At 47.1% G+C, this 72,089-nt stretch overlaps 1 protein-coding gene, 2 long non-coding RNA genes and 1 pseudogene across 5 annotated transcripts in view; 1 reads left to right on the top strand and 3 right to left on the bottom strand.

The window, feature by feature from the left end:
* Nucleotides 1–5,556, bottom strand: part of LOC105486732 (visual system homeobox 1) — a 19,631-nt gene extending 14,075 nt beyond the window's left edge. For 2 of the 3 annotated variants that reach the window (XM_011749775.2, XM_011749772.2), the window contains exons 1-4: nt 5,088–5,556; nt 2,836–2,914; nt 2,220–2,343; nt 1,089–1,269 (exon numbers count right to left, since the gene is read on the bottom strand). In XM_011749775.2, coding sequence (XP_011748077.2) covers nt 1,089–1,269; nt 2,220–2,343; nt 2,836–2,914; nt 5,088–5,511 — 808 coding nt within the window. In that variant the 5' untranslated portion in view covers nt 5,512–5,556. The remainder of the gene's footprint in view (nt 1–1,088; nt 1,270–2,219; nt 2,344–2,835; nt 2,915–5,087) is intronic. The other variant, XM_071079753.1, reaches the window with a different exon arrangement.
* Nucleotides 5,557–11,904: 6,348 nt separating this feature from the next.
* Nucleotides 11,905–47,165, bottom strand: LOC105486728 (uncharacterized). Its single transcript, XR_011613645.1, has 4 exons — nt 46,796–47,165; nt 45,259–45,873; nt 44,000–44,105; nt 11,905–14,139 (listed from the first exon to the last, which is right to left on the bottom strand). It is a non-coding gene; the product is annotated as an uncharacterized lncRNA (long non-coding RNA).
* LOC139358843 (V-set domain-containing T-cell activation inhibitor 1 pseudogene) lies at nt 22,393–22,955 on the top strand (annotated as a pseudogene).
* Nucleotides 47,166–60,894: 13,729 nt separating the features above from the next.
* Nucleotides 60,895–65,175, bottom strand: LOC139355324 (uncharacterized). Its single transcript, XR_011613643.1, has 3 exons — nt 63,185–65,175; nt 62,332–62,476; nt 60,895–61,580 (listed from the first exon to the last, which is right to left on the bottom strand). It is a non-coding gene; the product is annotated as an uncharacterized lncRNA (long non-coding RNA).
* Nucleotides 65,176–72,089: the final 6,914 nt, after the last annotated feature.

Here is a 72,089-nt window from a genome sequence, read left to right on the forward strand (position 1 = left end):
TAAATGTCCTTCTTATTGTTCTCTAAATCCCACTAGAATTGTCCTTGTCAGTGCCTATCTCTGGGCCTACAGGAAAGGCAGGTAGGTAACTCCCACCTTAGGGGTTTAAAGCAGGTGTCTGACCCCGGGTCACATCCAGCAAAGGTGTTTTGGATGACAGTGATTGGCATTGGGCCCACTTTCCCCAAGGCTGCGGTCTGGTGGATGCCAGTAAGCCACCTCCCCACCTGCTTGTGTAATTTCAGATGAGTCGGCTTGGGTCACTGCCCACAATGCTCCCTCTATTGTTTCAGTCCTTGAGAGCAAAGTGGAGACATATCTATGATTAGAACCTCCAGTGCCCAGCATAGGGCAGCTTGGTAGCTGTTCAAAAACTGTTCGGTGAGCAAAAAACTTCCTCCATCTAAACCTAAAATGCCACCATGATCCTCCTAACTAGTCCCCCCATGCCCGGAGGTACTCATCTGTGACTCATTCCCACAATCTGCGATCCCTGCCTGATGGTTTCTGGCAACAGCAAACAGGGCAACAAGGGTGGAGCATCCTGAGAGTGCCCAACAGCGAAGTTTGGACCTCAGCAGCGGAGACTGTTGAAGCACCAAAAATCCAAGGGACAGAAAAGCCACTCGGCAGGTTGTTCATGACAGAACCAAGCCCGGGGCCAGCTCTCCTGACTCAGATGGAGGGGCTCACTGTCTCTAGGGGTCGCTGCTCAGCACCGCCCTGTTTCCTATTACCAAGTGCCCTAAATTGTACGGTTTCTAAAAATTCTAACAGCATTCAACACTTGGGAAACATATTTCACATAATGCAATGATGTCATTTCACCCTTAAATCCCAAATTATTTAGCATGCATAGCCCGGTGAGACTTCCACACAGCCTAGACAATCTCTGTGAAAAATGAGGCAACCATTCAGATGCTGCAAGCTTTGTTATTAATTAAAAATAATAAGAACGGTTCTGGACCTGCATCTCAGTAAACTGACGTTGCTTTGCTTTGGAAATGGCTGCCTCGGTGGGGACCCCCGGGGATTCCCCCACCTCCTACAACACCTCGAGCAGTGCGCTCCCGGGGACCCTTCCTTACCCAGGAGCCAGGGCGCGCAGGAGCCCAGCAGGCCACCCTCGGCGGAGTTGAGCACGGAGTCGGGCAGCGGGATGCAGTGGCGCACCATGGCCCCGTACAGCCCGTACTCGGCCATCACGCTGCTGCCGCCCCAGCGCTTCTCCCGCTTGCGCCACTTGGCCCTGCGGTTTTGAAACCAGACCTGATTGGAGGCAGGAGAAGCAGAGAGCACACAGAAGAGACAGTGAAGAGAGGCGCCTGGAGGAGCGGAGGCGGCGTCCCTGGGCTCGGAGCTTCTCTCCCGAGCATGATCCCATGCTATTTCTGAAGGAAATAGCTCCCGAGGGCCAACCAGCCGCCCCCAGGGAGCGCGCCCAGGAGCCCCCAGCGGCGCCCATGTGCGGTCCGGACTCACGGGCATTCAGCGCGGTAGGGACACGCGTGACCAAGTCCACTGAAGTTTCCATAGAGTCAGGAATGAAAAAAACTAAATAATCAAACTCCCTTTTCCCACATTGTGTGACGAGGTCAACTACAGTGTTTCCTGCTTTTTCTCATTGATTGGAAAGAGTTCACTGGGGCAATGGCTCCTTCCAAGCTTAGACTCTTGGGATGCTGGTGATATTTCTCATTAAAAACATTATGTTAATAAGAGACTATTATGAACTCCGGTGTAGCTGTTAAAAAACAGTTAGTGACATATCTTCTGACAAAACCAAGAGCAAAATTCTGTGTATGCATCTCAGCGTGTGTACATATGCAGGTAGATGTGTGTATGCACATACATATTCAGGGGCAGATAATATACTCCACAAAGTGGAGAAAGGTCTTCTCAGGCATTTATGTTGATTTCTTTCAGGGTTTGAGATGGAGAGGCAGTATTTTTTTTTCATTGACATATCTTTTATAGTTTCTAGTTGCAGCACACACTGTCGTGTGATTTTAAAGAATGATTTGATACTAAATAATAATAAAATTTAAAAAGGCATGAGGGTCACAGGGACATGCTCTTGTGGTGCCTTCAGCTAAGGGAGTTTCTGTGCAAAGGGAGAGTGTTGGCTGTAGAGAAGGGACTGCTGATTGGCTCACTGAATGTGGGAATGACACCTTCTCTGTGGTGTCTTTGGAAACGAGAAAAGGGACCCCAGACACCTGTATCCGGTCTTCAGGGAGCTCAGTTTTCACAGCCAGCATTTCTCGGGCATACACATCAGGGTAGTGGGCCTCGCTGAACGCCTTCTCCAGCTCTTCCAGCTGGTGAGCAGTGAAAACTGTCCTGCAAGGACCCCAAAACACACACGTGGGCACGTGTCCCCTGGGGACAGCAGCCTCCCTGGCCTTAAGGACCACCGTGCCTCCTTCCCCTGCTGTTCACACCCTAGAAGCCACCTCATGATAATGGAACACCCCACCTCTGAATGATTAGCTGATGTAAAGTCCAGAAATTTCATTCAAACAAAAACAGTTCTTTAGCTCTTTCTTAATGAATTCCATCAGCTCACTCTGACAAAATCCATTTGACAGACCCACAAAATTGTCTTTAAAATACTGCCAAAAAAAAAAATGCTAGCAAGATTGTAGCATTTTCCCAGCCTCCTAGGAACAGCAGAATTATCTTCCCAAATGGCTTCTGTGCCCTTCCTACTGCCAACCAGGAGACCGCTGGGCCTGCCATCACGCAGGGTCATAAACTCTCAGATGCAGGTACCATACAACCTGGGCTGTGTCCCGAGGAAAGGCAGGCAGAGGGGACTGCCTGGCCCTGTACCTGTGCCGCCGCTTCTTCCTCTTGCCCAGGGTGGGGGATGCCTTTAGGTCATTCCTGTCTTCATACGGGCTGTCCTCATCTGCTGGCACAAAAAGAAGAAGAGGACTTTAAAGGTGATCATATTCTGCCCTCTATTTCCTGGATTTTAATGTGAGGATTGAAGTTATGAACCTCTTGGGTATTTGAGTAGTTAACAATATGAACTAGCATTTTTAGTGCCTACTAGATCCCAGGTTCTGTGCTTAACACTGTCCATACATTATCTCAAGTATTCTTAATATAATAATAAAACACCAAAATGACTGCTATCATTATCATCCTATTTTTACAGATGAGGAAACTGAGGCACAGAATGGTTAAGTAATTTGCCCAAGATCACACAGTTAGTAAATGGTGAAGTTGAGAATTCAAATCCCAGATTATCTGAAGCCAAAACTACTTGGTTACTGATTGCACCTTCTGTCCCCACACTGCTTCCAAACACACCCACCCCTCTGCCCCCAGCCTCATCATCTTAACCTCTACACCAACATTTCCCAAAGGAAGTCTGGGGCTTGTGACATCAGAATGCTTGTCAGAACTGCACCCCTTCCCTGATGCACCAAATCAGAATCTCTGGAGGTGGGGTCTAGGAGGCTCATTCTTGACAAGTGTGCTCAGATGATTTGTAGTTGCCCTTGAAAATTCAAGAACCATTCCACTGTGCTTTATCTTTTTATACCCATTATATCAAAAAGTCCAGATGGAAAAGAAGGTTAGAACTATTGTGAGATTCATTGCTAGAAAGCATAATTGCCTCAAAATATTTTTAAAATGAATAAAGGCAAAAATAACTAAATACTACTAGTTTTACTCATCCATCAATTAGTTCACCAGAAACCTGACTTGGATGAAAACATTCTGTATTGGACTGTCCAACCTATGGGACATGAGACACATAAGGTTATCGAGCACAAGAAATGTGGCCAGTCAGATCAAGACATGCTGTAAACATAAATCACTCAGTGGAGTTAGAAGACTTAGTGCTCCTAAAAAGTAAAATATTTTTGTATCGATTATGTGTAAAATGATAATATTTGTGATCATTGTTGGGTTAAAATATAGTATTTAGATTCATTTCACTTTTAATGTGACTGTGAGAAATTTCCATCAAACATGTAATAATCACATTGCATTTCTCTTGGACAGCTCTGCTCCAGACTTTCAGAAACGCCGCCAGAGTAGGATTTAGCTGCCTTTGGTTTTGTAAGAAGGAACCCATCCCATGAAGACAGTTTTTGCATTTTTAGTGACACTAATAGCGAGTTTCATTTTATCTTATATAGAGGCTCATGAAATAAAGTCCTTTCAGAGTGGAGCGAAAATGTGCCTGCCTGTTGATTTGACATGCTTCCTTTTAGTATCAGAGACCCAATGTATTCTTTTTGCCTTGGCTGCCTGGATGCTCAGCTCTAGGTTCTACCACGTACCTTCGCTAGTCCACCCTTTCTTGTATAATTCTTTCTTTTCTCTCCCACACCCAAAACCACTCGCTTTCTTAGCCCTTGACCTTTATAGAATTTCATTGCTTCCTTCTCTTTCCCCGCGACCCGCCAGGATTTCTTTGGGGAAATGGGTAGGCCAGGAACACATCTCTAGGCGTAACTACAATGAATCCTCGAGGTTGCTTGTTTCTCCTGCACGGGGGACTGCGTGGACGCCGCGCCGGCAGAGGAGCAAGGTACCCGGGACTCCCTTTTCAGCACCCCGATGGGCGGACAGTTCCAGGGCTCCAGGCCCCGTGCTCTTCAAGGACCTTCAATCATTCGATCATTTCCGCCCGCGTTTCCACCTGGTACCTTGTTCCGTGCTGCTGGTGAACAACAAAGGTCCGGGCCTTCCCGATTCACACCGCTGCCAGAGGCCGAGACTGGCGCCTGGCGCTGGGGGAAAAAAGGCCCTCTGGAGATGGTTGTTGGGGTGCCAAGACCCCAGGGTCTCATCAAAAGGTTCCAGGTGGTGGAACCAGGTGGTGGCGGTCCCACATCGCTAACGGAACAGCACCCCGGATGAGAGGCAGGGATTTGGGATGCAGCAAGGGGCAAGCGGCGCAGTTCCGCGAATGCCCCTCCAGCGACGGGGCCTCGCTCTGGGCTCCCCGCTTAGATCTGGGACGCTGGGGCCAGGGGCGCGGTGGGGCGATGGTCTGTGACCCCTGCGCGGTTCAGAGCCTAGGGGACCGGGGTAGGAGCGTAAAGCGCGGGCCTGATTACCGGACGTCGAGACGCTCTCGCTGCGCTTCTGGCGGCCGAGCGCAGGCGGCTGACGGCTGGGGGCCTGCGAGGCAGCGGGCTCGGGGCCCCTGGGCGGCAGGAACGGCACGTCCGCTAGGAGCAGGCAGGGCGCTCGAGCGGCCGTCGGCGGCTGCGTGCCGAAGCCGCAGAGGAGGCCGAGTCCCAGCGGAAGGGCCCCACGCGCGAGGCTGGAGCGGTCAAGCCCCGGGCCTAGGCACGGCGCTGCCGCCGGACCCTCGCAGCCGGATCCCTGTCCCGGGCCGGCGGGCACAGGCAGCTCGGCCTCCAAGCCCAGCAGGTCCGTGATGGCGAAGCCCCGGGGGCGCGAGCCCCTGGGGGAACCGCCAGGCACCAGCGCCCTGCTGCTAGTGCGCCCGTCGGACAGCTCGTCCCGGCCGGTCATGGTTCCTTAGCAAGCAAGGCACGAGCCTCTCTGGATCCGGTTTGCGGAGGGCCCAGCTTAGAGGAAGCTTTATAGGATTGGGCTGTCGGTCGGGCGCTGGAGGCCTGAAGGGCTCCAATCAGCTGGGCGCCGGCGCGTCGCCGTTCCGGAACCCGCGAGATGGGGACGCCACCAGTTCCCCTCCCCTTGGTTACCGCCCTCCCAGCTGCAGTCCCCTCGGTCACCTCCTTCTCCTCTCTTCTCTCCAGCCCACCCCACCCCACCCCACCCCATTCTAGGATGGAGGGGAGGAAAGAAGGGAAGGGACAATGACTCCGCTCTCTGCCTGTCCCTCGAAAAGTCGCAAGTTCTACATCCTGGCGTGGTCTTCTCCTTCCTTCCAGACTCTGGGTGGAGGCCCACTCCCGGTTGCCCAGAAGCTTCTTTGATGTGACCCAACTGCCTATTAAGACCTAGGGACCCCACTGCCAACCACACCCCGGTAGCTACCACCTATACGTGCCCAGCCAGCCCTCCACCTCCGCCGCCGGTGCCAGGAAGGCCTTCTTGCAGGAAGGCCTTCTCTGAAAATCTCCAAGGGGAAAGGAATGAAAACCGTGTATTTAATCCATGGTCATTCTACCTCCAACCAAATCCACCACCAAGTCCATCCCCAACTCCCCACCGGCTGAACTGTAGGGGGTTGCAGACTCTCACCAGCTGGGGAAAGGGAGAGAAGCACAGACAGGAGTGGACTGCCGGGGGCTGAGACGGGCAGGGTACTAGGTTTAACCAACAAAACACGGTAGACTCAATGAAATGTGAATTTCAGATAAACAAGGAGGGTTTTTTGTTTGTTTGTTTGTTTGTTTGTAGGAGTATGTATCAGTATTTTATCCAGCCACCCTAAATTGGGGAGGAGTGGAGGGAGGTAAATTGGAATAAAATAGGGTCTGTCTACTGGAAAGCACACATTTTCATCGGGGCTTACAATTTATTGTCCGATTTCACGATTATTCAAGGAAAGCCTGATTCTTTGAATAATCAGTGAAACTTTCATATTCGCTAAAGTTGGCCCCAAATCACGTGGGTAAGTCACTCCTGGTTAGCGCTTTGAACCCACCAGCCCTCATCGCTGGGAGCCCTGAGTCCCCCCTTCCCAATGCCAGAACCCCGGAAGCAGATATCTTCAGTCCCACTCCCTGAGGGGCCTACAGTTGGAGGTCCCGCAGCGAGGGAGGAGCAAACGCCTGAGCTCTGCGGGAACCCGGCGCGGCTGCCTGCACGCACGCAGGGACCGGAGCCCGAGCCCGGGCCCTGCAAAGTGGGTCTCCCACTCTCTGCGCATTCGAGTGGAGCCTCAGCTAAACATGCAGATTAAACAAGGGGCTTCCGATAAGGATAATTACAGAAGTCTGCGTATTAACTTTCCATTACTAAAGGAAGACCCAAATCTCCCCTTGCAAGCTGTTCCCGGGATTACCAAAACAATAACTTTCCTTTGAGATAATTGTCTTTTGAATCGCTCCAGCTCGGGGGAGAACGCTTTAGTCGCCGGCGTTGCTTTCGGCTCCGCGAGGAATTTTCCCCCAGATTTATCTCTGGGTTTAGGGAAGGCGTTGGGCACACGGGACTGCGTAGTCGTTTGTAAATCCGAATTTGGGGTCGCAGTTAAGGGAGATACCTACTCTTCCACACAGTTTGTAGCCCGAGACCGGTCAGGCAGGCAGAGTAGTCGGTTGTAAGGTGGCCCGACCGGGGTCTTCCGCGAGTGGAAAGACTAAGAGAGGCGGGCTGACGAAGGCGCCGCGCCTGCAGCCCCGGGTGCCGACCAAGTGGCCTCACCTGGGACAGGTCTTGGGGTCTACCTCCCCTCGGTCTCCCTGGAAGGTAGGCGATCACCGGAGTGACAGACCCAGAGTAGATAGCCAGTGATTCAAAGACACCCACAGGCCAGGCAGTGGGAGCCCAGCCTTGGACACTCTATGGTGACCGTGGCGCATTGCCAAGAACACCCCAGTTTCCAAATCCTCGGGAAGAATCGTCGTAAACTCATTTTACAGGTGAGAGCAACTGGGACTTATTAACCCAGTCACATCGGACACAGACAGAGACGTGGGGAGGGCGACACAGAGCAAGAGACTCGATCAAGGAGCCCGTGTTGAGGCTCTAAGGGGACTCAGAGATGGAGAAGGAACGAACTTCTAAGGGGTCTTGCAATTCCTGAACTGAGGCGTTCCTAACTCATCCCGGGACCTCAATGTCAGGGAGAGGCCTGCAGGACCCCAGCGGTGGGGAGTTGGGTCCTGGGTCACCTTGTGTTTCACAGCGTGGGGATGGCAGGAGCGCAGCGCGGGAGGACACTTTCATTGCCTCCTACAGTGAGAAATGACCCCCACCCGAAGCTGCGCTAATCTGTGTCCCCGCTGCTGCCGAGGCTCTGGGATCCACTTGCGCGCCCTGCGTAGTGGGGATCCTCTCAGAGCCCAGCGTCAAGTTATACTTCGCTCAGCGTCAGCCAAGACCAGAGAAACACTTCTTGCCGTTTAGGAGACGTCTGCAAGAGACAAAGAGCTAGCCCACGATCCACCCACAATCCTCGTGTCCCCGGGGTGCCCTCGCAGTTGCCAAATCTACGTGCCAACTCTACGTGCCGTGTTTAGGGGACGCCTCCGCGCCCTGGCGGCCAGAAAAATGGCTCCCTCCAGCTTCCCCCTCCTGGATACCACCTGCAAATCTACGGCCATAGGCGCAGCCCCAGCGAGCGTTCCCGCCCCAGGCCGCCCCCAGGAGTCGTTTTGGGTCCCTAAATCCGTTGAGGGTTCCGAATCTGTCTTCATCAGCCAGGATTACCCGGGATTTAACTAATCAATAAAGATTTCTCCGCTCATTATTTTCTAGGGAAGATCTCCAGCCCCTCTGTCGCCGACCGCGACAGCGCCAGGCTGAGGTTGGACCGGCTGTGGGTGGCTCAGCAGACACCCCTTTTGGGCTTCTCAGAGCCGCGGCTGGCCAGGCTGGCGGGATAAAGTGCTCAGACACAATGGGGTGGGATGCCGGAGAAGGTGAAACGGATCGCCCTGTGCGTCTGTGAAAATGACGCCCCGCAGCTCCGTTCTTCTGATTTTCCTCCCACCTCTGGCTGCTCCGTCTCGGATGCTTTTGTGTCTTCAGTTAAAAGTTGTAGCAGACGCTGTTTGGCCCTGCCCACCTCCAGCCTGACCCCTCCACCTGCACGCCTGCCCAGCCTCCAGTGCCCGCCACATCTTTACCTGGGGACTTTTCCCGACCTTCAGAGCTCACTCTGCCCAGTAGCCAAAGGTGCCAATAATTAACACGTGGAGCTATACGGGACCAAACACTGACGGGAATTGCGGTGTAAGCACCACCCCCCACCCCCCGACACACACCCCCCTGCACAGAGTGACTCTTAGAGGCGCCTTCTACTCCGCCTCCCAGAGATCCGAGCAGGAGAAGCTTTAGTTGATTGCATTCCTTATTGCCTCCTACGTAAATGCTGTTGTGCCTACCGAGACTCCCTTTCCAGAACTGTCGCACCTTCTTTCAGCTGCTGTGAGTGTGGGACCCTCGAATAGGAAGAATTGCCCTCGGCTGACAAAGGCCCCTTAATCCAGAGCCCCCCACCCCCTGACAAACACACACACTGTGTCATCAACAGAAGGATGATACGAGGTCTCTCCTCTTGTTTCAAAGGACAGCTCTGCAGAGGCATTTCTGCCCCAAGCCCCTCTCCCTTCATGGATCAGACCAAGTCAGCTCCTTGCTCAGCTTGTTCCCACCCCATCTTGGCCCCTCATTCCTGAGACCTTGTCTCAATATTTCTCAGGCACCCAGACCCCGTCCCTGGCTCTGCTTCTAGGAACTTGAGCTCAGACACTTCCTGTCTCCATCTTGCTTTTACCTGGGTGTTCCTGGAATGCTCAGCTCAAAGTCTACAGAGCCCTTCTTTCACCTCAGGTGGAACTCCACAGGGCAATCACCATCTCCCTGCCCAGACCTCCGGAATCTTCTCCAATCTGGACCCCACTCCCAAAGCCCAGGCTGCTGTCTCAATGTACTCCTGCATGTCTGACCCAGTCTCCCGGGGCGCTGAAATGCAGCACACTCAGAGCTGAACACAGCAGCCTCCCCTGCAGCCTACACCTCCCCAGGTCTCCTCTTCCCCCACCCCGGGGCCCACACAGAATCGAGCGTCATCCTCAGCCCCTCACTCTCTCCACAGGCTCTCCTCCCAGGACTGAAAGTGATGGCGATGGCCGACCTCTCTTGGCTTCTTACTGGGGGCAGCTATTATTATAAATACCTTGTCACAATGGCCACATTTCAACCTGACCACAGCTCTATGGGTAGATAATATTATTGTCCACATCCTTCAGATGAGGAAGTGAAAATTTCAAGTGATCGAATAATTGCATAAATTGCCCGAGGTCACTCACTATCCAGTGGCAAAGATAGGATGTGAATATAAGCAGTGAGAGCTCACAGCCTAACTCTGACTCTGGGTGACTTGCCACCCTGCATCCCTCTTCAGATCCTCTCAAAGTGGCGTCTTCTCTCCTTTGCCTGCTCTGATTTGACTGTGTGCCCTGAAGTTCATTTGTTGCACCTTAATCTCCAATGCAGCAGTGTTGAGAGGTGGAGGCTTTAGCGGGTGATTAGGTCAGGAGGGCTCTGCCCTGAGGAGTGGATCGATACCATTGTTGTGGGAGTGGGTTAGTTATTGTGGGAATGGGTTAGTTATCGTGAGCGTGGGTTAGTGACCACGGGAGTGGGCACATGAGTTTGGCCCCTTCCTGTCCCCTCTTCTGCTCTCTCTTCCTCTCTCACCATGTGACACCTTCCACCATGTGATGTGGCAGCAAGAAGGCCCTCCCCTGATGTGGTCCTTTGACCTTGAACTTCTTTCCAGTCTCCAAACCATGAGCCAAATAAAAGTGGTTTGTTTATGAATTACGCAGTCTGCGGTATTCTGTTATCGTAGCACAGAACAGACCATGACACTACCCATTGCCACAGGATGGTTCAGACCAATTGCTCACTTGCTGGAGTGGAATTTATTTTTTAATCGAGGGCTATTCAGTATACAAATGAGTTTCAGAGTACCCTAAAGAGGTGGCTTCTAAAAAACAAAAACAAAAACACAAAACAGCAGGTAAAGTCCTCCTTGTCCCACTCCTTGGCAGTTCTGTGACCTTGACCCAGGGACACAGGGAGTGGGAGGGTTTTCTGCAGCAGCGATGGTGGGTGTCCCGTGGCTACCCTGCATGCTATGGCATGCTCACTGCTGTGCCCTGTGGTGATTTGGTCTTGTTCCCAGGTTCCTGGGCTGCACATCCCTGTCCATCCTCTGCAGCTGCCCATCAGTCTGGGTAGGGAAGTGTACAGGGGAGAAATAATGCCATTCAGTGAGGCTATTTTCTGTGTAAATTGGCTGGATGACATTTCTGTGATTTGCATCCAATAACCCTGTCTAGGATGTATGGCCAGGGCTCTGCCCTCTGGAATCTCCACCTACCTCCTTCATGCCCCTTCCTGTACCCCACCACTGCCATCTTTATTCCACAGCCACAGTGATCCTTACTTAAGCACAGCCTATTGCTCCCTACTGCAAATTCCTCAGTGGCTTCCCCTTGCCACGTGGGCAATGCTGACTCCTAACTCCTTCCTGCTAGTGACTGAAGAAGCGATGGTATCACATGCCCAGCACGTCAGTGAACAAGTGGGCTCTCGAGAGTCAGCAATCCGGTATATCCTATAAAACTAACCCAGGGTGCTGGGATCAGAGTTGTCCATCCTCTCATCAGCCCCATGAGAGCATCAACCCCCGAGTTCCCTTTCTTGGCTGGATGTTCTGGTTACTATTTTAAGGTAACACATTATCCCAAAACTTAGCTACTTAAAATAAATGATTTCATTTTGGTCACAGTTTTGTGGCTGAAAAATCTGGGGAGAGCTCAGCAGGCCGTTATCACTTAGAGCCCTCCCGTGGTTGCTGACTGAGACTGCAGTCATCTGAGGGCTCAACGGGGCTGGGCTGGGTGCTCAAGGCAGTTCGCTCACATGGCCCAGGCTGATAGGCCTCGTGGGCTCTCGGGGGGAGTTGGGAGCATCCCATAAGAACCAGGCAGACGCTGCACGGCCTTTCCTGGCCCTTTCACAGAAGTCAGAGCATTACTTCCATCACGTTCAATCAGCGAGGCCATAGTGTGACTTTTGGGGAAATGGCACTTTTGCTTTCATGGGCTCCTTCTTCTATAAAAATATTTAAAGGTATATTTTGTGCCTATGTTGGTATAAAGGTGAATATAATCCAGTCTAGATTCATTGTTGTATGTTCTTTATTATCGTATTCATTTTTCCTTCTGATTTTAAAATATATTCAAGGGCATTAGAAGCATAGGTCCTGGGCATTGTACCCAGGGTATTAGCGTGCACTGGCCTTGATGACTGGTCTAATCAGCCACAAGCCACCATATTCAAGGATGAAACACAGATTCAAGGTGGAACACAGGACCCACCACATCGCACTTGCAGGGCCAGCACCAAGCAGTGCTCAGCCATCCATCAACGCCCAGTCCAAATGGTTCCTCACCGCAGGGCCTCCCCAGGTTTTCCTGCCCCAGCTGGAACAAAATCACTGCTGCACTCTTGAAGCACTTCATGGTCCTTTGGTCTTATTGTCTGATTCTTAAGCTCTTTTCGTTAACACATCCCCTGGACAAATGTTCTTTACCTTTCAGGACAGTGGCTTCGCCGGTGGCCTCTGGAAGAGGCCTCCTTACTATGTGCCAGTGGTTCTCAAAGTGTGGTTCCCAAAAGTGGTTCTGGCCATCTGGGCACTGGCCAGAAAAACAAACTCTAGGACCCCACCCAGACCTCTGACATCAGAGACCTTGGGGAGATCCAAGATCTGTGTGTTCACAAGTCCCCCAGGGGACCCTGAGCCCCACTCAAGTTTGAGAACCACATCTTCTATTAATGCTTCATGAACCATGTATCCTGACTGATTTTACAAATATGTTCTGGGTGCAGAAACACACAGTTATTCTCAAATGCTCTAAGGAGCTATGAGGAAAGCTTGAGTTCAGCACTAGGATAATAGTCAGCACCAGACATGAGCTTAGGGAATCAGGAAATTGAGGTTCCAAAAGGAGAAGGAAAAAAAGAAAAGAGAAAATTTTATTTTAAAATGTTACATATCAAAAAATACATTCGTGGGAAAACTTACAGTCACTATCGGTGGGGCCCTTGGTCTGTGCCAGGCACTGCAGGGCTTCACAAGAACCCGTTCACTTAGCACTTGTGACAGCTCTGATGAGGGAGGTCCTGTATTGTCCCCATTCTGTGGGTGAGAAAACCAAGGCCCAGAGCTGGGACCAGCCCAACAGCCAGGGGAGCAGTCAGGACCCGAATCCTGATGGTCAGGCTGGAAGCAGCGAAATCTCCACGGGGCGTGGTCTGTGGCTTAACCTTGGTTTTGTTATTCATGTTGCAGCGCTTGGGATCTAGAGAGGTCTGACTCTTAAGCTGTTCCAACTGCTGTAGATGCATGGCGCTATGGGCTTGAGGCAGATTTCCCAGAGGCTCACATACACCATGGCTGGTCTTTTCCCTTTAGGTCCTGAGACAATAGGAAAATCCTGGGTAAGAATCCAAGTAACACTTTGATTCCAAAAAACATATTTCTCTTTCTCCTTTTCCAGCCTCTTCACTGTCTCTCTCCTCTCCTCTCTCTCCTCTTCTCTTCCTTAGCTTCTTCTTGTTAAGTTCCATCTGTAAGAAAAAGGAACCCAGGGGCAAGTTAAGCTCAGGAGAGGACACAGCAACCAGCCCCTGAGCTAAGACCACCCTCCAACCCCATAGCAGAAAAGGTCAAGAGCAGAGGGCACAGAAGGATCTGCCTCTCCTCCTCTCCCCCGTGGCAGACAAAAGCAGGTGCACTGTGTGGACCTCAAGAGGGTACGAAGGAGGTGACACAAGCCACGCCAACCAGAAGACCACACCTGGGCATGCGAGGGGCCACTGAAGGACAGCCCGAGAGCTGCCGCTGAGCTTCATTTCCGGCGTTAAACAAGCACTAGGTCATCTCTTGGCAATGGAGAAACCTACCCGGCCACTGATGATGCGCTTTTAACGAGCTCATATCAGAAGTGAACGCAATCACCATCCTAGCTCACAGCTAGCACCGAGGCTCTAGGCAAAGGTCAGAACAGCTCTCCCAGGGCCACGTGACTGAGGGTTCCAGCCTCTGCTTGCTGGGTGCCCACCTACTACAAGGAGGCAGGCATGAGCTATGACCCTATTTGGAGGTCTTTGTACCTCCTTCTGTGCTCAACTCCCAGTCAGCTCCGTCCAAGGCACCCGCTACAATTGCAACCATTCACTCACCTGCTGGTTTACTGCTTTACCTGTCCGCCTTGCCAGATGCTGCAGCTGACAGTGCTGGGTCACCTGCTGCCTCTGTATACAGTTCACACACACACCACGGCTCCTGCCTGCAGCGCCTGCCACTCAACCAGAGGATGCCCCAAACCGAGGAGTGTACCAGTTAGGGCTGAAGTCCTGGAATCAGAGGGTGATGCCTCCAGCAGCCACTCTTGACAGATGACACGGGTTGATGGGTGATACCTGGCCAAGGGGTGCAATTATCCTGTTGTAGGAAAATCCCAAGGAGAAATCACCTTGCATAGTCACCCGAGGTCCTGGTGTGATTGAGCCTTGGGAAATGCCACTTATTGTCACAGCTTCTCTGTGTCCCCGCCCCCTCCCCTACTAGAACTCCCTGGGTTCCTCCCACATTACTTACTTCATTCAAATCCCTGTCTCAGAGTCTGCCATGGAAAACCCAAACCTAGACTGCCCATAAGCTCCAGAACAGGGCTGGGTCTGGCCTGGGGCTGCTGCATGCCAGGGCCCCGCACACTCCTGGTGCAGAGCCAGTGCTTGGTGAAGGTCTGCAGCAGGGGAACAGGCCATAAGATGGAGGAGACTCAACCATATGCCTGTTGACTGACAGGGTCTCCTGGGAGAAACTCAGCTCTTCCGCATTCGCTCCACATTAGATCTGGAGTCCTCTCCCCAGTCCTGTGCCCACACTCAAGGTCTGATCCAAGGAAGACTGGCTGGGAGCATGTCATCCACTGTAACCTCAGTGCTCAAGAGGAAATAACGGCGCCCCAACAACAGACTCTCACAGCCCAGCCCTGGGACTGTCCTCCTGCAGGAAGAGGCTGAATATTTTTAAAAATACAAGAGGAAGAGGCTGAGGGATTTACAAACCTGTTTCGTCCACTGGTTTCAACTAAAGCGTGGAAATGAATGTCACTGAGCTGCCACCCTGAAACTGCTTTGTTTGTGCTGGGTTTTCACTGATGAAGGCCAGCAGAAGTGGCAGCGTGGCTGGGGCACGTTGGAGACTCTGGCATGTTGGCTGCAGCAGCCATCTGTGTGGACCCAGTACCTCCAGTCCATCACCCTGAGTGGAGGGTTGCAGCATGCTTGTCTGATTACTGACTCTTCTTCTAGCTCACTCCCCCAAACACACTAATAACCAGACATCCTGAGATCAGTCGGAGAAATGCTCATGAAAGAGTGGAGGAAGAAGAGAAGGAGGAATCAGAAGTGAGAGGGTTCAACAATGAAGAAGACCCATCCATCGCAGACACTGGCCACCACATGCATTAAATCAGCCCTTCCTGGACACAACAAAGGCCACTATCCTAAGTTCAGCTCCCTGGAGAGACAGGAAATGCCAAATGCTGAGACATTTTTTTCCTAAACTACAATTATAGTCAAGTCTTTTGTCTGCCAAAGGGGAAAGTATTCTGCAGTGGTTTATGCTCTTCATCCTCTCACACACTTAGAGGAACTTTGAGTACATACTTCCCATACTGCTGAGAGTACATCATAGGTTCTGGTCCTGAGGGCTCCTGTCTTTCATTTCAAGTAGGAGGTAAATTTTAGAGTGCCCTGGCCAAGGAGGGAGCCCATTCAGATGGTTGCAGGAAGGTGGGGGGGCCTTCAAATTTTATTTTTGGTTTACATAATACTTAAGATGCATGCACCTAACAACAGAGGATCAAAACACAGGAAGTAAAAACTGATAGAACAGCAAGGAAAATATAAGCTATATAAAATTCTTTACTACATTAATGGTTGGAGACTTCAACACTCCTCTATCAGTAATTGGTAGATCTAGTGGGCATAAAATCAGTCAGGATATAGTAAGGAACAGCAACATTTATCACTGGATCTAACTGACATCTATAGAGTACTTCAACCAACAACAGCAGAATACATATTTTTCTCAAGATCACGTGGAACATTCAACACATATGCCATATTCGAGGCCATAACGCATATCTTAACAAATTTAAAAGAATAGAAATTATACGAAATATGTTCTCAGAGCACAGTGGAATTAAACTAGAAGTCAAAAACAAAAATCTACCAGAAGCTGAAAAAAAATCCCCAAATATATGGAGATTAAGCAATGTACTTCTATTTTACAAAAGAATTTAAAAAGTGTCAAGAAAAATTAAAAAGTATTTTTAACTTAATGAAAATGAAAATACAACTTACCAAATGTGTGGAATGCAGTGAAAACAGCACTTAGAGGAAAACATGTAACATTAAATTCATTTGCTAAAAAAAAAGGAAGGGCCGGGCGCAGTGGCTCAAGCTTGTAATCGCAGCACTTTAGGAGGCTGAGACGGGTAGATCACCTGAGGTCAGGAGTTGGAGACCAGTCTGGCCAACATGGTGAAACCCTGTCTTTACTAAAAATATAAAAATCAGCTGGGCATAGTGGTGCACACCCGTAGTCCCAGCTACTTGGGAGGCTGAGGCAGGAGAATCGCTTGAACCTAGGAGGTAGAGGTTGCAGTGAGCCGAAATGGTACCATTGCACTCTAGCCTGGGCGACAGAGTAAGACTCTGTCTCCAAAAAAAAAAAAAAGAAAAGAAGGAATATCTTAAATCAATCATCCAATCTTCCAACTTAGGAAATTAGAAAAAAAGAAGGGCAAATTAAATCAAAAGTAGATATAAGAAAATAAATTTTAAAATTAGAGAATAATTCAATAAAATGGAAAGTAATAAATCATTAGAAAAAATAAATGAAACCAAAAGCTGACTCTCTGAAAAGATCAATAAAATCAGTAAACCTCTATTCTGGCTAAGTGAAAAAGAAAGAGCTACAAATTGCTCATACGATAAATAAAAGAAAGGTAATCACTGCTGATCCCATGAACATTAAAAAGATAATAAAGAAATATTATAAACAATTATATGCATACATTTGATAAGTTGGATGAAATGGATAATTTTTCTGAAAGACACAAATTACCAAAACTCACAAAAAGAGAAATAGATATTCTAAGTAGGTCTGTATCTACTGAGGAAATTAAATCAATAACTAATAGCCCTCAAAAAAAAAATAAAGCACTAAGCCCAGGTTATTTCACTGGTTGCTTCCACCAAACCATTTAAGGACAAAATAATACAAATTCTCTAAAGTCTCTTCCAAAATATAAAAACAAAGGGAATTCTTCCTAATTCATTCTATGAGGCCAACATTACTGTACTACCAAAACTAGATAAGGACATTATAAGAAAGGAAAAATACAAACCAGTATCTCTCATGAACACAGATGCAAAAATTATCATCAAAATATTAGCAAATTAACCCAAAAGTGTATAAAAAGAATTATGCCAGGGACAATGGCTCATGTTTGTAATTCCAACAACTCAGGAGGTTAAACTAGGAGGATTGCGTAAGGCCAGGAATTAGAGACCAGCTGGGCAACATATAAAGACCCCTGTCTCTAACAATAAAAATAAAAATAAATTAAATAGCCAGCCATGGTGCTGTATGCCTTTAGTCCCACTACTAGGGAGGCTAAGGCAGGAAGATCCTTTGAGCCTAGGAGTTCATGACTCCTAGCTATGACTAGAGCTATGACTGTGCCACTGTACTCCAGCCTGGGTAACAGATTTAATCCCAGGTATGCAAGCCTGGTTCTACATTTAAAAATCAATTAATGTGGCCAGGCACAGTGGCTCATGCCCGTAATCCCAACACTTTGGGAGGCCAAGGCAGGTGGATCACTTGAGGTCAGGAGTTCAAGACCAGCCTGGCCAACATGGTAAAACCCCATCTCTACTAAAAAGATACAAAAATTAGCTGAGCATGGTGGCAGGTACTTGTAATCCCAGCTACTCAGGAAGGCTGAAGCAGGAAAATTGCTTGAACCCAGAAGGCGGAGGTTGCAGTGAGCCAGGATCATACCACTGTACTCTAGTCTGGGTAACAGAGCGAGACTCTGTCTCAAAAAAAAAAAATCAATCAATGTAATCTATCACATAGAAAAGAAGAAATCATATTGTCATATCTTCAAATGCAGAAAAAATGACAAAATGTGACACCCATTCCAGATAAAGAAAAAAATCCTCTCAGAAAACTAGGAATAGAGGAAGACTTTCTCAACTTGATAAAGAACATCTACAAAAAACCCACAACTCCACAAAACAACCAGAAAACAACAAAATGGCAGGACTAAGTTCTTACTTATCAATAATAACATGGAATGCAAATGGACAAAACTGTCTAATAAAAAGATATAGAGTGGCTCAATGGATTAAAAAACAAGACCTACAATAAACACATTTAATCTATAAAGACACACATAGACTGAAAATAAAGAAATGGACAAAGATATTCCATGCCAGGGGAAACCAAAAAAGAGCAGGAGTGGCTATGCTTATATCAGACAAAATAGATTTCAAGACACAAACTATCAGAAAAGACAAAGAAGCTCACTATATAATAATAAAGGGGCCAGATCAGCAAGAAGATATAAAAATTATAAATACATATACACTTAACATTAGAATACATAAAGAAAATATTATTAGAGCTAAAGAAAGAGATAGGCCCCAACACAATAACAGTTCCCTTACTTTCAACATTGGATAGATCTTCCAGACAGAAAATCAGCAAAGAAACATCAGACTTAACCTGCACTACAGAAAAAATTGACATAGGAAGTAGAGGTCATTTTGTTAAGTGAAAATTGCTCCCATGTTTTCAGGTATCTTTATAGCAATGCCCCACATCTTTGGTACCAATTTTCTGTATTAGTCTGTTATCACACTGCTTTAAAGAACTCCCTGAAACTGGGTAATTTATTTTACAAAGAGGTTTAATTAACTTACAGTTCCATAGGCTATGTAGAAGGCATGACTGGAGAGGCCTCAGAAAACTTACAATCATGATGGAAGAGTGAATGGGAAGCAAGCATGTCTTCACAGGGTTGCAGGAGAAAGAGAGAGAGTGAAGGGGAAGTGCTACACACTTCAAACAATCAGGTATCATGAGAAGTCACTCACTATCATAAGAAGAGCGAGGGGAAAATCTTCCCCCATGATCCAATCGCCTCCCACCAGGTCCCTTACTCAACACTGGAGATTACAATTCAACATGAGATTTGGATGGGGACACAGAGTCAAACCATGTCACCCATAAATATATACACCTACTATGTACCCACAAAAACTAAAAATAAATTTTTTAAAAGCCTACAGCTAACTTCATACTTAGTGATGAGAAACTAGATGCTGTCCCGTTAATTTTGGGTAAAAGGTAAGAATGTCCCCTGTCACCACTCCTATTCAATATCATACTGGAAGTCCTAGTCAATGCAATGAGAAAAGAAAAGGCATATAAATTGGGAGGGAAGAAATAAAACTGTCTTTGGTTGCAGATGAAATGATTGTCTACGTAGAACATTTCAAAGCATCAGGGAAAACTCCTGGAGCTAATACACCATCACAGCAAGGTGGCAGGATACAGGAGTAATAAGCAAAGTTAATTGCTGCCTTATATGGCACCAATGAGTAAATGGGATTTCAAATTAAAAATAGAACACCATTTACATTAGCACAAATAAATGAAATGTTTATACCTAAATGAAATGTTTAGGTATAAATCTAAGAAAATGTGTACAGAATCTATATGAGGAAAACGATAAAACTTTGATGAAAGAAATCAAATATCTAAATAAATGGAGAGATATCCAAGTTCATGAATATGAAGACTAAATATTGTTAAGATGTCAATTCTTCCTAACTTAATCTATAGATTCAAAACTATCCCAATCAAAATCCCAGCAAGTTGCTTTGTGGATATCAACAAAGTAATTCTAAAGTTTGTGTGGAAAGGTAAAAGACTCATAAAAGCCAACACAGTTGCGTTGGCTGAAACAGAACAAGGCTAGAGGACTGACATTACCTAATTTCCAGACTTGCTATAAAACTACAGTAATAAAGACAAAATGGTATACATGAAAGAAGAGACACATAGGTTAATGGAACAGAACAGAAAGCGTAGGAGTGGACCTACATAAATACATTCAACCGATCTTAACAAAGACACGAACACAATTTACTGGAGACAGGATAGGTTTTTCAACAAATGATATGGGAATAATTAACACCCACAGTCAAAAAAATAACATTACACCTTACCCAAAAAATAACTCAAGATGAATCATAGACTTAAATGTAAAACACAAAACTATAAAACTTCTAGATGATAATTTAGAAGGAAATCTAAATGATCTTGGATTTGGTGATGACTTTTTAGATACAACCCCAAAAGCACAATCCATGACAAAAATAACTGATGTTAGACTTTATTAAAATTAAAAACATCTGCTCAGTGATACACATTGTTAAGATAATGAAAAGACAAGCCACAGACTGGGAAAAAATATTTGCAAAGCACAGATCTGCTAAAGGTCTTGTATTCAATACATAGAAAGAACTCTTAAAATTCAGCAAGAAAACAAAAAACCCAGTTTTTAAGTGGGCAAAAGATCCGAACAGACACTTACGAAAGAAGATATACAGATGGCAACAATTATATGAAATGATGCTCAACATCATATGTCATTAAGGAACTTCAAATTAAAACAATGAGATTACACGCCGAACACAATGATGAAAACCCAAAACACCCACAACACCAAATGCTGATGGAATTGTGGAACAACAGGAACTCTCATTCATTGCAGGGAATGCAAAATGGTACAGCTAGCTTGGAGAATGGTGTGGCCACTTGTTACAAAGCTAAACAGTCTTACCATGTGGTCCGGCAATCACACACCTTGCTGTTTACTCAATTGAGTTGATAATTTATGCCCTCACAAGAACCTGCATAGGAATGTTGATAGCAGCTTTTTCCTAGTAGCCAAAAACTGAAATCAATCAAGATGCTCCTTCAATTGGTGAATATATAAATAAATCCAGGCAATGGAATATCTTTCAGTGATAAAAAGAAGTGAGTTATCTAGCCATGAAAAGATGTGGAGCAACCTCACATGCAATGCATGTTGGTAAATAAAAGACACTAAAGTGACATAAGTGTCATACTTATTGTATGATTCCAACTATGGGATATTTTGGAAAAGGCAAAACAATGAAGACAGTAAAAAGATCTGTGGTTGCCAGGAATTTGGAGGGAGGAAGAGACGGATGAATAGGCAGAATGCAGAGGACTTTTAGGGCAATGAAACTGTTGTATATGATGCTATAATGGTGGATACATAACATTATACATTTGTCCAAAACCACAGAATGTAAAACACAGCCAGGCATGGTGGCTCATGCTTGTAATCCCAATGCTCTGGGAGGCCAAGGTGGGAGGATTACTTGACCCAGGAGTTCGAGACCAGCCTGGGCAACATAGGGAGACCTCATCTCTACAAAAAAAATTTTTTTTAAATAATGCACAACACAAAGAATGAACCCTAATGTGAAATGCAGACTTTACTTAATAAGGCACCAATATTGGTTCATTGGTTATAACAAATGTACCACACCACTGCAAGATGTTAATAATAAGGGAAACTGTGGAGGAGGAGGGGTGTATTGGGAACTCTGTACTTTCTGCTCAATTTTTTAAAATAAAGAAAAAGTCTGGTTGCTAAAGCTGGCAAGGTCCACAAAGCAGTTCTTCTCACCACTCTGGTTTTTACCCTTTATTTGTGGCCCCTGAAAATTCCCCTTAAATGATGAGAGATAAGCTGTGACTTTAAGAGGACACGTACGACATCCAAGTTCAAGAAGCACTGTATTGCAGCCTCCCACTGCTCCCTGATTCCTCCAGAAAAGCACAAGGATTTAATCCAGATAGATATAAATTTCACCTGGGATCATTTATTATTCCACATTCTTCTTTAAGAAATATGCTAGGCTGGGCGCAGTGGCTGACGCCAGTAATCCCAACACTTTGGGAGGCCGAGGCGGGTGGATCAAGAGATCAGGATATCAAAACGATCCTGGCTAACACGGTGAAACCCAATCTCCACTGAAAAATACAAAAAAATTAGCCAGGCATGGTGGCGGGCGCCTGTAGTCCCAGCTACTCAGGAGGAGACAATAGGGGGCTCTGGGAGGTGGAGCTTGCTGTGAGCAGAGATTGCGCCACTGCACTTCAGCCTGGGTGACAGAGCGAGACTCCGTCTCAAAAAAAAAAAAAAAAAAAAAAAGAAAAGAAAAGAAATATGCTAAAGAGCCGCAGATTGAGTCTTCATGAAAACAAAGGAAAGGCCATGAAGTTTCCAGAGTATAATTAGCATCATCATCATTCTGGCTGGAACACCTACACTCATCATTGGCTCTGGTATTTCAGGGAGACACTCCATCACAGTCACTACTCTCACCCCAGCTGGGAACACTGGGTAGGATGGAATCCTGAGCTGCACTTTTGAACTTGACATCAAACTTTCTGATATTGTGATACAATGGCTGATGGAAGGGGTTATAGGCTTTGTCCATGAGTTCAAAGAAGGCAAAGATGAGCTGTCAGAGCAGGATGAAATGTTCAGAGGCCTGATAGCAATGCTTGCTGATCAAGTGATAGTTGGCAATGCCTCTCTGCGGCTGAAAAACATACAACTCACAGATGCTGGCACCTACAAATGTTATATCATCACTTCTAAATGCAAGGGAATGCTAACCTTGCATATAAAACTGGAGCCTTCAGCATGCCAGAGGTGAAAGTAGACTATAATGCCAGCTCAGAGACCTTGCAATGTGAGGCTCCCTGATGGTACCCCCGGACCACAGTGGTCTGAAGATCCCTAGTTGACTAGGGAGCCAAATTCTCGGAAGTCTCCAATACCATCTTTGAGCTGAACTCTGAGAATGTGACCATGAAGGTTGTGTCTGTGCTCTACGATGTTATGATCAACAACACGTACTCCTGTATGATTGAAAATGACATTACCAAAGCAACGGGAGATATCAAAGCGACAGAATCTGAGATCAAAAGGTAGAGCCACCTACAGCTGCTGAACCCAAAGCCTTCTCTGTGTGTCTCTTCTTTTTTTGCCATCAGTTGGGCACTTCTGCCTCTCGCCCCTTACCTCATGCTAAAATGATGTGACTCGGCCACAAAAAAGCCTGCAAAGTCACTGTTGCAACAGGGATCTACAGAACTATTTTGCCACCATATACGTCCTAGTTTTATATTTCTGGGAGGAAACGAATTCATATTTAGAAGTCTGGAGTGAGCAAACAAGAACAAGAAACAAAAAGAAGCCAAAAGCAGAAGGCTCCAATATGAACAAGATAAATCTATCTTCAAAGACATATTCGAAGTTGGGAAAATAATTCATCTGAACTGGACAAGTGTGTTAAGAGTAATAAGGAAAATCCAAGTAGAGACAAGTGCATCCCCAGATATCAGTGACCTCCCCCTACCTATCAACTGGGGAATGAGAGGATAGGATACTGCGTATCCTTTGTCTCTGAAATTTTAGTTATCTGTGCTGTAATGTTTCTCTGAGGAAGCTCCTGGAAAGTCTCTATCCCAACATATCCACATCTTATATTCCACAAATTAAGCTGTAGTGTATATTCTAAGACGTTGCTAATTGACTGCCACTTCGCAACTCAGGGACGGCTGCATTTTAGTAATGGGTCAAATGATTCACTTTTTATGATGCTTCCAAAGGTGTCTCAGCTTCTCTTCCCAACTGAAAAATGCCAAAGATCATAACTTTAGCATAAACAAACCAGTCTGTGGCACCGATTTTATAAGTAAACTGAGCACCTTCTTTTCAAACAAATGCAGGTTTATTTCTCAGATGATGTTCATCCGTGACTGGTCCAGGGAAGGACCTTTCACCGTGACTATGCTGCATTATGTCATCACAAGCTCTGAGGCTTCTCCTCTCCACCCTGCGTGGACAGCTATGACCTCAGTTTTCAACAGCATCTGGAGCAGCGGGACTCAACTGGGGTGATTTCGCCCCCCATCCCCGGGGGAATGTCTGAAGACAGTCTTGGTTGCCACAGTGAGGGAGTGAAGGAGGCCACAGTGCCATTAGCATCTAGTGGATAGAGGCCAGGGGTGCTGTTTAACCTCCTGCTGTGTACAGGACATCTCCCCATTACCACACCCAGTCCCAAGTGTCAACTGTGTCAGGGCTAAGAAATCCTGATTTAGAGTAGAAAAGGGCCTAGAAAGAGGGGAACAAACAAATCTCTCTGCTTCCTCACATTAGTCATTGGCAAATAAGCATTCTGTCTCTTTGGCTGCTGCCTCAGCACAGACAGCCAAAACTCTATCGGACACCAGGATAACATCTTTCAGAGAACAGAGTTGACAAGGCCTGTGGGAAATGCCTGATGGCATTATCTTCAGCTTGTTGAGCCTCTAAGTTCCTTTCCCTTCATTCTACCCTATAAGCCAAGTTCTGTAAGAGAACTGCCTGAGTTCTACCTCAGGTTTTCTCACTCTGAATTTAGATCTCCAGACCCTGCGTGGCCACAATTCAAATTAAGGCAACAAACATATACCTTCCACGAAGCATGCAGAGACTTTTGAAAGCAGGGACAAGGACTGTTTGAATGGAGGACTTGAGGAATGAAGCTTTGATGGAAAAGAATGCTTTGTTTCCAGCGCCCTTCCTACACTTTTCGTGTCTTAACCACTGTCTTCCTGGCCCTTGGAGCCACCGCGTCTGTATTACATTTTGTTATAGAAAACTGATTTTAGAGTTCTGATCATTCAAGAGAATGATTAAATATATATTTCCTTAAAAAAAAAAGACACATATATTTTATTTAGCATTTCTAGAGAAAGTTTTCAGTTTAACCAGTTCACAAATACTATTAAAAATGGAAACCAAATACTCTCCTTCAGATAAAATTTTCAAGGTGCTTCTGGTTGCAAGCATCAAAACCAACTGTGACTGATTTAGGCAAAAGGGGAATTTATTGGCTTGTAGCATGGCCTGTTAGTCAATTTGCATTGCTATAAAGGAATATCTGAGACTAGGTACTTTATAAAGAAACAAAGTTTCTTGTTTTGTTTTGATGTTGTTTTTTGTTTTTGGTTTGTTTGTTTTGTTTTTTGAGACAGAGTCTCGCTCCATCACCCAGGCTGGAGTGCAGTGGCGTGATTTCAGCTCACTGTAACCTCCACCTTCCAGGTTCAAGCAATTCTTCTGCCTCAGCCTCCCAAGTAACTGGGATTACAGGCACCCACCACTAAACCCAGTTAAATATATATATATATATTGTATATTTAGTAGAGACTGGGTTTTGCCATGTTGGCCAGCCTGGTCTCAAACTCCTGACCTCAGGTGATCCACCTGCTTCACCCTCCCAAAGTGCTGGGATTACAGGCATCAGCCCCCGTGCCTGGCCAAGAAATGAGTTTTATTTGGCTCGTGATTCTTCAGGCTGTACAAGCATGGCACAGGCATCTGCTCAGCTTCTGGTGGGGCCTCAGGAAGCTTTTAGTCACAGCAGAAGGTGAAGCAGGAGCCAGTGTATCACAAGGTGAGATGGGGAGCAAGAGAGAGAGGGAGGGGTAGCCAGCTTCTTTTAAACAACCAGATCCCACGTGAACTCATAGAGTGAGAACTCACTCATCACTTGGAGGAGAGCACCAACCTGTTCATGAGGCATCCCCATCATAACCCAAACACCACCCACTAGGCTCCACCTCCAACACCAGAGATCCCATTTCAACAGGAGATTTGGAGGGGACAAAACATCTGTGTCAAATTGGGCCGCTTATGTGACAACTGAGAACAGATCATAGTGCCGCTGGACCTGCAGAAACAATTGTGGGCAGCCCCCCTCCTTTGGCTCCATGTCTATGGGCCGCAGGCTTTGCCTCACTGAAGCATGTTCTCTGCCACCCTCCAGAGCAGTGCCCCACATGGGATCCGTGCCCAGGAAGGATGCTGCTGGGGCCACCCACCCACCCCTATGGGCCGTCTGGAGGGAGGGAGCATTTAGAGGAAGAGACAGCCACTGCAGGCACAGAGTGTATTGTGTCTACGCTTTCACCTCTTTTCTACCTCCTGTGTGTTGTGATGAAACTGTCCTGGGGAGAGAAGGAAAGGAGATGGAGTTGGCCATGGCTCTGTGGTCACAGTATATTGAAGGAGTGTAGGAGGCTGTAGAGTCAAAGGCAGAGAGGCTGGTCTGCCTACAAAACGAGAGGCCCTGGCACTGGAGCTCAGGAGCTAAAGGGGCTGACCACTTCTTGACAGAGCAGGAGTTTCACCATCTTGGACAAGCAGTGTCATTTTAAAGTTCACCTTAATCAAAAACCACCTAATCCAAAGGGCGTAAGCCTAATGGCTAAGGTCAACATGACCATAAACCACAAATAACATCTCTCATCAGAAACATTCCAAACTCCTCCCTGACCAGAGACATGCTAGCCCCAAGATAAGCCCCCTCTGGGCAGGAAGATGTCAGCCCCAAGGTAACAGACATTCTGACCCCACCATAAACTTCTCCCCACACAGGAACATTCCAAGCTTGTGATAAGCCCCCTCACCCTAAAACCAATATATACTCTTAGTCTGTAAGAGAAAGCACTTCTGACCGAAATCAGCCAGAAGCCCCTCTCGGATTTTTTCTTAAATAAACCTGTCTTTAACTGTTAAGCTGTGTTTCATGTTTCTCTCCTCTTTAACTCTTACACTTCTCTTCTAGCTTTGCTCCCCAGAGAGGCGGGCTGGGATGCCCAGGGTGGTGCGGGCGTAGGACGCCTCTATCAGTAGTTCTACTGAGACACCATGAAAGCAGGGCGTGTCCCCAAAGAGAAATGCAGGTGGCCCCAAAAGAAGGAGGAAGGATTGCTGGGCAGGCAGAGATGGCAGATGGGGTATCAGAAGGATAGGGCCACTGCCAGGGCCAGGAATTAGGCAAGAGAAGGAATCTTTCTCCTGGTATAAAACTAGACAATGCTGTGTCCACATCACATGATGAGACCTGTTCAAAAGAACTAGTGGGGAAATAGCCTGGAGCTCTCCTAGAGGGACAATGAACCTGAATCAGAGTTAGGAAAGGGCCAGAGCACAGCTTTCCCCAACCCCCAGGCATAGGACAGAGCCCAGCCTCCTCCTTCCCCAGTGATGAGGCCAGAACCCAGCCTTGTCCTTCCCCAGCCACAGGGCCAGAGGCCAGCCTCGTCATTCCCCAGCCACAGGATCAGAGCCCAGCCTCATCCTTCCCCGGCCATGGGGCCAGATCCCAGCCTCCTCCCTCTTCAGTACTGGGGCCAGAGTCCAGCCTCCTCCTTCCCCAGTGATGAGCCTAGAGCCCAGCCTCCTCCTTCCCCAGTGATGAGCCTAGAGCCCAGCCTCCTCCTTCCCCAGTAATGGGGCCAGAGCCCAGCCTCCTCCTTCTCCAACCATAGGGCTGGGGAATTGCCCCAGGCCATCCACCTCAGAGTCAGCAAAGTCTGAGCAAATATCTCCTTTACATCAAGCGTATACTGGAGGTTGGCAAGACCCAGAGAGGAGTATCTCTGTCACCTGGGGGACTGGGGAGGGTGGAGGGAATGGGAAAGCGGGGGCTGTTGAGAGAGGCGGGCTGTTGACAGAGGAGGGGGTCCCTCCACACATGGCTTTCCTGAGGCCCTTTGACTCCTAGGTGAAGAATTTCATGCCCTCATGGGACATGGGCCAAGGGAGCATTTGGGGAGCAAATGCCCTTCCCTGGCCATTGTGTGGGGGTGGGGCTCAGGTACAAATGGGGTTAGAAGGGCATGGGCCTGTGGACTGTCCAGGGCCTTGTGGGTCCAGAAGAGACCCACCGGCATGAAGACCCTCCAGGCTCAAGACTAAAAGCCATTCCCTGCAGGGCTCAGCTGGAAACTAAGGAGCCCCATCACCGCCCTCCACGGCCCCCCATTGTAACAGCTGCTGCTCACTCTGTAACCAGGAGAGCACAGGCAAGGGGGGACTCAGCAAGAGGAGCTGGGGGCTGGGGAGGACGCATCTCTGACATTCCGAGCTCCCGCTACCACACAGCTGGCGGCTGTGCTGCCCCTTTAGGCTCCACCACTCCCTCGAACCCTTGCCTGCTGCCCTCCTTCCCCTCCACAGCCAGGCCGCCCTCTGCATCTGCAGCCCCATAGCAGGTGGCCTCATCCTGGTGGGTGAGACCAGGGCTCAGGGAGGCTCGGTGCTTCCTGCAGTCACAAGGTGAGTGGGGCCTGGCTGTCTCCATCCTGAAGCTGTGTTCTCTCTGTGACACTCAGCTGCTCCCACTCCCCATCTGAGAATTAGTCATCAGTAGGGCCACCTTCAGCTTCTCCTGAGTCCCAACAGCAGGGAGCCCAGAAGTAATGTGGTGGTGGTGTTTAAGCCACTGTTGTCTGGAATGGCTTTTGACGTAGCAATACATCACTGAAAGAGTTCACGTTTTAAGTAGCCACAAAGAATATTCCCAGCACACTGTCCATATGAAGAGCTTTAAGTGAAATTATTAGAGTGCTCTTTTTAAATAAAAGGCAATTTGATACCCAGCATCATCCACTTTAGAAAATACATTAACAAACATTTCCTTTTCAGTGAGAAATTTAACACTGTTCCTTTCACGCCTTGAATTTGTATTTATTCCAGTTCCCCCAAAGAATTTGACCCTAATATATATGTTTTGTGCTTGAAGATCTTTCATTGAACAATGTCATATGTTTCTATAACAAAAAATTTATCATTTTAATTCTAATTTTAAAAAATTTCTGGCTGGGCATTGTGGCTCACGCCTGTAATCCCAGCACTTTGGGATGCCAAGGTGGGCAGATCACGAGGTCAAGAGTTCGAGACCAGTCTGGCCAACATGGTAAAATCCCATCTCTACTAAAATACAAAAATTAGCCAGGCGTGGCAGTGGGTGCCTGTAATCCCAGCTACTCGAGAGGCTGAGGCAGGAGAATTGCTTGAACCTGATCTCTTGAGCCAAGATCGTGCCACTGCACTCCAGCCTGGGCGACAGAGTGAGACTTAGTCTAAAAAAAAAAAAAAAATTCCTGCAACCACATGTTTCTATGTATTTAAAATGTCATCTGGGTTGAATTATAATTATTATTAATGCACAGTTGAGCAGTAGTAAATATACTTAAAATTTAAAGAATGATTAAACATAAAAACTCATATTTCATTGGAGGAATGTATCTTTTTTGAAATAGAACGTTTTTGATTGGTTCATCATGCATAGGTGGATGCTGTTTATTGCTAGCCTGACAGTTTCATCACCCATTTCATCTCTTTTCTTAGTTTTACAAATGGAGCATCAAGATACCTGCTCACATGAAGTCCATGGGACTGGAAGCAGTTTCTCTATAGCAACATCCCTCAAATATTTGGTGGGGATTTTTGCTTTTTTGTTTGTTTCTTTGTTTTTAGACAGGGTCTTGTTCTGTCACTCAGGCTGGAATGCAGTGGCACCATCACAACTCACTCCAGCTTCTGCCTCCCAGTTTCAAGAGATTCTGGTGCCTCAGCCTCCCTAGTAGCTGGGACTACAGGTGGACACCACCATACCCAGCTAATTTTTGTATTTTTTTGTAGAGATGGGGTTTTGCCATGTTTCCCAGGCTGGTCTCAAACTCCTGAGCTCAAGCAATCCACCCTCCTCAGCCTCCTAAAGTGCTGGGATTACAGATGTGAGCCACTGCACCCGGCCCACTCAAATATATGAAGCCCTTCCCAGTTACATGCTGCAGACTCCATTTTTGCTCGATTATCTATCAGTTGACAACCTAATCAGGTGCTCTTTAGATTTGTTAAAACAAATAATAAGAAAACACCTGACATGCAAAGTTATTTCTTATCCAGTCTTTAGAGCCTTATTTTTGAGGAATTATAACCAAAAAGGCTTTACTTAGACCTACCTATCAAGTGACAATAAATTGTACCTATTTTTCTCTCACTTAGCGGCACCTGGCTTATTGCCATATATTAAGATCTGCTAGTGATACCAAACACCGCATGTTCTCACTCATAGGTGGGAACTGAACAATGAGATCACTTGGACTCGGGAAGGGGAACATCACATACCGGGGCCTATCATGGGGAGCGGGGAGAGGGGAGGGATTGCATTGGGAGTTATACCTGATGTAAATGACGAGTTGATGGGTGCTGACGAGTTGATGGGTGCAGCACACCAACATGGCACAAGTATACATAAGTAACAAACCTGCACATTATGCACATGTACCCTAGAACTTAAAGTATAATAATAAAAAAAAGAAACAAAGCTATGAAACTAAAAGTGAGGTAAAATTGGAAAAATGCACATTTCAGAAATGCTTCTGGCAGCTCTGAACAAAAACAAATATAAGTCAATCTATTTCCATTTTGTATGTCACCTTAAAGTGCCTTAAAATGCATGACAGATGGACAGAAAGATGGATACAGCTATATACACATATACATAGGAATTGACTTTATAGTTATGCTTCTGACAGATTTAGCACAGCCTCTCCTGATGCAAGTGGGAGGAATTAATCCTGCTCAAATGAAGCCGGTTTTCTCAAATTCACGGACTTGATTCCTAGATTATGCTTTAGGAAGATGTTGATCCCGCCCATGTATACAGTATATGTTTGGGATTGCAGTGTAATCCAGGCTTACAGCATGAGTGTTAATGATTGCTAAGTGCTTTATTTACAGTACATTCCACAGGACACTTCCTGAGAGAAAGTATGTAGAAATGGCTCCTGACTCACAACAGGATGCTTGTACCCAAGTTTTTTGTGTTTTTCATTTGTTTTTGAAACAGAGTCTCACCGTCGCCCAGGCTGGAATGTTGTGGCACAATCTCGGCTCACTGCAACCTCCGCCTCCCGGGTTCAAGCAATTCTCCTGCCTCAGCCTCCCGAATAACTGGGATTACAGGCGCCCATCACTATGCCCAGCTAATTCCAAGTTTTAAAACTCTTTTTTACATCTTATGTTTTATGAATTTCCTCCAATATGCTTTATGCAAAAGTCAGTAAAAATATTTCTCCTATAAGTCTAAACAAATGTTTAAAAAATATGTAAGATAGGAAGTTATTTCCTACTTGCATATTCTTTTCACAAATATGTAAGATAGGAAGTTATTTCCTACTTGCATATTCTTTTCACATGCAGAAGTAACGGTGAGAATTTTTCATCTCCTTCGCAGTGGACGCCCCCCGGGCTGGGCCCTCAGCAAGCTCATTCCCGTGGCTGGGAAGGCTGGGGAGGCAGAGCTGGCTTCCTAGCAGCCTGGGGTTTCCTAGGGTGCTTTCTGTGCATGTTAAATATGCTAAGAAAGTTTGGTTGTAGGATCGGTGCCTGACCAGATGCCTTTGCCTTTTACTGGCTGGTGCTGCCACACACACACACACACACACACACACACACACACACACACACACCTGCTGCTGTGAAACTTGGCAGCTACAGGCTCACTGGGCATCCTTCCCTGGAGAATTGCCTGAGGCTGGCAGAACCACCTGGCTCTAAAATGCCTGGAGGCCCCAGCTTCCTCCACTCACCCTCGGCTGACCCGATGGGTCCTCCGCTGTGCCCCTTCCTCAAGGCAGGACTTGCTGTGGGACAATTCATCCCTCACATCCTTGCTTGGTTCCTTCCACTCTCCCATCCAGTTTTGCTCACTGCCTTCTCAGAACTCAGTAACACACAAGCACCAAATCCCTGCCTTAGGCTCTGCTTCCAGGAAACCACCTAAGCCAAGTGGTCATTTGGCTTAGTCAACCTCCAAGACTGGCATTTATATGGCTGTAACTCGTAGAACTGTACATTTAAAAAGGTGAATTTTATTGCTTTTCAATTATACCTCAATAAACCTGCCCTTAAAAACAAGATGAACTTCATAGAAAAATAGTTACTGCTATTTTGGAGAAAAGGTCCAAACATGTTAACCAATGAAAAACCTCAGAAAAGCAAAAAGGGAGGCAGGGCAATGCTATCTTGCATTTAAAATATTCTCCTGGCCCACCGGCATGCAGCCGCCACAGGTGGAGGACAAGGCAAGGGGTGGGTGCCCCAGGTGCTGACTGAGGGGCCGGTATGTGATAAAATCTCCTTCTTGAGAGAAAAGGAGGAACCACAAGACAGGAAAGGGAAGCGCAGCTGCAGGAAAGGGGTGGGCCGAGGGGCTATGGTCTCTGCTGTGCCTTTCAAACACGTGTGGCGGGGAGCTCTGGGGGCTGTGCTCTCATCTGCCTGGCCGTCCTGTGCTCACAGGACCAGCGTGTGATTATGTGGGATCTGGCGTGGGTTTTCTCTTGTTTGTTTTATTTTTCACTTACCAGCTGCGTGTTAATAGAAAGTCCCCTGACTGAAGGATTTGCCCGGGATTTCTGTAATAAAATAGAAGGATTTGCCACACACGCTGGAAGGACCCTCTGCAAAAGTGGTATTTTTCAAGCGATTATGAGCCCCAGAACATATTGTCATCCTAGGCTGCAGGCCTGGCCTCCGCGCTGAGTGGCGGTGACAGATGTCCCCTGTTAATGTCCAGTGATTAAATGTCACTGCAGAGGCCCCTCCTCGCCCACACAACCTGTTCCTTTCTTTCTGCAGCCACTGTGTCACTGCTTGTCACAAAATCCACATTTCCTGCATATCGTTGGCCTTCTCCAGTGGTGAGCCCTTCTGCCAACCCTGCCCTGCCCTGCTGCCTCCTCGGCCCATCCCCGAGGACACTGGGGTACAGATAGTACCATCACTGCTGAGTGATAATAAAGGCTGGCAGGAACATGTCCTCAACTTGGGGCAGCTACAAGGAAGGAAAGAAATGAGGAAAAAAGCTCATGAAGATGCTGGAATCATAGTCTCCTCCTAGGAATTCAGCCCAAGAAAACAATTTGTCAGAAATAAAAAGCTCTGTTTAGATGGAGATTTACTGAAGCACTTGCTATCATAATAAAACCCTGAGAACAACTTGAAAATCCTTGTATCGGTGGATAAATGAACGATGATCAATTCTCTTGATTGGTTATGGCAGGACCCTTAATAATCATGGGGCACTGGTGAAACGTGGCAAATTGAGCAGCAGTTTTTGTTTTCATTGCTTCCCCAAGTCCTACCAAAATAAAAGTAAAAGGGGAAAGTATACAAATTCACAGAAACAAAGAAAACGGGAGGAGAGAAAAAGGCGAAGGAAACCGCAGACAAGGAAGGTCAACGAAGAAGGAAACAGCGTGAACAGAAAAGGCCCAAGTTCCTGAGAAGAAAACCACTAAAATGTGGGTCACTGTGTGCTCCAGAAACCCAGCAAGGCTCAGGAATTGGACTCCCCAAGTACCAGGGAAAGCAGGATGAGGCCTGGAGCTAAGAGGGGAAAGTCTGCAAGGGGAACAAGCAGATGCCTAGAAGAAACTCCCAGGGCTCCAGTGGCCCCAGAACCATCCTCCCCCAGTCATTGGGAAGTGGGAGTGTTTTCTCTGGAGAAATGATTTAGATACATTTCCAAGGTGGAGACATCCAGGAGTGGGGGCAGGACTAAGGCACCAGACAGAAAGGGGTGATTATGAGAGAAAAATGTGAGATCTCAGGCCCAGGTCACTAGCTTGGTGCCCAGTGATCTGCAGGAAAACCAGCAGGTCAGCAAGCGCCCCCACCACACTCATGTGCACATCCTCACATGCACTCATACAGACTCTCATGCACACACACACTCTCACGCATACACACACTCTCACGTGCACACACAGACTCTCACACACACACACTCTCATGTGCACACACTCACGTGCACACACAGACTTTCATGTACACACACTCTCGTGGATGCACACGGACTCTCACACACACTGACTCTCACGTGCACAAACACACACTCCCACGTGCACACACACTCTCATGTGCACACACTCACGTGCACACACAGACTCTCATGTACACACACTCTCGTGCATGCACACGGACTCTCACACACACTGACTCTCACATGCACAAACACACACTCCCACGTGCACACACACTCTCATGTGCACACACAGACTCTCACGTGCACACACACAGTCACATGCACACACACACTCTCACATGCACATGCTCTCACATGCACACACACTCTCATGCACACGCATACACACTCACGTGCACATACACACTCTTACATACACACACTCATGTGCACACACACTCCCACATGCACACACACTCAGGTGCACACACAGACTCTTAAACACACACGTGCACACACAGACTCACACACTCTCACGGGCACACACAGACTCTCACATGCACACACACTCTCACATGCACAGACTCATATGCACACACACACTCACATGCTCACACAGACTCACATGCACACATGCACACTCACGTGCACACACAGACTCTCACACACACTAATGCATCACACGGACTCACACACACAGACTCTCACGTGCACATATACAGACTCTCACGCACACACACTCATGCATACACACGGACTCTCACACACACAGACTCTCACTTGCACACACACAGTCACATGCACACACACACAGAACTTCCACTTGCTTTTTGTTTACTCATTCTTAAATATGAAAATGTAGCTGAGGAAAGCCTGTAATGTTGGACACAAAGACTAAAACAAACAAAAAATAGGAGACCCAGTGGAAATAGAGACAAAGCATAGAAGAGAAGAAAGCTTTAAAAATAGCTACAATTAATATCCTAGAAGAGATGAGAGGGGCTGTCCCTATGAAACTGTAATAGAAATCAGAACTGATTTTTTTTAAAGTAACAGAAAGTAAGAATAACCAAACAACCTCTTGGAAATTAAAAGTGTAACAGCCAAAACAAAAATTCAGTGGCAAGAGTTTAAGATAAAGTTGAAGACATCTCTCAGAAAGTGGTGGGGAGAGGCAAGGAGATGAACAGTAAGAGAAAAAAGGTAAGAAAGTTAAAGATCACTTCAGAGATGTACCTCTGAGAATCACTCTGAAGTGACTCTGTAAGTCTTGGAGAGATGTCTTCAGGTCTTTCATATATGGCTGATCAGAGTTCTAGAAAGTACAGGAAACATGGAGGGAATTTTCATATGAAGCACAAAAGAAAATGTCTCACAAGGGAAGAACTCGTCCCTCTATCCAAAGGCCCACCAGACACCCAGAAACACAAATGACTAAAGGCCAACATCAAGGAACATCATCAGGAAATTACAGAACACTGGGAACGAAGAAAAGATCCTAAAAGTCTCTAGAGAAAAACACAGGTCAAATACCATGAGTGAAGACTCTGAATGGACTTCTCAACACAACAGAGGAAGCCATGGGAGCGGTGCTTCCACATCCTCAGGGGAGATTATTTTCCATCTAGAATACTATCCCCAGCCAAACTGTCAATCCATTGTGGAGTAATGTGAAATGTGAAAATAGTGATAATTTTAGACCTATAAGGTCTCAAAAAAATTATCCCAAATCATCCTCTTGGAGGAAGCTACTGGAAGGAGGATCCACCAAGATGAAGGCCACAAACCAAGAAGGAGGAAGATATGGGACCCAGGAGACAGGGGTCCCACAAGAGGGAAGCTGAGGGAGCTGCTGGGATGCTCAAGAGGATGTCCCAAGATGGTTCCTGCACAGAGCCTAGACTGGAGAGGAGACTGGAGGGCTGCAGGAGATATGTTTGTAGGAAAAATAGATCAATGAATCACAAGATGATCTGATACACTTGGCAGCATTAAAAAATTATAATAGCAGGTGAGAGAGGAATTGTTATGAGATTCCTGGAATGCAAAGAAAATGAAAAGGAAAGACAATGATTAACTCTAGAGAAAAACAAAACTTTCTACGAGAAATGAAATGTAATTATGGCATAGTATATAGTCATAATAATGTAAATATTATCAGTTTAACAAATATAAAGAGAATGTGAGAAAGAGAAGTAAAGAAAGATAGCAAAGTCCTCATACAGCATAATTTCTAAAATGGCTAAATAAAGAAATGGCTATATAAAATACTATTCAGTAATAAGAATATGCAGTCTAGAAACAGGTAAGAGGATTAAAAGTGATTGCATCAAAAGTGGGTAGTAGTGAGATATCTTATCCCAGGATCCTCCCAAACAGACCCTGAGACAAGCATTTGGCACAAGTCATTTGTAACATGATTCCAGGAAACACTGGTAGATGATGGGGGGCAGGGGTGGAATGGGGAAAGGAGGGAGCTAACAGAGGATGAGTCAATGATCAGGATGTCCCTGTGAGCAACTGGGAACTTCCGGGAGGCAATGTAGGGCACACCTGAGAACTGTCACAACTCACTTTCCTCACTAGCTCAGGGCTGCTCTGTGGTCACCAGCTCCCTGGAACTGTGTGCCTCCTCCATGCAGGGGCCAAGCCCACTCCATGGTTGGATAATACCCCCAAGCGGAGGTCTGCAGGTGCTACAGGTAGGAAGTCATCGGGGTACATGGAATTGTCCACTGAGACTTCAGATAACCTCTGAAGCAGGAAAATAGAAAGAAAGTAGATAGCAGTAGGGTACCAAAGGAGTTGCTACATGGACCAAGGTCCTATTATACATTATAAACTATCTGGTATCTTTGAGTATTTAAACTACAATGAAAGCTCTCTAAAATGACCACTAGTCAACCAACAGACACCCTCTCCTCCCCGTGTTCAATCCCTATCACACAATGAATGTTCATAGCTACCGTCAAAAATGAGGTCATTCTTCCATTCCTACCAATCCAGTAGTATGCCTACCAATTGTCAGTAGAGATTCTTCCCAAACTTGTTTATGCCAGTTGTAGTTGTTTGCATTATACAACTTAGTTAATAACATGTAAATCAATTAAATAGGAATAATATGTAAATCAGTGAGGTAGAAATGCAAAAGTAGAGTTTATTTTACATTAGGTGTTGAGAAAACATTTGTAAATGTAAGATTAGGAGGGAAATGTAAAAAATCTAGAAAAGCTATCTTGATTTCTGCTTCTGGCAATATAGTAAACTCTCCGTTCTCCGTCCTGGTCTGAATGGGGAAAAAAATAGTCTCTCCTGAAAATTGAAAATCGGATGTCGTGTTCTTACACTACCCTAACCATGAGAGTATCCTGACCAGACCCATGAGACTGAAATAACATAATTGCAGTTAAATTAAATTAAAGAATTTCTAGATTGGTAGCATTTTCTGGTACCCAGCTTTGGAAAACACCAATCTTCTATAGAGAAAAATATTCTCAATCCAATCTCCTAAGAATTTCCACAGATCAAACTAAGCCAAATGGGAACTCAAAATAAAAATTTATCAGTCAGTGGAGAAAATAAACATAAGATTTAGATTCCTTCCCCACAAGACTTCAAATATTATAATTATCAAATACAGTATATAAAATAGGTATGAAAAGTTTGAAGTTATAAACCATGAAGTTAAAAAATCAGCAAGACTGAAAATACTACCAAAATTGAACAATCAATAAATGTTTTGTTTATTTATTTATTTTTTATAGAGACAGGGTCTCCTTATGTTGCCCAGGTGGTCTTGAACTCCTAGACTCAAGCAACCCTCCCGCCTCAGCCTCCCAAGGTGCTGGGACTACAGGCATGAGCCACCATTCCCAGCCCAATCAATATTTTTTTTTAACCAACAGTCATGGTTTAAAAATAGAACTCTTGGGCAAAAAAAAAATTAATCACTAAAGTAAAAATCTCATTGTCTAGGTCAACAGCAGCTAACGATAGAAATCATGAGCAAGAAGACAGAGCTGAAGAAGATGCTCAGAATGCAGCACAGGAGAGCAGTGAGGTGGAAAATACAAGGAGGAGATAACAAGGAAGACTGAAGAAGATCTAACTTGTGCCTAATCAGAGCTCCTAATGGAGATAATAGAGCACACAGAGAAAATGTTTGCTCTGATAATAGTAATCATTTTTCAGAATTGAGGAAAGGCTTGAATCCCACAGATTACAAAGTGTAATATTTACCCAGCAGGCTTATAAAAAGACAAAGAAAATATCTTAAACAGCAAGTAGAGACAAAACACAATTACCTACAAAGAAACAAGAGCTAGACTTCTCTAGAGCAACAATGAAGCCTGAAGACAGTGGAGTAATATCTTCAAAAGCTGAGAAAAAATAACTCTCAGCTTAGAATTCTACACACCTGCTGTAATATTTCAAGAGTGAGGACTAGTTCGCAGATGACATATATATATATACACACACATATATACACACACACACACACACGTATATATATACACATATGATTTTTAATATGTATATATGTATGCACATATATACACACACATACACATATCCTAAAGGTTTCACACAGAATACTACAAGAAATAATAAACGATTTCAGCAGAGTAGCATGATACAAGATCAGCACACACAAGAAATCAGCTGACGAGCACAGTGGCTCATGCCTGTAATCCCAGCACTTTGGAAGGCCAGGGCAGGTAGAACTTTTGAGCTCAGGAGATCGAGACCAGCATGAGCAACATGGCAAAACCCCATTTCTACCAAAAAAAAAAAAATACAAAAATCGGCTAGGTGGAGTCCATGTGTCTATAGTCCTATCTACTTGGGAGGTTAGGTGGGAGGATCACTTGAGCCCAAGAGGTAGAGGCTGCAGTGAGCCATTGCCCTCCAACCTGGGCAACAGTGTGAGACCCTGCCTCAAAAACAATTAGCTGCATTTCTGCGAACTAAAAATGAACAATCTGAAAAGGAAATTAAGAAACAAATCCATTTAAAATAATATCTAACATCAAAAAGAATAAAATACTTGGAATTAACTTTAGGAAGCTAAGAATTTTACACTAAAAACTATAAAATATTGCTGAAAGAAAGAAGACATTAATAAATAGAAATACATTCAGTGTTTATGACTTGAAAGACTTAATATTATCAGGATTTCCACACTAACAAAAGTGATTGACAAATTAAATGCAATCCCTATCAAAATTCCAATGACATTTATGGCAGAAATTTTAAAAATTCATCCTAAATTTATAATGGAATCTCAGGGGACCTAGAATAGCCAAGACAATCTTGAAAAAGAATAAAGTTGGAGGCCACGTCCCAATTTCAAACTTATTACAAAGCTACAGTAATCAAAACAATGTGGAACTCGTGTAAAGGCAGGCATAGAAACCAATGTAATAGAATAGAGAATCCAGAAATACTTTCTTGTACATATGGTGGAATGATTTTTGACAAGTGTGCCAAGAACATTCAATGTGGAAAGGACAAACTTTTCAACAAATGGTGTTGAGAAAACTGGATATCCACATGCAAAAGATATGCAACATTACCTTACAACATATGTAAAAATTAACTCGAAATGGATCAAAGACCTACATATAAGACCTAAAACATTAAAACTCTTAGAAGAAGATAAGGCGAAAGCCTTCATGACATTGGATTTAGCAACAATTTCTTGGATATGACATCAAAAGCACAGGGAAAAGAAAAATAAAGGAGACTGGATTACATCAAACTGTAAAAATTTTATCGCCGAAGGACTCTATCTAAAACAGAGTGAAAAGATAACCCATAGAATGGGAGAAAATATTTCTAAATTACATATCTGATAAGGGGTTAATGTCAAGATTAAATTTTTAAAAACTCCTATATCCCAGCAACAACAACAAATGTAAACCAGTTCAAAAGTGACAAAGGACTTGAATAGACATTTCTCCAAAGAAGATATACAAATGGTCCATAAGCATCTGAAAAGATGCCAAAAATCACTAATCATTAAGGAAATGCAAATAAAAATTACAATGAAATAACATTTAATACCCATTTGGATAGGACTATTTTTAAAATGACCCAAAAAACAAAATAACAATGGCTATGAGGATGTGGAGAAACGAACATTTGCATACTGCCGGTGGGAATGTAAAATGTTGCAGTCACTATGGAAACCAGTGTGATGGCTCCTCAAAAACCTTTTCCCACTGTGACTGTGCATTGAGGAAAAGGAGATCATCAGGCCTTCAGAGACCAACAGACACTGGCTCTGAGGTAACACTAGTTCCAGGAGACCAAAACATCACTGTGGCCCACAACTCAGAGGTCAGGTTTATCCCACAGTGGGCTCAGTGAGTCCACAAACACATCCTGGAGTTATTTCCCAGTCATGGAATGGATTATTGTAATAGACATACTTAGCACCTGACAGAATCCCCACATTGGCTCCCTGACCTGTGGTGCAGGGCTATTGTGATGAGAAAGACCAAGTGGAAGCCACTAGGACTGACTCTGCCTAAAAAAGTAGTAAACCAAAAGCAATGCCGCATTCCTGGAGGGATAGCAGAGATTAGTGCCACCATCAAAAGATAGTTAGGGCTGGGCAAGGTGGTTCACGCCTGTAATCCCAGCACTTTGGGGGGCTAAAGCAAAAAGATTGCTTGGGGCCAGTTCAAGACCAGCCTAGGCAACAGAGTGAGATCCCACTTCAACAAAAAATTAAAAAATCAGCCAGCAGTGTGGCATTTGCCTGTGGTCCCAGCTACTTGGGAGGCTGAGGTGGGCAGATCACTTGAGCCCAGCAGTTCAAGGCTGCAGTGAGCTATGATGGTTCCACTGCACTCCAGCCTGGGTGACAGAATGAGACCTTGTCTCTTAAAAGAAAAGGAAACAAAAAAGCCTGGGCGCAGCGGTTCATGCTTGCAATCTCAGCACTTTGGGAGGCTGAGGCCGGTGGATCATGAGATCAGGAGATCGAGACCATCCTGGCTAACACAGTGAAACCACGTCTCTACTAAAAGTACAAAAAAATTAGCCAGGCGTGGTGGTGGGGGCACCTGTAGTCCCAGCTACTCCGGAGACTGAGGCAGGAGAATGGCGTGAACCTGGGAGGTGGAGCCTGCAGTGAGCCAAGATCGCGCCACTGCTCTCCAGCCTGGGTGACAGAGCAAGACTCTGTCTCAAAAAAAAAAAAAAAAGTGGGGTGGGGTGAAAGATGCAGGGGTGATGATTCCCACCACATCCCACAACCTCATTCAACTCATCTATTTGGCATGTGCTAAAAACAAATAAATCTTGGAAAATGACAGTGGCTTATCATAAGATTAACCAGGTGGTGACTGCAATTGCAGCTGTTGGACCAGATGTGTTTTCATTGCTTGAGCAAATCATCACATCTCCTGGTACCTGGTATGTAGCCATTGATCAGACAAATGTTTTTCTCCCTCCCTGTTAATAAAGCCCACCAGAAGCAGTTTGCTTTCAAGTGGGAAGGCCAGCAGTACACCTACACTGTCCTGCCTCAGGGTGTGTCAATGCTCAAGCCTCTTGCCACACTTTATTTCACAAGTGAACTGAAGGCTCTTGGTTGCCTTCCCCTTCCAGAAGATGCCACACTGGTCTGTTACATGGATGGCATGTTGATTGGTCCTTGCCAGCAAGAAGGAGCAACTACTCTAGACTTATTTCTAAGACTCTGTCAGAGGATGGGAAATAAAGCCAACAAAAATTCAGGAGCCTTCTATCTTAGTGAAATTTCTATGGCCCTAGTGGTCTTTCTAAAGTGAAGGATGCGTTGTTTCTTCTGGCCCCTCCTAGAACAAAAAAAAACCAAAAAGCACAATGCTTTGTGGGTCTCTGGATTTGGGGGGCAACATATTCCTGACTTGGGCAGCTACTCCAGCCCAGGTACCAAGCAACTAAAGGAGCTGCTAGTTTTGATTGGGGCCCAGAACAAGACAAGGCTTGAAAACATGTCCCTGCTGCTGTGCAAGCTGCTCTGCCAGGCAGGCCATGTGACTCAGCAGATCCGATGCTGCTGGAGGTGTCAGTGGCCAATGGGGATGCTGTGTGGAGCCTTTGGCAGGCCCCTCTATGTGAATCACAGGGAAGGCCCTTGGGATTTTGGAGTGAAGTTCCGCCATCTTCCTCAGATGACTACTCTCACTTTGAGGAGCAGCTCTTGGCCTGCCACTGGGCCTTAGTACAGGCTGAACACTTAATTAACCATGGGCCACCAAGTCACCATGTGCCCTGAGCTGCCCGTCGTGAGCTGGGTGTTATCTGACCCAGAAAGCCATAAACTTGGGCATGCACAGCTGCACTCCATCACCAGTGGAAGTGGTCTAACAATATCAGGCCTCAGCAGGCTCTGAAGACACAAGTAAGTTACACAAAGAAGTGGCCCAGATGCCCAAGGTTCCCACTCCTGCTACACCATCTTCCCTCTTTCAGACAGACCAGTGGCCTGGTGGGGAGTTCCCTACAATCAGGTGACACAGGAGGAGAAGACCCTGAGCTGGTTTACAGATGGTTGTGCACGATAGGCAGGCACCACCTGAAAGTGGAGGCTGCAGCACCACAGCCCCTTTCTAAGGGACATCCCTGAAGGACAGTGGTGAAGGGAAATCCTCCCTGTGGGCAGAACTCTGGACAGTGCACCTGGTTGTGCACTCTACATGGAAGGAGAAATGGCCAGATGTGTGATTATATACATATTCATGGGCTGTAGCTAATGGTTTGGTCGATGATCAGGGACTTGGAAGGAGCATAATTGGAAAATTAGTGACAAGGAAATTGGGGAAGAGGCATGTGGATAGACCTCTGAATGAGCAAAAAGCATGACGATAGTTGTATTCCATATGAATGCTCATCAGAGGATGACCTTAGCACAGGAGGATTTTAATAACCAACTGGATAGGATGACCCAGTCTGTGGATGCCAGTCAGCCTCTTTCCCAGCACTCCCTGCTGTCACCAATGGACTCATGAAAAAGGTGGCCATGGCAGCAGGGATGGAGCCTACACATGGGCTCAGCAACGTGGACTTCCACTCACCAAGGCCAAGCTGGCTACGGTCACTGCTGAGTGCCCAATCTGCCAGCAGCAGAGACTGACACTGAGCCCCCAATATGACACCATGCCCTGGCATGATCAGCCAGCTATCTGTGGCAGGTTGATTACAGTGAACAGCTTCCATCATGGAAGGAGCAGGGCAGTGCTTTGATCTTATTGGAATAGACACTTACTCTGAATATGGATTTATCTTCCCTAAATGTAATGTTTCTGCCCAAACTATCATCAATACTATGGAATGCCTCATCCATCACCATGGTAGTCCACACAGCATTGCTTCTGATCAAGGGACTCATTTCCCAGCAATGAAGTGTGGCAAGGATCCATGCTCACGGAATTTATTGGTCTTATCATGTTCCCTACTATCCTGAACAGCTGACTTGAGAGAATGGTACAGTGGCCTTTTAAAGACTCAGTTACAATACCAGCTAGGTGGCAATACCTTGCAGGGCTAGGGCAAGGTTCTCCATGAGGCTGTATATGTTTTGAATCAGCATTCAATATATAGTGCTGTTTCTCCCATAACCAGGATTCACAGGTCCAGGAATCCAGGGGTAGAGATGGGAGTGGCACCACTCACTATTATCCCCAATAACCCATTAGCAAAATATTTGTTTCCTGTTCCAGCAACTTATGCTCCACTGGCCTAGAAGTCCTAGTTTCACAGGGAGGACTGCTTCCCCCAGGAGACACAATGATTATTCCATTGAACTGGAAGTTAAAATTGCAACCCTGCCACCTGGGGCTCCTTATGCCTCTAAATCTACAGGCAAAGAAGGGAGTTACTCTGCTGATTGATCCAGACCACCAAGGAGAAATTAGACTGCTACTTCACAATGGAGTCAAGGAAGAGGATGTCTGGAATACATGTGATCCCTTAGGAAATCTTAGTGTTACCGTGCTCTGTGATCAAAGTCATTGGAAAACTACAACCACCCAAGCCAGGCAGGACTACCAATGGCCCAGACCCTCAGGAATAAAGGTTTCAGTCACTCTGCCAGATAAAGCACCACCAGCTGAGACACTTGCTGAGGGCAAAGGGAATACAGAATGGGTAGTGAAAGCAGTTAGCTACAAATACCAGCTATAACCACATGACAGTTACGGAAATGAGGGATGTAATTGTATTTCTCCCTCATTGTATGTTATGAACAGGTTTGTGTGTGTGTATGTGTGTGCGAAGCAAACGTCTTTGTTTTATTACCCTTCTTATTCCCTTATCATGTAAACAAGCTGTATTGATTTTATATCATAGTGTTTCAGTATTATTAACTTTTTATCTGTCTTAGATTGGGCTGCTATAAAAAATTATAGCTGAGTGACTTAAATAACATTTTATAACATTTTATAAACCATCGGCTGAGTGACTTAAACAAGAAACATTTATTTCTCACAGTTCTGGAGGCTCAGTCCAAGATCCAGGCATCAGCAGATCTGGCGTCCAGTGAGGGCCTGCTTCCTGGTTTGCAGTTGACCATCTTCACATTGTCTCTTCCCCGGCTGAGAACAGAGAGGAAGTGAGTTCTCTCATGTCTGTCCTTATAGGGCACTAATCACATTCACAAGGGCTCCACCCTCTCGACCTAATCACCTCCTAATTCCATCACATTGGGGGTTAGGACTTCAACCTATAGATTTCGGGGGAACACATTCAGTCCGTAACAACATCAAGTATTTAAGTTACAGAATATCAAGAAATCCTGCCTTGCTCTTTCCGTGACCAGCCCCCCTCTGAAGTGCTCAGTCAACGTTAGCACACAAAGAGACATCACTTTGTGGATTCCAAGGATGTTAGGAGTTGTACGCCAGGAAACAGAACAAAGACCAAATATACATATTTCACAATATCACATGTACATTTACAAATAATGAATTTTATGGTATGTGGATTATACCTCAATCAAGCTGTTTACTTTTTTTAAAGGCCAAAACATGTTCAGATGTAACCCAAAACATCAGGACTTCAGGTGCCTCCTGACCCTGACCACAGCTGGCACCTTTTCTTCCTCCCGCGCCATGTCCTGCACTCTGTTGAAACTGGGTTCCCATTAATTATTAATTTTTCTCCAGAGAATACTTGTTAAAGGAGAATTAATGCTATTGTTTTAGAGCAAATGCTGCCCAAATACTGTCTTTAGTAGAATTGTAATCAGCTTTACCCACTTTCCATCTAATCTGATTGAATCAGATTTTCTACAAAATCTTTTTTTTATTTTGTTGCTATTAAAAGGTCACCGATTTGATCTGCCTCAAACTCTAAGTTCTTGGGATCCATTTATAATTATAAGTTCACAGATGACCTAACCAAGGACTGAATTACAATACTTTTAATTACAATAGAAAAAAGGGAGGGGACAGAGGTGGACGTTCACCATAGTGGAATTTGGGGGAATGCTGGGTGCCGCTTGGCTGAATCTATTTTAGCCTGTCTTCTCTAGCCCCTGGTTAGAAGTCTGTTCACCATAATGCCTTCTGACCCTCTGCACTTACCCCATCATAATTATCCTTTAATACTCTTATAAATGAACTTTTAGCTTATCTTCCATTAATTCTCCAGAACAAGCAAAGCCATCTAAATAAAGTGTTTAACCCTTTCCTGGTCTTCCCTTTCCCAGGGGTCCATGGAAAGTTGCTAGGCAGGGAATTTCATTACCCTCCTGTGTAGAAGTGAACTTGAATCAGTCACCTGTCTCTTCTCCCGACCACAAGTGAGGCTCACAAGTTGCATGTGGAGTGAAGTGGGTACCCCAAGGCCTCTTGACATCAGGCATGGGAAGGGCACAGCTGCCCCAAAGATGAGAAACACCCAGGGCACCACCGCAGGAGTCCAGGTGCTTGGCGTGGAGCACTCGTGGCCTTTGCAGCATTGTGTGGGCCCCGGGTCACACTGGCCAGGAAGAGTGGTCCACAGAGGACTGGGGCTTGCTCTCGTCCTCATACCGTGTGGGGAAGCTCCACCTTGGGGGCCAAGCAGCTCAGTGGGGGCAGGAAAAGAGCTCTAGGCCAGGTTGACGTGAGGCTCCGATCTCCACCCTGCCACTTGGTGGCTGTGTCCTTGGGCAATGAACTTGGCCCCCTCAGTCAGTTTCCTTGTCTGTAAAATGGAAATGGGCTTAATGCATATTCCACAGGGATGCGGTGAAACCTAAAGGGACCAAGGCAGCTAGAGCTCAGTACAAGACCAGTAAAATCCTCTACATGGCGCTGTCGGGCCAAGCCTTACCTGCCCCACTCATCTGCACGCCCTGGTGGTGCTTCCTGCGAATGCCTGTAAATAGGATTTTGGGCCTGAGAGCTCACATGGCAGCCAGGAGTGCCAGAGAGTGAATGCCTGGCCCTCAGGTGCACATGTCTCATCCCTCAGGTGGATGCCCCTCAGATGGAAACCACTCAGGTGGGACTCTCCTCAGGTGGATGCCCCTCAGGCAGACACCCCTCAGGTAGATGCCCCTCAGGTGTGATTCCTCTCAGATGGACACCCCTCAGATGGACTCTTCTCAGGTGGGACTCCCCTCAGGTGTGTGCCCCTCAGGTGGATGCCCCTCGGGTGGATGCTCCTCATGTGAGATTCCCCTCAGGTGGACGCCCCTCAGGTGGATTCCCCTCAGGTGGATGCCCCTCAGGTGGACGCCCCTCAGGTGGATTCCCCTCAGGTGGACGCCCCTCATGTGAGATTCCCCTCAGGTGGACGCCCCTCATGTGAGATTCCCCTCAGGTGGACGCCCCTCAGGTGGATTCCCCTCAGGTGGATGCCCCTCATGTGAGATTCCCCTCAGGTGGACGCCCCTCAGGTGGATTCCCCTCAGGTGGACGCCCCTCATGTGGGATTCCCCTCAGGTGGATGCCCCTCATGTGAGATTCCCCTCAGGTGGACGCCCCTCATGTGGGATTCCCCTCAGGTGGATGCCCCTCATGTGAGATTCCCCTCAGGTAGATTCCCCTTAGGTGGATGCCCCTCAGGTGGACACCCCTCAGGTGGACGCTCCTCAGGTGGACGCCCCTCATGTGAGATTCCCCTCCGGTGGATTCCCCTCAGGTGGATTCCCCTCAGGTGGATGCCACTCAGGTGGACAGCCCTCATGTGAGATTCCCCTTAGGTGGATGCCCCTCACGTGGGATTCCCCTTGGGTTTGTGCTCAGTCTCCAGAGTCCCCAGAGGTCCCTGCTGGGATGAGGCCCTGGTCACCTACCACAGTCACTTGCAGAATGATGCTGGTATTCGTTCCTCCCCCGCCTGCCTCACTTTCCAATCCCTTATTAGAGTTTCCTGCAATCACCAAGAAATGATTAGTTATGTCCGTTTTGTCCCTACCCCATCTCCCACTTAGCACCAAAGCTGGGCCGCAGTCAGCTGCCTCCACTCTGTTTTCCAGCTTCATGTTTGGGTTGCATCTCCCTTCCAGGCCACCAGTCGACCACCTCTGGTCAAACCATACCCACAGGTGAGCCGCCCTGCACACTGGGAAGACTGCAATCATCACCTACCATCTTATTCAGGTGGGCTTTTCCCAAGCAGACGCAGCCACTGTCTAACCAGTGTCTACACCGCCTCTGAACTCCACGGAGCTCCCACACTGTGTTTGACCTTCAGGAGATTTTTTAAAATGCTGGTTCATGTTCCCTGTCCCCAGGGAGTTGGAGAAACAAAAATGACTCACATCTCTGTAGGGTCAGCCAGAATGGACATCATGGTTTGGAGTCCACAGAAGCAAAGCCAAGTCGGAGATTCACGTGCATGTGGTTTATTGGAGGGTGCTCACCAGAAGAGAGGGAAAGGAGGAGGCAGGGACTTTGTACCCCACCCACCCACTTCTCCACCCACCCCTCCTGGCACTCAGAGGCCACAGGCAGTCAGAGAGGTAGAAATTGTAGCTCTGGGCCAGGCAGCTTCTGCTCCCAGAGGGGTCTAGGAGCAGGTGGCAGGAGTGAGGCCTAAGCCCCCACAGCACCTGGGAAGGACACACCCTTACACGAAAAGGGGATAGCAGGGTGTCAGAGCAGGGACTAAAAGGCATGTGCTGTAATGGCCTAAAGATTCAGACTGTGTCTTAGTCCGTTCAGACTGCTGTAACAAATACCTTGGCCTGGGTAATTTACAAACAATATGAATCTATTGCTTACAGTTCTGGAGACTGGGAAAGCCAAGATCAAAGAACGAGCAGATTCAGTGTTGGGTGAGAGCCTGTTCCTCATAAATGGTGCCTTCTAAGTGTCCTCACACGGTGGAAGAGGCCAGAGGCTCCTTGGAGCCTCTTTTATAAGGGCATTACTCGCATTCAGGGGGGAGGGGGAATCCTTATAACCTAATCACCTCCTAAAGTTCCACCTTCTGTACCATCACATTGAGTATTAGGTTCCAGCATATGAATTTGGGGGGTGCGGGTGTATCTGAGTCCAAACTCACTCTGCTCACCACATGGCAGCCAATAAGTCAAGAGCAAGGAGCTAGGGCAAAGAAAGTCACTTATTTCAGAAAGTCAGAAAAACCAAGAAGATGGTGACTAGTGTCCTAAAGCACCATCCTAAAAGGCGTGAATCCCAAGCTTCTTTTTACATTGAGGAATGGGGGAACAAGAAGGGGGTTGAGGTCAGGAGGTGACTTATGACCACAGACATGTTGGAAGCAATGAGGATCTGAGGAGGTTGTGAAATATCTTTGTCCTTGGTCAGGTTGCAATCCTCCCATAAATCCTTAACACAACATTGTTACTTGTATGTGCACCCTATTTATCTCCTTGGGGGTTAGTTTTATAAAGGAACTATTGTCATCCTTGCTTTAGTTTAACCAAATTCCTCTCATAGTTAGCTTGGCCCATGTGCAAGAATGAGCAAAGACAGCCGGTGAGGGTAGAAGCCAGACGGAGTCAGCTATGTTCCATTTCTCTCGCTGTTATGGGGGCACCAACACTCAGACCAGAGCACAAGCAAGGGTATGTCTAGAACTCCAGGGCCAGAGGTCCCAAAGGATCTAGAAGGTGTAGAAGGACCAAGACTCAAAGTCAACACATAATCCAGACAAGGAGAGCTTCTGGTTCAATCATGTTGGTTAACATAAAAACATTGTGTACGAAGTGTTACATAGAAATAGAAACACATCACATTTAGCGTAGAAATAGAAATACATCACATTTAGTTAGACAGCTGATGAACCCAATCCTACAGAAAAATGTAAAATGTTATAAAAGTCGGGCTGTTCCATGAAAGCCAGAGCATCAGGGACTACCTGTGCCAGTGAGAGGCTTCCCTAAGAAACCAGAGTGTTCACAAGAGGCAGACGGTGCTGGGGGGCCGGCGCTCAGGAACCAGAGTGTTCACAAGAGGCAGACGGTTCTGGGGGGCCGGGGCTCAGGAACCAGAGTGTTCACAAGAGGCAGACGGTGCTGGGGGACTGGGGCTCAGGAACCAGAGTGTTCACAAGAGGCAGACGTGCTGGGGGGCTGGGGCACAGGGGCATTTAACGCTTTTGCCTGCTGACCTTGGAAGCAGCCCTCACAGCCAAGGCCCTCCCTCCCTGCAGCTGCCTCACACCTGCGCCCTCCCTGGCAGGAGACTCTCGTCTCTGTAGGGTCAGCCAGTTTCTCCCATGTTTATACCACAGGAGAGCAAAGCAGAAATGTCTGCACATAATCTTAGGACAACCGTGGTACTGCCAGCTGGAGTGTGGCGCCTGCCTCCCTGTAGGCTGAAGAGGGTTCAGGTTGTCAACTGAGAAGTCACACAAGTATAAGTTTGGAAAGAAGAGACTGTTTTTTATAAAGAGTTATGGCCTGAAGATGGTCATCCTGCAGGCTGGGAAGCACAGCCTCCGGCAAAGACCAGAGACAAGCAGGATTGGACAAGCAGGAGGAGCTTCATGTTGAAGAGGTTGGCTAAACATACATATTCAATGGCTGACAAGGGTATCTATGAATATTTATGAGAATGATCCTGATGCATGCATATTGGACAAATATGCATATAACAAATGGTCCATGTTCACTTTAGGGTAGAAACTTAACATTGAAATGTATTACAATTAGGGCCTATACATCAAAGGCCATACATTTTTCCAGGACACAGGGCACACCAGCACAGCCTCTGTAAACTGGCTAGGACCAGTCCATAGTCAGTGGCCTTTTGATCAGGAGAAAGTTACGAAAATCAATCTCCTGTCCAGTGAAAGCTGTAGTTATGGCTGGTGGAACAGGAGGTCAGCTAGGCAGTATTTGTGAGCTGGACCAGTTGTAACTGTTTGAATATCGCTTATCTCAAAGCCAGTGTTTATTTACTGCTAGAGAAAAAGAAAAACCCGTGGCAGTTAGGACACCATTTATTCTTTAAGTGGAAGGCACACGACTTGCCCCTCACCTGGAATGGCCTTAGGTCAGTCCAGTTTATGATTTAACATCTTACTGCCACACAGAGTCTGTTCTGTCAGTCTTATGATCTCTATTTTAACACAAATGCTGGTCAGTTGTGTCTAAACCACAAAAGGGAGGGGGAAAACGAGGCATGTCCGACCTCCTGCCCCATCATGGCTGGGAACTCAGCTTTTTAAGTTTTTTTCTGGGGTCCCCTTGGCCATGAGGGGATCCATTCGGTGGGTGGGGTCTTAGGATCTTCCTTTTAGTTTACAAGGTCCACACCCTAGACAGAGTGAGTGGAAACAGCAGGGGGGTCAAAGGCTTTGAGATAAGCGGCCTCTGAAGCTGGGCCTCTTGGGCCTTGACGCTGTGACAAGAAAGAGGGCATCAGGGACCTGCGTGGATCCCTCTTCCTCCTTCTTGCCTCCCTCCAGTCAGCATCAGCTCAGGCCGAGGAGGCCCCCATCCTTGGTAAATAGAGTCTCCTTTGGTCTTGGGTCCCGCCCTGGCCACACACTTTCCTTCCTTCAGTCTGCACTGCCCTTGCTCCACTCAGTCCCCGCGCTTCAAGCTTCCTGCAGCTGAAGCTACACGATGAGATCCCAACAGTTGGCACTACCTGAGCCTGCCGTGGGCCTGTTTCTCTCCTGATCCTCTGAACATCCTCTTGGGCATATTCATCCATTCCAAAATGTTCAGCCGGGCTCGCCACACCTGCTGGTGACTCCCAAACCCAGACCAGCAGTCTGGTCTCTGTCCTGAGTCCCGACTGGAATCCAGATGCCTGCTCAGCACAGACAGCTCAGCCCAGTGGTCAAGCCCACCCGCCACCTCTGCTGGGTCACTTCTCCCCACCTGTACCAGGAATGGGGTGCCTACCTGAACTTTCCCTGAACCCCACATGCAATTAGTCCCCACATCCCCTCCTAACCAATTCTTAGGGCCGTGCCTCCTCCCAGGCCAGGGTTACTGCCCGCTGCAGACCCCATCCTCTCCCTCGGAATCCATGGTGTCTCCCACAGTCTCCCTGCACTTGGTCATTGCCTGCTGGGACCATCTCAAGACCAGCTGACCCCTCTATTCCCCTACTCAAAACCCCCTGTGGCTCCCTCTCGTCTTTGGATGAAACTCACATTTCTTTTTTTTTTTTTTTTTTTTTTTGACACGGAGTCTGGCTCTGTCACCCAGGCTGGAGTGCAGTGGCGCGATCTCGGCTCACTGCAAGCTCCGCCTCCCGGGTTTACGCCATTCTCCTGCCTCAGCCTCCCGAGTAGCTGGGACTACAGACGCCCGCCACCTCACCCGGCTAGTTTTTTGTATTTTTTAGTAGAGACGGGGTTTCACCGTGTTAGCCAGGATGGTCTCGATCTCCTGACCTCGTGATCCGCCCGTCTCGGCCTCCCAAAGTGCTGGGATTACAGGCTTGAGCCACCGCGCCCGGCCGAAACTCACATTTCTTAGCTCCCCTCTGTTATTTCCCCCATTCCAGCCTCATCTAACCCCACAGAGGCCACACTCTCCACCCCCTCCAGCCTGCCCTCCTGGAAGCCCCCTCCTCTTTCCTTCCTTCCCGACTCCTGTGCATGGTTGCAGCCTTGGCCAAGAGTCCCCTCCTCCAGGAAGCCCCCGCATCCCCGCTGAGCCAGGCACCTTCCTTTGAGGTCCTTTGTACCCTGAGAGGCCTCCAGCCAGGTGCATGGAAACAGGAAGAGCCTCCATGCATGCCAGTGGAGTGGCTGAGACCATGGCGATTGTGGGCATATGCTGCTTGCACGCTGTTTGTTCCATGAGCAAACCACTCAGCCTTTCTGAGCTTCAGTTTCCCTCTCCGTGAAATAGAGATGGTAAATGTGCTTTTAAAAAAATAATAATAATGTTGTCAGTGTAAGTGCACAGTGTCTCGCACATAACAGATGCCTGATAAACATCATGAAATGGAGTACAAGTCATTAGAGATACCTAAACCCTCCATTTTAGAAAAACTGAAAACACAGACCTGAGAAGAAGAAAGTCGTTAGAAAACTCTATATGTGGGTCTCTGTAACAATGGCTCAGGTAGCTAACCGTGTCATGTTACTTACTGTGTTTTTCAGGCCATGTGGATAATGGCTTCAAAAAAGGGAGGCATCTACAGGGAGAGACCAGAGGACCAAGTTGACGCCCAAATAGATAAAAGCAAGAAATGGTCAGCAAGGGATACAGCATCTGAACTTGTGAAATAGCAGTTACCTCACTGGATCTGGAAAGAGAATGGAAAGCATGTAAAGCACAACCAGATGGAAATGGCATGGGCTCCAAAAATGTCCCCACTGCATACGACCCCCAAAACCCCTCTCAGGAGCAAGGCCGGTCTGACCTCTGCAGAGGAAAACTGGCTTTTTGTGTGAGTTCAGGCCTCATGCTTCAGGCCTACCCCTCCTAATGGACGCATGCATCCATGAAGTCTTAGCAGCCCGAATGGGGAGCTTCAGAGAGCCCTCCTCCCAGCTCAGCCTGTGAGTGGCCCCTCCTCATTCTACCACCTAGGTCATCTCCATGGAACACGGGGTGCAAGGAGCCAGCAGACACCCCAGAAGGTCCTGACAAGTGATGACAAAGAGAGAGGAAGTTGGAAGACCCGTATTCCAGTGCCAACCCCATGGCTCACCATCGGCCGTTCTCTAGTCTCCATTTCAGTCATCAGGAAAATGGGAGGGTAAAGTAGATAGATTTGTGTATTGTGTGTTTTAATTTTATTCTTGGAAAAGAAATACATGCAGATGGTTCAAGTTTAAAATTACAAAAGATATTCGGCAGCGAGTCTCCCTCCCACCCCCACCACTGCCTGTGTCGCCCCTCCTGGAGGCAGCTAGCCTGTGCGCGCTTCAGAGGTAGTTCGTGCATTTACTAACAAGTGCATCCTTTGCTTTGTTTACACAAATGGCAGCTCCCACACACACCTCCCACACTTCGCATCATTTGCTCAACACTGCGCCTTGGAGACTGTCCAGTGCACACACGCAAGTGCTATCTCGTTTCTTTTTCTTGAGGCTGTCGTCCACTCCATGGAGGCATTGAAATTCTGGGCAGCTTCTCAGGGTCCCTTCCAGCTCTGAGATTCCAAGTTGTCCATTCAAATGTGTCTTTCAGCTGCCCACAGTGGGCTGAGGTGGGCACCCCTGCCACAGAGGAGGCTTCACCTCTCCTCCCCAGAGGTGCTCTGGAGGCGACCCCCTCCCATAAACCAGGCCACTCCTCACAGCAGACCTGGGACAGTCACTTTCTAGCCAGGTGGCAGACTGGCAGGCAAACCGGACCTGAACATCTTTGTTTCTAGGCTGTGAGGGACAAGGCTTCCACGACTACATGGGAGATTCCCAGCAAATTCACTCCATAAAATAACCAAACACATTTGAGGAAATGCCTGGCCATAAAGGACGGCCCTCACCTTTCCCCAGAGCTGGTCTGGTCCCTGTGTCAGGATAACGTCCCACTAGGCTGGTTTGTCTCTTAGAAAAGGAAAAGAGAATTAGGTTCTGAGAACAAAAAAGGCCGCGTCCTCATCTGGTGCTGGGGTTCCCTTGTCCAGCTACAAAAAAAGCACTGGGGTCAGCCTACAGAACTGCCGAGAGCCCCATGGAAGTCTCAGGCAGACCACACACTCGCTGGCGACCCTCCTCATCCGGCAGGGAGCCAGGAGGAGAGAGGGGGAGTGAGCACCACAGAGGGTAGAGGAGAGAGGTGGGCAAGCAGAGAGAGAGAGGGAGCAGACGAAGCCAGGGAAGTGGGTGTCTGAGGCCAAGCAGGAAGATGGGGAGCACAGAGACCTACCTGTTAAAGTCACCAGAGGCCCCAGACCTGAGAAACAATGGCATAGAAAGGGTATCCGGAGCAGAAAAAGACTGATTAGTAGGCCAGTAATTAGCAGTTACCTAATGCTGCATAGCTAAATGTCCATGACTTAGTGGTCTGAAACTGCAATAATCATTTATCATCTCTCACAGTTTCTGTGGGTCAAGAATTCACTAACGGTCAGGCTGGGTGGTTCTGACTTGGACTCTCCTACAGCCTGAATGTGGCCCCTGGAAAGCATGTGCTGGAATCGTAATCCCCAGTGCAACAGTGCTGGGAGGGGGCTACTGAGAGGTGATTAGACTGTGAGGGCTGTGCCCCCTTGAATGGATTAATTCTGTTACCATGAGAATGGGTTTGCTATTTCAGGAGTGGATTCGTTATAAAAGAACAAGTTTGATCCTCCCTCTCTCTGTCTCTCTCTCCCTCCCCTCTCCCACCTTTTGCCATTCCACCATGGGATGATGCAGCAAGAAGGCCCTTGCCAGATGCTGGGCCCCTAGTCTTGGACTTCCCAGCCTCCAGAACCATGAGCCAATAAATTTCTGTTGATTATGAATTGCCCAGTCTATGGAATTCTGTTATAGCAGCACAAAGCAGACTAAGAGGGCTGCAGTCAGATGTCAGCCTGGGCTGCCATCATTTGAAGGCACTGCTGTGACTGGGCGATCCACCGCCAAGGCAGCCCTCACTGGCTGCTGAGCTGGAGCTGGCTGCTGGCAGGAGGCCATAGCGTCTCTCTGCATGGGCCTCCCCAGGGTTGTTTGGGCGTCCTTTTGGCATGTGGCTGGCTTCCCCCAGCATGAGTCACCCAAGAGAGCAAGGTGGGAGCTGCAGTGCCTTTTCTGACCCATCAACGTTCTGCTGGACACAGAGGCCAGCCCTGATTGAATGTGGAAAGGACTGCATGAGAATGTGGCTCAAGGAGGCCAGAACCATTGGCAGCCACCTGGAAGACTTGGCGATCACGAAGAGAGGGAGACAAGACATTGTATGGAAACTGTGAGTGGCTGTGTCAAGTTTATAATATTCCGTAAACATGGGTAGAGGAAGATAAGGATGAGTGATTAGCAAGGAGAGGAGAAAAAATAGAAAGCAAACTTTGTGCTTCCACTGGACAGTGGTACCTGAAACTTTTTCTTTTCTCACCTTCCGTGTTATTTTAAATGATTTTAAATAATATCAGAAATGCATGCGTATATCTTCACAATAAGAATGTCTAACAAAGCCCTCCTTAACCAAACCACCTTGAATGCCAGCCCTCCCCAGAGATCATCACCATAACCATGCTGAGTCACATCCCAGGACTTGCCTTCACAGCTTTCCTTTTATGTTGCTGTGTGTGTGTGTGTGTGTGTGTGTGTGTGTGTGTGTGTGTAGGAAATGAATTTCTTTCTTTTTTTTTTTTTTGAGACGGAGTCTCGCTCTGTCGCCCAGGCTGGAGTGCAGTGGCCAGATCTCGGCTCACTGCAAGCTCCGCCTCCCGGGTTTACGCCATTCTCCTGCCTCAGCCTCCCTAGTAGCTGTGACTACAGGTGCCTGCCACCTCGCCCGGCTAGTTTTTTTGTATTTTTTGGTAGAGACGGGGTTTCACCGGGTTAGCCAGGATGGTCTCAATCTCCTGACTTCATGATCCACCCGTCTCGGCCTCCCAAAGTGCTGGGATTACAGGCTTGAGCCACCGCATCCGGCCATGAATTTCATTTCATGAAATGTGTAATTCCATTTTGTATTTTTTGATGTAAATTGTATCATATTGTTGCTCTTAGAATTATTTTTCCACTTTTCAATACGTCTTGGACATCATTGTGTGCAGATGTATGTAAGTGGATCTCATTCTTTTTGACCACTGCATGGTATTCCACAGTGTGGCTGCACCATGACTGTAACCATTTCCCTAATGAAAAATATTTAGGTGTTTTGCATTTTTTCTATTACTAGCAGTAAACCTTGTATGTGCGTCTTTGTACACTTACTTCTAGACTATTATTTCTGAATATATATGTATCTTCAGTTGTCAATTCTTAATCTTATTATGTTGTAATCAGTAAGTGTGACCTATATCATGATTTCTATTTTTTGGAGTTTGTTGATTATTTCTTTACAGCTTAACACATGACCAATTTCTGTGACTCTGCTATGTATACTTGAAATAATATACACACTCTGGTGGGTAAAAAGACCCATTAGCTATTATGTGATGTTTGTCTCTGTTATTCAAGAGTTTTGTTTATTTTTATCTTCTTGATCTCTGTCAGTTTCAAAAGCTGTGCATTAAAAATCTCACACGATAGTAGATTTTTAAATTTATCTTTGCATTTCTATCAGTTTCAATACAAGTTGCTAATATTTATTCACCGTCTGCTGGGTGTCAGGTCCTGTGATAAGGACTTATAAGGACTTAGCATATATTATCTCATCTGATCCTTATAACAGCCTGTAAGGGAGGCATTATTATTATCCTTGTTTTTCAGATGAAAAACCCAAAACAAAGAGGAACCTGATATCACATACCTAAAAAGTAGCAGAGTTGAGACTTAACCTACTCTTGGCTCTGAGTATGCAGCATGGACCACACATCATAATTGCTTTTCCTGGAGCCCTGCTCTTATTTTGTGTAGCCCTGAGAAAGAAAGAAAAAAGCTGCCAATTTCTATGACACAATGCTTTCTAATACATGAGAGCTTTTACATTTATCGAAAAAGTTCTTTTAGACATTTTTTTTTTGAGACAGGATCTCGCTGTGTCACTCAGGCTGGAATGCAAGTGGTATCACGGCTCACTGCAGCCTCAGCCTTCTAGGCTCAAGCAATCCTCCTACCTCAGCCTCCTGAGTAGCTGGCACTACAGATGCACATCACCATGCCTAGCTAATTTTTTAATTTTTTTTTTGTAGAAAAGAGGTCTCACTATGTTGTCTAAGCTGGTCTCAAACTCCTGGGCTCAAGCAATCCTCCCACCTCAGCCTCCCAAAGTGCTGGGATTACAGGTGTGAGCCAATGAGTCACCACACCTGGCCTTTTAGACTTATTGATAAATCATCTTGTCATCGATTTCTGCTGAGCATATACAAAAAGGACACATATGTGTCCTAAGACTTGCTTCCTCCCAGAACCCGATGCCTCTGTGTCACTTTTGAATTAGAGCCGGCTCTGTCCCCTGAAGAGCACTGGGGATACAGGATTTATTTGAACGTGCCTTGAATCGTATTGTCTCCGAGGTTTTCTTCCAAGGCATTCACATCCATTCGCATCGGCACTGCTGCTTTATTGATGTTACCAAGAAATGTCAACAGAAATTAGGCATCACGGACACACGCTGTTTTGCTCTTGCTCTCAGCTGTGTGTTGAGAACGCAGTCGTAGGACAGTAGGGTGATGCAGGAGAGCTGCTGGCATCAGCAGAGAGAAATGGGAAGACAGCCACATCTTCAACCAAAGGCAAGCTGCCCGCTGCACGGAGCCCCTAGGGCTGCCTGCACTTACATGAGCTGTTCAGACACCATGGACACTAAGGGTATTTGAGTGGCTGAAAGATTGAAGATGATTCTACAGGATGGCAGCAGAACCAGGACCAGGACCAGGGGAGCACCACCAAGGAAGACCTGGACACAGCCACCTGGGGGCAGGAACCACACCTACTTCACTTTATGAGAAACAAATTCACTCGTCCAAACCCAAAGAATGGACTCAGAGACCCGGAGAACTGCAAAAGTGAGAATCTTAATGACAGTCTTGCAAGATCGGGTATCTGACAGACAGGCGCACCCAGCACAGTTTCAACAAGCAAGTTATCCCCTAGTGCACAGGCCCCTCCCCCAGTTCCTCAAATGCCAAGTACTATGGGGTCACAGTCTTCCTGGACGTCACCTATTGGTTGTTGGGTAGGGGTTTTAGGCATTTTCTTTAGAGTGGTCGTGCTGCATCTTGTTGCAGCCACAATGCATTGCAATCCTAGTTAGCTCAAGGGCTCCTCAAGTATTTGACTTATGACCTAAGTAACTGGGCAGGCTGATAAGAACAGACAAAGTGAGCTATTTTGCAGGCTAGTAAACTTTCATCTTAAACTAAACTTCTTTGGTTCTGGTGAGGGCAATTAAGGGGGCGAGGGGTGACAAACAGGCATCGGCTCTCCAAGCAGGGGCCTAGTGTATCCTGTTTCTTCTGTAGTTTGCTGACCTAAACTGATTCAAGGCACTATGTCTTGGAAATGAACCACTATATACATTATTTACTTCAAGTTCATCATCATGTTCCCAGCGCTCAGCATAGTGTGGGAAACAGAGACAAGAGACAGCAATGGAGCCCTCAATGCTCTAACGGCCCCCAGATCGCTGTGTAAACTCCTCCTGCCCATCTGCCCTGATGTGGAGAGTGCCTGGCAGAGCTGTGTCGGGACTGGAATTTAGTGAGCAGGTCCATGGCGTCCCCGCTCTTTTAGTGGAAGAAACCGCACCAGGACGACTATCTTTAGAGCTTCCCAAACCACACTGTCACTCTGCCTTCTGTTTAAAATCTCTTGAAATTCACACCGCAATGGCACAGTCCCTCAGTTCTCTCCAAAAAAACTGGGGTACTTAGCCCCCAGTGATGGCAAGTGAAGAAGACTCCACCGTGTTCATGGGCAAATTATCCAAGCATTTATCAACCCCTAGCTTGGAAATTCTTTGGCTGACGAGTTTCTGCCCCCTGGTCTGTCCACGTTAGGAGAGGACTGGGCGGGGGCTTGGCCAAGGTGAAGTAGCTCCAGGAACGCTCGCAGAGACAAATCCTTTGCCCTTTTCTGTCCTCTCTCCTGCCAACACCCCGCATGGGTATTTTGCTGAGGAATGAGCGTGCCTCCACCAGCACGGGGATGTCCAGCATCTGTCGGCACACATTTTCCGAGTGCTCCCCGTCCCTCCCTGGTTCCAGAGTGGATCATACAAAGCACAGAAAACCCTCTCTGTCTCAAGACAGTGTAGCTAGCAAGTCAAAACTAGCACCACTCATTAGATAGTGAGCAATTCAGTGCTAATTGACAGTAAATGGGTAAAAAAAAAGTTCACAATCATATTTTTAAAGTAGTTTTTATGAAAGTATAATATTCATACAAAATCATAAATGTACCAATCATAAATGTACAGCTCATTGAATTTTCACAAAATGTTTACACCCAGATCAAGAAGAGAAAATTATCAGAACCTACCAGCACCACCCCTCCCATGCAAGGATCCCACTGTCCTGGCTTCCAGCACCACAGCCTAGTTCTGTCTGTTTTTGAACGTAGTGTAGCTGGAATCGTAGAATGTGAATGCCCTTCCTCCTGGCTTCTTCCACCCAACATTACGCTGGTGAACTCACGGGTGCTGGGGCTTACTCATCACCGTAGATGTGTGGTATCCATTTATCCATGCTGCCCCATTGGTGGGCATTTGCCATTTCTCCCATTTGGGACTATTACAAACAGCTCTGCCCTGGAGGGCTTCGCAGCCACACATTCCCATGCCTGTTGCATGACTGTCCAACCAAGGACTTGCTGGGTGCAGGGGGCACCTGTGGTCAGCTCTTGTGGATATCCCCAGCAGGTGCCCAGAGTGGTTGCCTCATGGTTCTATTTAATGATCCTTATGACTTCAAAATTAAATAAAACTACCACCCAGGAGGGAAAACACACTACTACGGAGCACCTCATGTATCCTGGCATGAGACACAGCTCTCACCAGAGGATGGCATTGAGTAAAGGAAAGGAAAGCAGCCATGCAGTCACAGGTGCCCTTGAATTTCCCCTGGGAAGTCACTCGGGGAGGGGGGGAGCGGGGAGACTGAAACTTCAGCTTTCAATAGACACAGCTGTGAAGACGATCCCATGTCCAGGAATCCTGGAGTGCCCCCAGAACATCTCTCATCATTAAGAAGGCAATGACAGGCTTCCATGCGGAGGCTGCCAATAGCCAGGAGGGAAGGCTGTCTGGGCTCACGCTTGCCAGGCTGGGCGTTGGTCCACTCCCCACTGTTGTTTACATTGTTTATCATTCATTCTCATTCTCTCTCTCTCTCTCTCTCTCTCTCTCATTTCTCTTTCCCCGACTCTCTCTTCCCATCCCCACAACTAGTGTCATTGTATTTATAAAAGTCAAATAAGGTGACTCCATTTTATCATCCTTTTTTTCAAAGCTGATGCAGCTAAGGCTCAGAGAGGCTAAGCAGTTAGCCCAAGGTCACAGAGCATTCACACACACACAACTCCCTGGCGCCTACATCTGATCTTTCAGCTGTACCATCTCTCTACAAAGCCACCAGGATCATATAATAAAGAATGTAAAGAGACTCTCTTCCTACCAGAAAGTCCCTTATATGTGAGCAAACCCCTAGGACACCAGAAGGACTCTGTGAGATTTGCGTAGAAATCCCCTGATATTTCAGTTCTCCCAGTGAGTGGACACAATTTCTCATCAGGAGGCTTCGATGTCTCTAAATTCGTCCCCAGTGTTCTGAAAGGGGTAGATAACGCTTAGGAGTGACCAGCCAATTGTTAAAGAAGATTTCAGTCGAGGCTTTGCTTGTGAAGGTGCACTGCTCACAACTTAGCTTCCCCTGTATGGTTCACAAATGTGAAGGACCAAGCAGAGCATTTATGAGTACCAAGGCTGTGGCTCACTCTCAGGTCAGAGTTTTAATTGTCCACTGTCTGCATCTGAGTAAAGATGCATCCGTCAGTCCTAACATGGAACCCAGAGTAGAGTCTTTCTGCCCTGAGTAGGTCTTGATCCAGAGATCCAGTAAGGGCCCCTAGAAACAAGCATGAATGCCCCGTTCCTTCCAACCTCCCCAGAAGCAGAGAGAGGGCACGTAGCTGGACTGGGTTGCCTTAGCTAAGCTGTGGCTCATGGATGGGGTGCCTGCTGGCTGCCTCAACCAGTAAGGCAGGGGCTGCTGTTCCTGAAAAGCATGGTCCTCTCCTCTGGCAAGTCCACCATCATATTCCAACAGGGTAAGCACAGTGGCACGCAGGGAGGGGAATAACCCGGTATCACAGGCAGCCCCAAAGAAAGGGCAGTGGGACGAGTGAGTGTGGTCTCCAGTTTTCTCACTGGAAGCCTATAGGCCTTCCAGGGCTGGGCTACCTGGAAGTACCAGACCTTTTAGTTTACATCACTAAAAACCAACCACATTCTTACATCTCAAAGAACTTGCACTTAAATCAAACTGCCAAAATATAATCAAGTTGCATGACTCTGATTTTAATTTAAGGCCTAAATTTCTCCAGTAGTGTAGGGAACACTCAGGTGGCCAGTGTTGGGAGCCATATCACCAAGAGGCATTTGCTTGGGAAGCCAAAGTCCCCCAAAAGGAATTGGACCTGGAGAACCTTACCAATATGTCATCAGTAACATTAACTGCCCCTTGATTAACCTTTTCCTCTTTGTAATTATTTTTCCTCCACGACTCCTGTGACATTCTTTCCAATGATTTTGAAGACAAAGGAAAGTGTGCTGCCAAGCCCTCTACAGGCTTCCTTGGGCATAGACAGGCCACATAACATTTACTGCAACTTTAAGAAATTGTTTAATAGGAAAGGAATCTTCCTAAAAGCATTTTCTGATCATCATTAAAGAATTCAATCCCCTCTTTTAGCTTAGAGATAAATAAAGTCCTGATTACTGGAACAAAGTACCTTGAGAATTTCCCATTTATTCCCCGATGATATAATCCTCATGCCAATAAATTGACCATGTGATGTGCATGCTCCTGTAATGCCACGTGTTAATGTCAGGGAATAAATTCACAATCTGATTTGACTTTTTTTGGCGGGGGGAGAACCTGAAACAACATAATACAGACACATAATCAGCAGACACAAAATAAGCTGCTCATCCGATTTCACACACACTGACAACCAAACCTCACTTCTGAAATCACCATAATTACTTTTTCAAATAATTCATTTTTAATGATCATAAAAGTCTGCATTCCTGTTGTGGAAAATATAGGAAATAAGAAAATAACAATCACCACTAAGCCTATGATCCACAAATAAGCCCTGTTAACATTTTTGGTCTATTGTATTTTAATACTTTTCAAAACATACATAATTTTACAACCCAATATCACATTGTAGATGCGACTTGTACTGATTTTTTTTTCACTTTGCATGCAACATCGTGAAAGTATGTCAAAATGTGGAAGGATATATGCTAAGGTGTTAGTGATAACCTCTGGGTGTTATTTTCTTATTTTCTTTACGCTTTATTGCCTATATTTTCTAATTTTCTATAATGCACATTCATTATTATGAAAAGATTATTTTTAAATTCAGAAAGATTATTTTCCATGGCTGCATACCATTACATCTTATGGATGTACCCTGATCTACTTAATCTTTATCAAAATGGTGGACAGCTGCCCTTTCCAAGGTCTTGGGATGTGTTCATGTGGTTACATGTTTTTGTGAAATTTGCAAGAGTAAACTATAACCACAGTTATTTGAGACCATTCTAACTTCCCTCCTGCACATCTTTGCTGTCAGGTTGTACTGGGAGGAAGTCGAATTGAGGGCGCTTATGGGACTCACCATCATTTCTCATTGTACCTGTTACTGCAGCCACCTTAGCATGGGGATGCTTTCAGGATGCTCCCAATGTCAGCAAATCCATGAGGATTTAAGGGGATTCTAGGAAGATGGCAGCAGTGACATGGGTTTTGAATCTCCTTGAATCCTACACAAAAATAACATGGAAATTAGATAGTAAAACCAAAAACACATGGACAAATTCACAACAAAACTAGATGATACAGTCCCCACCCCCTAGGCCCTACATACAAGCAAGTGGGGGCGACCACCATGGCCACAGCCCTGTGTGATACCAGCATCTGTGTGGAGGGAGAAGAGGGAAGCAAGGGAAACCTGGAAAAAGGATGACTTGAGAAAGAATTCAGGACAAATTAAAATCATCTCAGAAATGAGGGCTAAACACAAGAGCAAATAACAGGCAGTCAATGCACTGAGAGAAATAGGAGGAATTTGTTTTAGCTGTTAAGGACATAAAGGAAAAAATAAAAAGGACTTTTAAGGAAATGACAAGTAGGCAGAAATGATTCAGCATATAGGTAATAAAGTCTCTAGACAAAAAACCCGAAGTAAAATAGCAGAACAAATACTCAACTCTGCAATGGCAAAAAAATAAAATAAAATAAAATAAATAACTTTCCCATAATTTAGAATTCAGAAAACAACAAAAAAGAGTTGAAACTACATTCTGAAAGAGCACAGTGAGCACCTGAGAATATCAACCCAAAAGGACCAGCACCAAGACATAGGCTAGGAAAACTACTGAACTCTAAAGACAGGTAAATATTTCCTTTGCGAATCTGGGTGGAACAGACATGAACGAACATAAAATCAAAGGGAGAGAAAATCTGATTACCATTCACGTGGAGAGCAACACTTACTCCAAAAGGAGATGGAGGAATCAATTCTGCAACCCAAGGAGCTGCTCTCGGTCAGTGCCATGGGGCTGCGTCTGTGCAGGGGGCACAGGAAGGCCTGGGCACCCATGTGTGGCAGCGTGATAAGGCCCAGAAGGGAACATCACACCCAGCCTAGACTGGCATTGAGCCACCAGTTGGACACCCGCATGGGAGCGTAAGCCAACAGGGAATCCTCTAGGAGGAGTGGGCCGAGCCACACAAGTGCAGGGAGGAGAGAGGAGGGAGGAGGGAGAGCCACATTGTGTCATGCTGGAGTGAGTAGGTTTGTCGGGACTCAAATGGGCCTTTTCTCCCAAAGCACAAGCATTCAGGACAACCATCACCAAGTTCAGCTGCAGTCCTAGCACCCTACTGCTGTCTGTTTTCACAGGAGCACCAGTCCAAGAAGTGCATCAAGGCACATGTACATAGAACTGTGACATGCAGTTTGGCTTTGGAAATCTTGAGCAATGCACCATGCCCAGGAAAACCATAGATGTCCTTGACTGTCCTGTACCAGAATGACCAAATCATCGCTGCATCTGCACAGTCCCAGAAATAAAACCACCAACCTAGTTTTCAGCCAGCTCAGTTTTTAAGTTAGTAAATGTACAGTTGTAAAGTTCAAAGTCATGAAAAACAAGGAAAGACTGAGTGACAAATGAAAGATTGAGAGAGACACGATGACTGAATACTGCAGGGCAACCTGGATTCAATTCTGAAATAGAAAAATTACATTGGTGGAAAAACTGGTGAAACCCAACTGAAGTGTGTCATTTAGTAAATGGCATTGCACAAGGGTGAATTCTTAGTTTTGATCAATGTCACATAGCTATGTAAGTTGCTAACATTTGGGGAAACTGGGTAAAGGGTATTTGGGAACTTTGTACTACGCCTGCAACTCAGCTATAAATCTAAAATTATTTCAAAATATCAAGTTTAAAAAATAGTTAACACTTTGCAATAGTAGCACAGAAGAAAACAACTAGTTATTTGGCTGAATCAGTTTCTTTTTTACCTTTTCGATGGTCCCTAGAACATCACAAGGTACTGTGGGTGGGTCCCAAGTGTTCTGCCCCTGTGTTGAGGTCAGAGCTCTCCCTGGACTTGCCACCATGATCCCCTTAGCAAGGAACTGCTGGGGATGCCCAGGAGCTCTGGTACTGGTCCCTACTGTGGCCATGAACCCCCACATGGAGAGAAGAAGTCAGTGGGTGACACCTTCCTGGACTTTCCCTATGCCTGTCCAGCCACTGTCCTCGACAGTTTTGCTCTCTGACTACAACTGGATGTGGGGATGTTGTTGATGCACTTGAAGGGCTGATGCCTTGCCCATCCTTTCTCACCCTGCAGCACAGTGCTGATGCAGCTAAGACCATGGCCCTGCCTTGCATGCCCACAAAACCACACCCACACCGTCCCGGAAGGTCTCCCTTAGTCTGGCACCAATGCAAACAGCTCAGCACTGTCATCACGTCCTGGGCCTCCGACTCTGCCCCATTTGCTAACCCAGACCCTTGCCACGTCTTTTGGCTCCAGTCCTCAGAGAGCAGAGCCTGACCCCAGCCAGATGCAGGCTGTCAATCCCGGAGGGAACCCAGGGGCAGGAGTAAGGCTGGGGAGGCAGAGCTGACAGAGGTGGGGTGGGATATTGAGTCAGCTCCTCTTTCTGCCTTTGGGAGTGTGTCTGAGAACAGTCCTGGGGAGGAAGGGGAGCATTTCCCCATTGGCCCCCGTGCATCGCTTGTCCAGGACCCTGTGCGCTGGCTTGCCACCGGCAATGCACACTCCATGACCAGGGAGCCCCACGCAGGAAGGCAGAGGCCATGCCAGGCCACATTACCCCTGGGCAAAGCTCTCAGAATCCTGCCAGCATGCAAGAAGAAACTGAGAGGATGGGCAGTGGGGAAGGCAGGGTCCAGGGCAGCTGCCCCATCCTCCCAACAGAGCAACTGCGAGTTTCTGAGGCATTCTCTGCCCAGGAACCCAGCCAAACCCACATGAGGGCAGGTGGGAGGGCCAAGGGGCTAACACCCCCGGGGCAGCCTCAGCCGCTTAGTGTTAGTGGATCAAGACCCCAGCTTCCCCCACCTGCCAGGTAAGACAATGCTGAGGTATGGTCCGCACATGGTCATGGGGGTCCCTAGCAGGTGTGAGCCCCTGCTGCCCACAGTGGAAACCTGTGTCAATGAACACTCCCCAGCTAGCTTCCCTCCCTCTCACATCCCCTCCCCACAGCTGCCTTCCAGGACCACATTCACCACTTGCACCCAATCCTACCCATAGGGATTGCTTTCAGAGAATCCATTTAAAACTGACTAAGTGGGCTTTGGAACCCTGCACTGTCTGATTCAGACCCAAAACGTTTAAACACAATGCTACTACCCTCAGTTGTTGGGAATGTTGGGTTATTCGTGGGTTCCATTTGGATACTGGCCCTGTGACGGCCACAGGACACGGGATGCCACCCATCCACTGATGCCACCTTTCTACCTCCTGCCCCAACAACGCCTCAGCAAAATGGGCACCAGAGCCTCTGGGCACGTTCCGTGCTTCTCCAGATCCAGGGACCACGGAGGAGGGAGACTGTCTTCAGCTCTCTGCTCTGCAGCTTTAGATCCTGCATGCCACACACCTTCCCTGTGGCTCCAGACCCCTCCACGGGTTTATCTCCCCCAAGGAAAAATCATCACCGGGTTCTTCCTTTTACACGCACTGGCTGCAGCCACAGCCTGGGGGGACCAGGGCTGGACGGCGCCACAGGCAGGAGAGGGCCCGGACTCCCGAGTCACCTCCCGAGTCACCGTGGGAGGCTAATCAGGCCGCGCTGACCTTCGCCTCCAGCACAGCCTCCGCTTCACTCCCTTCAGGGGCCTGGGCATCATCTCTGGGCCTGGGCACACCCTAGGACAGTCAGAGGCAGCGGCTTCCATGCGCCTCCCTCCCTCGGGCCTCACCCCCTTAGTTCTCTCACTCCAAAACCTCCCGGACCCACCACTAAAAACCCTTCCTTTAAATCACCGGGGGGAAACGATGCGGCTGTTGTGGTGGTGGGTCATTTGGTTTCGGGTCGCGTGACCTCAGTGAGTGTGTCCCCATGGGGGAGCCGAGAGCGCTGATGTGCCCCCCGGATGCGGGAGAGTCCACTCCAGGATCCTTGCTCCTGGAAAACCGCGTCCTCAGTGAGGGTGCAGCCCAAGCCCCTCCAGTTGGGGGCTGGCGGGGGAGGGAAGGCACTGGAGGAAGAGGCTCCGAGGTGAGTCCGCAAAGCCAGGCTGCCAGGCTAACCACGCCCAGCTTCCGCTAGACACCGACTAGGCTGCAGAGACGCTTCCAGAACATCATGTGGGTGCGCCGGCCGGCCCTGGGTGTCTGGGTCGAGGCCCCTCCAAGCCCACCTGGGAGAGCACTCCCACCTCCCACTACCCGGGGCGCCCACCACCCCGGCCTCCGCCGTCGCTCCGCGACAGCACCCCCAGGGCCTGGCGTCCTGGGCCTCCGACTCTGCCCCGTTTGCTAACCCGGACCCTCGCCGCATATTCCGGCTCCAGTATCCCTGGGAACCTCCTCCTTTTCATCGCTTCGACAAGACCTTCTGAGGCCACATCTCCAGGCAGCATCTCTCTGTCCCCGCTTTGTTTGGCTCTCAAAATTGTGCTGTGCTCCCCCATCTCCAACAGCGTTACGTTGATTTTCGAGCTCTTCCATGCTCTCCCTGGCTCTTTGCTGGCGTCACTCGGTTTTCCGCGCATCCCCGTGCGCACGTGTTAGCTGTGCCAGCCCGGTGCGAGCTGCTGTTAGGATCGGTAGATTACAGCGAAGCTGCAGTCAGCAGCTCCTCTGCCTGGCCCTGCATACCGTGAGACTCCAGGCAGTGCCCGGGACCGCCTGGGGAACAGAGGAGGGAAAAGTCAAACCCTGCAGAGGAAGGACGAGAGCTGGCAGCCAGGTCGGCTGCAAAAGGAGAGAGAGGTGGGCAGTCCAGGCCTGGGATGAGCCAGCCTAAGCTCGAATCGCTGTGTCAATGGGCTGGTCACTTAGCCCTTTTAAGCCTCAGTTTCCTCATCTCTAAAATGTGGATAATAACAGGATCCTCACAGGGCGTCCAGAGATGGAGGCTGTGCGATGAACCCAGCCCAGGCCTGTGGAGTTTTCTGTGCTCCCTGCTGTTGCTGTTGTCATCATTAGCCACCGTTTTGCAAGTCTCGGAAGCCTCTTAGACAGAAAACCAGCTGTTCTTGATGACCACTTGTGAAAGGAGAAGCAGATTTTTTCATCAGAATGATTCAAAGAACTTTCTCCCAGCAACAGTTGTTAAATCCAGGCCTTGGAATTTCTCCGAAAGAGAATTCTGCTGCGTGCCGTGCCTCACACCCAAATCCCAGCACTTTGGGAAGCCGAGGTGGGAGGATTACTTGAGGCCAGGAGTTCAAGACCTGCCTGGGCAACATAGTGAGCCCTGTATCTACAAAAAAATTTAAAAAAAAAAAAAATTAGCAGAGTAAGGTAGCGCATGCCTGTAGCCCCAGCTACTCAGGAGGCTAAGGCAAGAGGATTGCTTACGCCTAGGAGGTCAAGGCTGCAGTGAGCTATGATTGCACCACTGCACTGCAGCTCGACAACAGAGTGAGACCCCGTCTGTAAAGAAAACAGTAAGTACAAATAAATAAAAGAGGATTCAGTATCATCAGGCTTGAGTGGTTCCTGAGAGAGAAAAGACCTAGATCATTCCTTAAGTTCCCCCTGGAGCCCCAATATCTTGATTCTGTGACTCTTCACATCTCCCTAATTAAATTGTCTGGTTTAATCCTCTCCTTGAGTCCTCTCCTCGGCCTCTGTCCTCCCCAGCCTTGCATCCATTCCATGCTCACCTTCCGTGCTGGGGATGACTTACTAACTGCCGGCTTGCAGATTCACAACTACTCAACAATATGCTGCACAGACAGACTGCCTTGCTCCATGGACACCCTCCTTTGTGCAAAGACCAACTGCTTATGGGCAGTTGGAATGTCTTCTAAGCAGACAAAAGGACTGCTCAAGTGTGCAACTATTTGGGGGCAGTGGCCACTCCCTCCACGGGTGGTTAAGGGCTGTGCTGCCTGGAGCCAGCTGCTGAGTCCTGGAGAAGAATAGAGCAGGCATGTGGACGCCACAAAAGCTGCCCAGCCCTGTGCCCCAGGCCAGCCCAGGACGCAGCACATCGTCAACATATGGGTCCCTGGGGGGTGTTCCCCTCATTTAACAATCATGACTTCCCCCTTCAGGAGACAACAAGATTTGGAAACCTTAAATGGGCTGTATGACTAAATTAAATTCCCAAGGCAGCCAGAACCAAGACCCTAATTGCCTTGGCTCATGGTTCTTACCCTCCATGAGACAGATTGGCTCATTTTTCAGGCGACTAATTATTAATTTGAAGCCATGAATAGAAAGAGATGGGAAGGACCTGTCACCTCCCGCTTGGTGAATGCTAAAGCTTTGTCATTTGCAGGCACAGGAGAGTGCTGGCAGGCCTTTGAGTGAGCCAGGCGACAAGTCAGGGGTCCCATATGTACAAACTGCATCCTGGCATTGCTTCTGCTCTGTGCAACGTGGTGGGAGCCCACTTAGAATCAACTGCCAACATCAGAGCTCATGGGACACAAGGGCCATGTTATCTGAGGCCTCAACAAATTCAGACTTCGGAGAGATCTCCAAAGTTCGTATAAAAGTCTCCGCTGGTATAAAACAGTGTAATTCTGAGTTACACTGTCAGAATTTTAAAATGTTAAAGTTCTTTATACAATTTTAAACTTGTGTCCTAGCCAGGAGCAGTGGCTCACACTTGTAATCCCAGCACTTTGGGAGGCCAAGGTGGGCGGATCACCTGAGGTCAGGAGTTCAAGACCAGCCTGGCCTATATGGTGAAATCCCCGCCTCTACTAAAAATACAAAAATTAGCTAGGCATGGTGGCAGGCACCTGTAATCCCAGCTACTCAAGAGGTTGAGGCAGGAGAATTGCTTGAACCCAGGAGGTGGAGGTTTCAATGAGCCAAGATCGCACCACTGCACTCTAGCTTGGGTGACAGAGTGAGACTCTGTCCCAAAAAAAAAAAAAAAAAATTGGGGGAGCGCCCAAGATGGCCGAATAGGAACAGCTCCTGCCTCCAGCTCCCAGCGTGAGCGACACAGAAGATGGGTGATTTCTGCATTTTCAACTTACGTACTGGGTTCATCTCACTGGGGCATGTCGGACAGTCAGTGCTGGTCAGCGGATGCAGCCCGACCAGCAAGAGCTGAAGCAGGGCGAGGCATCACCTCACCTGGGAAGCGCATGGGGGAAGGGAATTCCTTTTCCTAGCCAAGGGAAACTGAGACACACAACACCTGGAAAATTGGGTAACTCCCACTCTAATACTGCATTTTGCCAAAGGTCTTAGCAAACGGCACACTAGGAGATTATATCCCACACCTGGCCCAGAGGGTCCCACACCCACGAAGCCTCCCCCATTGCTAGCACAGCAGTCTGAGATCTAACTGCAAGGCAGCAGCGAGGCTGGGTGGGGGGCACCCACCATTGCTGAGCCTTAAGTAGGTAAACAAAGCTGCCAGGAAGCTCGAATTGGATGGGGCCCACCACAGCTCAAGGACGCCTGCCTGCCTCTGTAGATTCCACCTCTGGGGACAGGGCATAGCTAAACAAAAAGCAGCAGAAACCTCTGCAGATGTAAAAGTCCCTGTCTGACAGCTTTGAAGAGAGCAGTGGTTCTCCCAGCACGGAGGCTGAGATCTGAGAATGGACAGACTGCCTGCTCAACTGGGTCCCTGACCCCTGAGTAGCCTAACTGGGAGATATCCTCCACTAGGTGCACCTCACACAGCTAGGTACACCTCTGAGATGAAGCTTCCAGAGCAAGAATCAGACAGCAACACTTACTCTTCAGCAATATTCTATCTTCTGCAGCCTCCGCTGCTGATACCCAGGCAAACAGGGTCTGGAGTGGACCTCAAGCAAACTCCAAAAGACCTGCAGCTGAGGGTCCTGACTGTTAGAAGGAAAACTAACAAACAGAAAGGACAACCACATCAAAACCCCATCATTACGTCATCATCATCAAAGACCAAAGGCAGATAAAACCACAAAGATGGGGAAAAAGCAGTGCAGAAAAGCTGGAAATTCAAAAAATCAGGGCGCACCTCCCCCTCCAAAGGAATGCAGCTCATTGCCAGCAATGGAACAAAGCTGGATGGAGAATGACTTTGACGAGTTGAGAGAAGAAGGCTTCAGTCGATCAAGCTTCTCAGAGCTAAAGGAGGAACTACGTACCCAGTGCAAAGAAACTAAAAACCTTGAGAAAAGAATGGATGAATGGATAACTAGAATAATAAATGCAGAGAAGACCATAAACAAACTGATAGAGATGAAAACCATGACAAAGAACTACGTGAAAAATGCACAAGCTTCAGTAACCGACTTGATCAACTGGAAGAAAGAGTATCAGTGATTGAAGATCAAATGAATGAAATGAAATGAGTAGAGAAGTATAGAGAAAAAAGAGTGGAAAGAAATGAACAAAGCCCCCAAGAAATATGGGATTATGTGAAAAGACCAAATCTACGTCTGACTGGTGTGCCTGAAAGTGATGGGGAAAATGGGACCAAGTTGGAAGACACTCTGCAGGATATCATCCAGGAGAACTTCCCCAACCTAGTAAGGCAGGCCAACATTCAAATTCAGGAAATACAGAGAATGCCATAAAGACACTCCTCGAGAAGAGCAACTCCAAGACACAAAATTGTCAGATTCACCAAAGTTGAAATGAAGGAAAAAATGTTAAGGGCAGCCAGAGAGAAAGGTCGGGTTACCCACAAAGGGAAGCCCATCAGACTAACAGCAGATCTCTTGGCAGAAACTCTCCAAGCCAGAAGAGAGTGGGGGCCAATATTCAACATTACTAAAGAAAAGAATTTTCACCCAGAATTTCATATTCAGTCAAACTAAGTTTCATAAGTGAAGGAGAAATAAAACCCTTTACAGATAAGCAAATGCTTAGAGATTTTGTCACCACCAGGCCTACCCTACAAGAGATCCTGAAGGAAGCACTAAACATGGAAAGGAACAACTGGTACCAGCCATTGCAAAAACATGCCAAAATGTAAAGACCATCGATGCTAGGAAGAAACTGCATCAACTAACGAGCAAACTAACCAGCTAATATCATAATGGCAAGATCAAGTTCACACATAACAATATTAACCTTAAATGTAAAGGGACTAAATGGTCCAATTAAAAGACACAGACTGGAAAATTGGATAAAGAGTCAAGACCCATCAGTCTGCTGTATTCAGGAGACCCATCTCACATGCAGAGACACACATAGGCTCAAAATAAAGGGATGGAGGAAGATTTACCAAGCAAATGGAAAACAAAAAAGCAGGCGTTGCAATGCTAGTCTCTGATAAAACAGACTTTAAACCAACAAAGATCAAAAGAGACAAAGAAGGCCATTACATAGTGGTAAAGGGATCAATTCAACAAGAAGAGCTAACTATCCTAAACATATATGCACCCAATACAGGAGCACCCGGATTCATAAAGCAAGTCCTTAGAGACTTACAAAGAGACTTAGACCCCCATACAATAATAATGGGAGACTTTAACACCCCACTGTCAACATGAGACAGATCAACGAGACAGAAAGTTAACAAGGATATCCAGGAATTGAACTCAACTCTGCAGCAAGCAGACCTAATAGACATCTACAGAACTCTCCACCCCAAATCAACAGAATATACATTCTTCTCAGCACCACATCGTACTTACTCCAAAATTGACCACGTAATTGGAAGTAAAGCACTCCTCAGCAAATGTACAAGAACAG

This window comes from Macaca nemestrina, chromosome 15, assembly GCF_043159975.1.
Source record: "Macaca nemestrina isolate mMacNem1 chromosome 15, mMacNem.hap1, whole genome shotgun sequence".
NCBI lineage: Eukaryota > Metazoa > Chordata > Mammalia > Primates > Cercopithecidae > Macaca > Macaca nemestrina.